Source organism: Taurulus bubalis, assembly GCF_910589615.1.
Source record: "Taurulus bubalis genome assembly, chromosome: 9".
Lineage (NCBI taxonomy): Eukaryota > Metazoa > Chordata > Actinopteri > Perciformes > Cottidae > Taurulus > Taurulus bubalis.
Window position 1 is genome coordinate 26,720,658 of NC_136597.1, and position 65,571 is coordinate 26,786,228.

At 43.6% G+C, this 65,571-nt stretch overlaps 1 protein-coding gene across 1 annotated transcript; it reads left to right on the plus strand.

Annotated features, from left to right (window-relative positions):
- Positions 1–30,032: 30,032 nt before the first annotated feature.
- Positions 30,033–55,521, plus strand: eif4g2b (eukaryotic translation initiation factor 4, gamma 2b; the record flags this gene model as incomplete). Its single annotated transcript, XM_079223428.1, has 21 exons — positions 30,033–30,188; positions 39,248–39,360; positions 41,850–41,915; positions 42,593–42,718; positions 44,049–44,151; positions 44,250–44,381; positions 44,497–44,563; positions 45,400–45,551; positions 45,743–45,853; positions 46,857–47,039; positions 47,155–47,296; positions 48,162–48,319; positions 48,405–48,512; positions 48,856–48,984; positions 49,373–49,477; positions 50,046–50,261; positions 51,008–51,266; positions 52,463–52,667; positions 53,300–53,508; positions 54,128–54,249; positions 54,329–55,521. 21 exons carry the CDS (start codon positions 30,033–30,035, stop codon positions 54,392–54,394), a joined length of 2,928 nt encoding a protein of 975 aa, XP_079079554.1. The 3' UTR covers positions 54,395–55,521.
- Between the last annotated feature and the right edge of the window lie 10,050 nt (positions 55,522–65,571).

A 65,571-nucleotide genomic window follows, 5' to 3' on the forward strand; every position in this document is an offset into this window, starting at 1 on the left:
GTGCTGCATTCGACACGGTTGATCATGACATACTACTAGACAGACTGAAGTCTGGGTAGGACTCTCTGGCGCAGCACTTAACTGGTTTGAATCCTACTTGAAGGACCGACAATACTTTGTGTCGGTAGCTAATTACACATCAGAGCTGACTAGGATGACATGTGGTGTTCCCCAAGGTTCAATACTGGGGCCTCTTCTGTTCAACATCTACATGCTTCCACTGGCTCAGATTATGAAAAACAACAAAGTGTGTTATCATAATTATGCAGATGACACACAACTCTACATAACTATATCACCAGGGGACTATAGTCCCATACAAGGGATGGCTAAATGCATTGAAGAAATCAAAAACTGGATGTGCCAGAATTTTCTTCAATTAAATCAAGATAAAACAGAAGTAATTGTTTTTGGTCCCAAGGACGAACGATTGAAAGTCAGCGCTCAGCTTCAATCACTAATGTTAAAAACCTCAAACCAAGCTAGAAATCTAGGTGTAGTTATGGATTCAGACCTCAACCTGAACAGCCATATCAAGACAATCACACAATCAGCCTACGACCACCTGAAGAATATATCAAGGGTTAGAGGACTTATGTCTCAACAGGATCTGGAGAAACTTGTCCATGACTTTATCTTCAGTAGACTTGACTACTGTAACGGTGTGTTCACAGGTCATTTATCTTCAGTAGACTTGACTACTGTAACGGTGTGTTCACAGGTCATTTATCTTCAGTAGACTTGACTACTGTAACGGTGTGTTCACAGGCCATTTATCTTCAGTAGACTTGACTACTGTAACGGTGTGTTCACAGGTCATTTATCTTCAGTAGACTTGACTACTGTAACGGTGTGTTCACAGGCCATTTATCTTCAGTAGACTTGACTACTGTAACGGTGTGTTCACAGGCCTCTGTATTCAGAGCGCTGCAGCTGGAGTCCTCACTAAGACCAGGAAGGTGGATCACATCACTCCAGTTCTGAGGTCTTTGCACTGGCTCCCTGTCAAACAAAGAATTGACTTTAAAATCCTGCTGCTGGTTTATAAAGCACTGAATGGTTTAGGGCCTAAGTATGTTTGTGATCTGCTGCTACCTTATGAACCATCCGGCCCCTCAGGTCGTCTGGGACGGGTCTACTTTCTGTTCCAAGAGTCAGAACTAAACATGGAGAAGCAGCGTTCAGCTTTTCTGCTCCACACATCTGGAACAAGGTCCTGAAAGCTGCAGGTCTGCTGAGACCCTCAGCTCCTTTAAGTCCACATTGAAGACTTTTCTGTTTGCTGCTGCCTTTAATTGAACCAGATTCAATTACTGCATCTCACTACTGCATTTTATTTCTTAAACTGCACTGCAACTTTTATTTTGCTTTTTCAACTTTTATTTTTTATTTTGCTTTTTGACTGTTTTAATGTTTTCTTAACTGTTTTTAAATCTGCATTCTGTTTTGATGCTTTTAATTGTTTTATGTGAAGCACTTTGAATCGCCTTGTTGTTGAAATGTGCTATACAAATAAACTTGCCTTGCCTTCCATTGAATCCCTCATTTACTAAACAGCATCATTACATTAACGCCCTTTGCTTTAGTCGCCCCTCTTGGCTTTACTTTGCATCAGCTCTTACTGAGAAAAAGTAAATAACACTTCAGGGATGACCTCGAGTGTCTTGTAAATTTGCTCTTTTGTGGATTTTTTTCTACTCAATATCAATATTATCTAATCAACACTCGACCGTGTTTGCAAATGTTGAAGGGCAGATTTAATGAGACGAAGCACCGTACTGTGTCCATTAAAAAGACATCATTGTTATTAAAATTCGGACATTTATGGCCTTCATCAGATATGAGACACAGCAAATTACATTAGATTATAACACAGAAAGGACCCGAGTGACAAGACTGATCTTTTTAGACAGATCAGTCTTTTGTTTGCGTTTACCGTTTGATGGAACCGACTTTCCTTATCCGAGTCAAGACTCTATGACACAGGTTGTCATATGCACAGATTATATGTATTGAAACCTCAAAAAAAACATTTTGGCCGTTGCCATCTTGTTTTTTTTGCAACCGGAAGTGACACGACAACCGAACGCTGAATAAGACATGTTTAGGAAACCAAAAAGTCCCAATTAATTTAAATGAACTAAAAACACTGTGAAAGTTAGAAGATTAATCCTAGAAAACACAGAGACCGGACAACGCCGTGGCAGCTACCTGTCAATCACCTTGTAGCCCCGCCCCTAAAGCGTCCCCTGCTTTATGGTCTGTTTGACTCTAAATGACCATAATTTACTAAATGAACATCATGCTGTATTGAAGAAGACTTGAAACTAGAGATTGAGACATAAACTCATGTTTACAATGTTTACTGAGGGAATACATCAAGAGAAGTAGAGTCATTTATATAGACTTCTATACAACCAGAGGAGTCACCCCCTGGTGGTCAGGAGAGAGAATGCAGCTTTAACACTTGAAGCATATACTTCTATACAACCAGAGGAGTCGCCCCCTGGTGGTCAGGAGAGAGAATGCAGCTATAACACATGAAGCATATACTTCTATACAACCAGAGGAGTCGCCCCCTGGTGGTCAGGAGAGAATGCAGCTTTAACACATGAAGCATAGACTTCTATACAACCAGAGGAGTCACCCCCTGGTGGTCAGGAGAGAGAATGCAGCTTTAACACATGAAGCATAGACTTCTATACAACCAGAGGAGTTGTCCCCTGGTGGTCAGGAGAGAGAATGCAGCTGGAGATTGTAAACTCCATTGAGGCTAACTTGTGATTGTGTTTGTATTGGACTATGTAAATGCATTGGCATAATGTTGAAAAGATTGTACTTTTTTTTGTAGGCTGTAACAATTTCTCAGACAATGAGGCCAGTAAGAAACGGCGTGTGTCAGAATGTTATTACCCACCAGCTGGTGACAAAGACGATCTGAGAAGCAATCTGGAAAGTAAAAGTCACGAGAAGCGACGTTCGGTTTCATCGGTTTCAAGTCAGTGGATGAGAGTCGATATCAGAACGCTAGACGCACAGAAGACTCTCTCATGGATGAAACCCTCAGACAAACTAATTCATGAATGTCTTCACATGGACGAACACAAACTGGGAAGTCAATTTATGAGAGATTCTTCTGTGTAACAAAAAGAAAAAAACTTTTAACTTTTAGCTTTTTATAGAAAATCTTATGTAAAAATCAGCCATTTTTTAAAAGGCGAACAGAACCCATCTCTACCATGGTTGTCTTTGTTGTTGTTGTAAAATAGTCAATAGCAATCTACAACAACATGACATGCTGCTATTTATAAAGTATAAATAAATAAAAAATAGAATAATGTCATATTCTTTTGACATATTGAGTTATGCCACGATGATCGTTGGGTCAAAGTCTCTCTTTGATGTGACGAGGCCATATGATGTGTGTGTGTGTGTGTGTGTGTGTGTGTGTGTGTGTGTGTGTGCGTGTGTGTGTATGTGCGTGTGTGTGTGCGTCAAGACATTTCAATGGCCTCCTGGATCACAGTAATTGTCATTATCATAACCAATATTAATAATGTCCCAAACTGCCAAAATAAAACGAGGAGTAATAAACCGGCTGCGGAGCTCTTAATGGTTTGGGACTTTTTTTTCTGGAGGTGGAATCAACGATGGGGAAGTCATCTTCCTACACGGCAACATCCATTAAGAAACGGGCAACAAGGTGTGCAGCGGGCTGAAGTGAGTCGACTCGTGTAAATAAAGGCTAATAAAGACTTGAATGAAGACGATGTCCTCCAATGAGAGGTGGCGAACATGAACTCGACGTCAGGACGGACGACCGAAGGGAAACGAAGCGGCGATGAGGTCCGATGACGAGGACAAAGGACGACGCACCCGGCCCATTATCTTTGATGGGATTCACCCGTTCACCTCCAGAGTCCCGCCCACCGCCCTTTACTGCCATATGAACTCAGTGCACAACGATCAACATCCAGTCAAGTGCGTGGACATTTAAAATAAAAAACAATGTAAGGGCCGGTCATCGGGGTTCAAACCCAGGCCTCAAACTTTCAAAGGCAGACAAACTCGTTTCTGCGTACCGAGCTGCTTTCGCTGGTGTCGTTTTTCCTAATGGCGGTTTAAGGGGAGGCCGGGTTGAGCGAGGCAAACAGGCGGCGCCGCCGAGAATATAATTAGGTTGAGGGGAGAGGGAAAAGGGGTCCGGCGTAATGAAAAGCCCTCAGCAGGTAACTGAATATTCATCGCAATCACACTCAACAGCTCGGTGATTAATTGCTCGGTTGGGGTGATTTAAAATGCGTCTTGAGTTGGTGGGAAATTCAGAACCGGAGTCAAAAGGTGGCGAAATTGAGTTTCTCCTGATTAACAGACGACGGGTCCTTTTGTTGGAGCGGAGAGAAGACGGCTGGAGTTCTGGAGCCGAGGTCGGTTTCGTGAGAGGAAACATTTTGCACCGTTGTCAAAAAGAAAAGGAATAAATGCCCTCCCTGTTTATCACCACAAGGCCTGATCTCGGTCACCCACAATCTATAATTGACCCCGGGACGTGTGCTCAGAGCGGCAGAACACGGCGCCGCCGTGCAGCCGACCGACCCGCGGTTCTGACCCACTTTCTGGCCTCATCAGTCACACCGAGACTCCCGGAGACTCTGATTCATTTCCCCTCCCGCGAATCCCATTTATTCCTCCCCGGGCCGTTGTGTCATCATTACAGACTTACCTGCTCCATCGTGCCGGAAGCGGGCGGCATTTGAATATTTCATTACGGCACAATAAGACTCTAAACACGGCACTGGATGAGATTCATACGGGTCATGCGAGGCGCTCAAATATGTATTTTTTCTAACCTGATGCCTCTGCCAGGAATCTGATTAAGACCCACCGAAGAAAAGGTGTCCTATATTTCACACAGCGATGATAACATGGATCTATGACCTCTCCTTCATACTGGCATCGTTTCCACTCGGGCAGCGGGAGGAATACATTCCCTCCTTGACTCCGAGTGGAGGACCTGTGTTAATTTTCTTCCTCTCCAAATTGATTAGAGGATCACAGGGCTAATTCAGCCCTTGAGGAGTCTCCCCCGCGAGCCCCAGAAGAAGTCATCCGTAACCCACACATGTCACCTCCCGTTCGCTCCCCTGACTCCCCCCGTCACCCGCAGGGCGAGCCCGCCATGGCGGTCACGCCGCCGGTTGCCGAGGGGTGCCGTGTGCGTTCTCTCCTCGGTAATTAAAAGTAATTGGTTGGTGGAGCCTGCTTGAGAACAGGAGGAGAGGCGCTGCGGTCGGGGGGTCGATCCTCCGACTTGGACGCCCATCCAAGGAAGAGGCATGCTTTCACCTGGAGGCCGCGGTCAAAGAGCCAGCACTGGTGAGCTTTGAGGAAATACTCTGCTTCACATCTTCATTAGATTGTTTCTTGCACACACCGGTCCCCGTTGCAATCTAAACTAGTGTGTGAAGTCAGACATTATAAATGCTTCAAGTCTACTTTTTCTTTTTGCATTTGGTGCCTTGTTATTATTTCCTCATAGTACAAAAATGTGGAGTAAAAATAACAATAAAACCAATGCATGTCTTGCATTCTTAATTTCAACTGTTTAAATCAGTACATGCAGTCGTTAATAAAGGAGTATTTAATAATTGTTTGGGATGTTGTGGATAGCAGAACAAGAACAAAAAACAACAGCATTGGTAGCAGGTTGGAGGGCAATGTCACCAGATGAGGTCGTGTGGTGGCAATAATAAGTCGACGAGTCTGTAAGTATAGTTCAGCACAACACACTCGAGTACATGAAGTGGCAGTTTTTATACACACTGACAAACAATGAGATCAGAATGGAGGTGAGTTAAATATAATCTAGAACAGGTACAAAGCAACATCCTCAGTGGATGAGGAAGCGATCCATCTTGTCCCGTCCTTGAACGCTGAGTCAGACACTAACAGCTGACTGTGCAGAGGAATGCAATGCATTTACTGACAAGGAACAGTTAAGCTGTCTTTGCCTTTTCTACTTGGCCTCCGTGATAAAATACTAAAGTAGAAGGGGAGATGAGTGGATAGAAGAAGTGGCCGTAGTCGTCGTGATGTCGGCCGCTTGTTTGGTGACTGTATTTTGGTCATCGCCATCTTGGATTTTGGCCATTCATTAGATCATAAAGCATTCCCTGCTTTGTCTTTATAAAAACAAAACAAAATATGCTTAAACATGTGAAGGCAAAAAAAAAGATACTTTCTTATATTTTGTTATTAAACATCATGGCTTGGCTTGAAATTACTAAGAAATTGAAGTAAAAAAAGGTTTTAGGCAACGGAAATACTTTGTTCACACATTACACAAACTCAGCTTTTTGATGTGAAACTTAACTGTGATTCATTGTGAAACATTTTGATAATTGTGATACGTTGTGATAAGTGTCATACATTGTGATAATTATGATACGTTGTGATAATTATGATACATTGTGATAATTATGGTACATTGTGATAATTGTGATACATTGTGATAATTGTGATACATTGTGATAATTATAAAACATTTTGATAATTGTGATACATTGTGATAATTGTGATACGTTGTGATAAGTGTCATACATTGTGATAATTGTGATACATTGTGATAATTGTGATACATTGTGATAGTTGTGATACATTGTGATAGTTGTGATACATTGTGATAATTATGGTACATTGTGATAATTGTCATACATTGTGATAATAGTGATACATTATGATAATTGTGATACGTTATGATAAGTGTCATACATTGTGATAATTATGGTACATTGTGATAATTGTCATACATTGTGAAAATAGTGATAATAGTGATAATTGTGATACATTGTGATAATTGTGATACATTGTGATAATTATGATACATTGTAATAATTGTCATACATTGTGAAAATAGTGATAATTGTGATAATTGTGATACATTGTGATAATAGTGATAATTGTGATAATTATGATACATTGTGATAATTGTCATACATTGTGAAAATAGTGATAGTTGTGATACATTGTGATAATCGTGATCCGTCAAAAAGAAAACGTGATTTGCATCAAAATCGTTTCCCTGGGAAAACCCAATTCGCAATGCGGTTTCGTAGTTCAGGCAGCTGTCATTTTTAGGAGCCGCCATACGTTACTTCGTTTATCATTACCAACGAAGGGAGGCGAACTGCTCCGTGCCTCGTGAAATCACATCTGTCGCGCTCGCCGGCCTCCTGTGAGGAGAGCGGCGGCTCCAGCGCCCGGGCTTCCGTACGTTTCATTATCTCCTGATTTACACGCGTCTCTCTGCATTAGCAGCAGGACACCGCCGCGTAACCAGCAGAGCTACCGACTCCCGAACAGCACTCGGCCCTGGAGGATGCTGTGTGTGTGTGTGTGTGTGTGTGTGTGTGTGTGTGTGTGTGTGTGTGTGTGTGTGTGTGTGTGTGTGTGTGTGTGTGTGTGTGTGTGTGCGCGGTTGTTATTAAAGAGCAATGTCACAGCTCCTGGCTATTGTGGATAGCAGGAGTGGAAAGGTAGATGTTGCAGCAGGCGATTTGAGGTGCTTAATGACCCCGGAGTTGCATGATTAATGGGAGGGGTTTACACCATATTTCTCCGGCTTCGGGGGAGGGGGTGCGCGAGTGGAAACTACTGGGCATGTCATCTTTTAAAAGCCCCCCACCCTCCTCTCAAGGTCGGCCGAGCCTAGAAGAGAGCCCACCGAGACGACACGGCTATTAGTGGAGTTTCTTTTCCATTCTGGACCGATCGCACACACAGTGGAGGTGCAGACACATACATATAAAAACACACACACACACTGCGTGTACACACACGCATGGTATAAATGCACACGCATCCATCCTACACACATTTACACCAGGGACCACCCCAGCAGTACAGGGACCTCCTGGGATTCCTGCAACCTGCTTTGAGGAAGCAGAGCTCGTCTCCCTCCTGGAGGATGATGGAGTGCAGGTGCGATGCGGGTGAGCAGCGTCCGGGCCCTCGTCCCGCTCGCTCACTTCTTCATCCGGATAACGTGAACGCTACCGCACATGCAGTCCCTCCAACGGCGATCAAAGCCTTGAGTTTTTTGCATGCTTCAGGTTTGCAAGATTGTGCAAGATGTCTTGAAGGTAGACGACATCTTTGCAAGTTGAGTGAGATTGATCCGAGCAAGTTTTTGGGGTTCTTTTTTTTCTTCGTTTTCAGCACGGAGGGTGATCATGAATGCAGATTCACAGTAAATGCCTGCTAGGTTTGTCGAGAGGTTTCTCCACAGGAATAATAATATAGCCTAGTAGTGTATCATGATTTTTTTTTACAGCAGCCAGGAATGAAAGATGTATAAGTTATTCAGGCAAACAAAAATAACCTCAGAATGTGAGCCCACAGGGTGTTGAGTCCAGGAGGAAATGCAGATATGAGACGGGGGAGAATTTCAAGTTAGTACTCTTGCTGCATTTTTCCGGCACTATTATACTGCATGTAGGTAAATACGAACGAGTGACTTCATAAATGAAGTGAATTTGATGGTCTGCTTGTGTGGTTTCCTGTGGTCCTTTTAAGGTCTTTACACACTAGGGGCATTCATTTATTTTTAATTTATTTCATGCAACTAATATGCATGCCAATATAATTAGTTTTTTCTGTCAGGAAAACTTTCACTCTGATCGCTAGCGGCAAACTTTATGATGAAGGCAGCGCGGATCAGATCCACACTTACCTTTCACAATAAAAGCCCTTGACATACATTATTCTACCATTATTCTATATCATTTCTATATACTTCCCTGTCGTTTATTCGTCACGTTTATCATCACAGAACTTCCTCACAAGAATACTTTGATAGACAGATGAAAAGGATTGATCTGACTTGTGAAATTGAAAAAAATGAAAATGTATAAGTGTGTATGGAAAGAAGTTTGACCTTTTAGCATAATGGTAGAAGATAATGATCCTCAGCAGGGAGCCCCGGGTGTTCATCAAGACTTCCTCTCACTTTGCCATGGAGGGCAATCACACCTCTGCCCGGGTGGAAATTAGCTGGAACGAGGCAGTGGACTGCGACCGGCCTCCGTAATTGATTAACTGAACGCAGCAGTGAGCAGAAGTGTCACTAACAACATCAGCTGCTGTAAAAGAAAATTAAAATTAAAAAAACAGGGCGTCTCCCCTAATGAGAGCCTCCTTGATGTGCAAAAATGCAAAGCCGGTTACTCTGCGTTACTTATGCGACGATAAGTTGTTTACCGCCACGAGTTACAGCGAGATATGAGAGCATTCACGTACACACAGTTTAGGAAGAAATATGAGCTGAACACTCTCTCTATTATCTCTGACAGTTTGAACTTCTGTAATGGGCTTTTTAAGGTCTTCTACTCTCGCACAGTTCATTCAATGTCCAGCTACCTTTTTAATAAGTTAGTAAATGGCTTTTTCTTTTGGTCTTCTTGTTTCCATGTCGAAGTGTCCTTGGGCGAGACGAGGAATCCCAAATTCCCTCCTGGGGCGCTTTACAGGATGGGCTTCACGTGTTAAAGCTGCATTCTCTCTCCTGACCACCAGGGGCGACTCCTCTGGTTGTATAGAAGTCTATGCTTCATGTGTTAAAGCTGCATTCTCTCTACAAACCAGCAGGGGCGACTCCTCTGGTTGTATAGAAGTCTATGCTTCATGTGTTAAAGCTGCATTCTCTCTCCTGACCACCATGGGGCGACTCCTCTGGTTGTATAGAAGTCTATGCTTCATGTGTTAAAGCTGCATTCTCTCTCCTGACCACCAGGGGGTGACTCCTCTGGTTGTATAGAAGTATATGCTTCACATGTTAAAGCTGCATTCTCTCTACAAACCACCAGGGGGCGACTCCTCTGGTTGTATAGAAGTCTATGCTTCATGTGTTAAAGCTGCATTCTCTCTACTAACCAGCAGGGGGCAACTCCTCTGGTTGTATAGAAGTATATGCTTCATGTGTTAAAGCTGCATTCTCTCTCCTGACCACCAGGGGGTGACTCCTCTGGTTGTATCGAAGTCTATATAAATGACTCTACTTCTCTTGATGTATTCCCTCAGTAAACATTGTAAACATGAGTTTATGTCTCAATCTCTAGTTTCAAGTCTTCTTCAATACAGCATGATGTTCATTTAGTAAATGATGGTCATTTAGAGTCAAACAGACCATAAAGCAGGGGACGCTTTAGGGCGGGGCTTATTGTGATTGACAGGTAGATGCCGCTACCAGAGCCGTATACGGCATCTCTACGTCACTCCTCCGCATTCCAGATATCTTAACTTCTGTTCACTGTGGTTGCAGAAAACCAACATGGCGACGGGCGTAATCCAAGATGGCGACGGTAAAACTCAAGGCTTCAAATGTCAGTCCACAAACCAACGAGTGACGCTACGGTCCGGACCCAACAAAACAACAACAAAAAACATATTCCAGTTTCTCTCCTGAAGCAATCTTCCTCGCTCCACAAGCGTCCGTGAGGATCACGCAGCGTTACTTAGCCATGCTGGAGGCGCATCCTGTTCATTTGAATGCACGCCGGCCCGCGACCAGCGGCTCAATCTACTCAGGAGAAAATTACAAAGCCCAATCAATACAAATGTGTCCTACAAAGTTAAATACCCGCTGGCCTGATAAACAGCCACTTCTCCCTGTCATACGGCACAGAGGCAATCTGCCACGACAAATTGCTTTAGAGGGACGGCGGAGGGGAGGAAGGCTTCACGGGAGAAACACTGAGAATATTGGTGCCTTTTATGTTCATGAAGCGCTTTAGAGTTCTCCAGTGTGGCTCTGCTCATGCTTCTCATTGGTTATCATGTGACACCTGAGCGTTGTGTTGGCGGCAGAAGGCGTGAAGATGCTTCTTCTGTCACTTCCTGTGACCTCAGCGCTTCAGAAGGAATCTGAAGGGTTTTGCTGGTTCGCAGCGGTCATCCCTCTTGTCTCCTTTTTAGCTTTCAAATCCCAACGCTCACATTTTGATCGAAGAACGTTGGTTTTTGCGTCAAAATGCGAGTCCTTGACGATCTACATGCACATATATCCTTATCCAAAGTATTGCCTGCAGTATTAGTGAATTAGTATTAAATTAGTAACATTTGCAGTTCAGACAGTTTGTCAATATTCAGCTCTTCCTTGTAAATAATGAAGACTTAAAAGAGTTTTCCATTGTTTTCGGAGCTCAGTTCAGAAACTTGTCTGTGGTTTAATCTCTTGTTTGTTTGAAGTGAAGTTTAAGATGTTGATGAGTGGCTTTATGTTTGTTGTTTTTGGGCATTGGCTCATTTCTGAAGCTTCAAATGAACTGCTGTCTGTGAGTTGTGATATATATTATATGTTTTGGCCTTTTATGGATGTGTGGAATAGTGGCAAGTCATGTTCCGTCTTGGTTCTGCTGGAGGGAACGGGAGAACCGGAACCAGGACTTTGCAGAACTGGCAGTGAGATCCCGCTGCAGTAAAAGTGAGTTTCTGAAGGGACTCTGGGGCTCGGAAGCACTACCGTCTTTGTCCACAGGGACCGCCAAAATCCACAAGAAACAAAAGTAGCTTGTCGTAGCTTTTGAAGTCGTTTGGAACGCAATACATGATGAAGCTGAGCACTCTGATGTCAGCGACACCCTCCTTCTGCAAGGGGAGGAATGAGGATATTCTTGTTCTTTTTCTTGTTTTTTTATATTATTTCATCGTTGACTCTTGTGTCTGAACAGATTGGGGCTCCCCCTGTTGGGATGCATTCGTCGTGCCGGTCGCGGTCACCTGTAATTAACCCCACCTGTGTATATTGATCCAGAAAGGGCGTCTCGCCCCAAAACGTCCGTGCGGTAATATTAAAAAGTCAAATCGAAGTGCTTTCCTTGAATACAGTATTTCCAACATTTGCCCCTCTCGTCTCAGTGCATAATGTGTTGGCGTCCGCTCAGCTGCACTAATGAAAAGCTTTATGAATCCACACATTAACCTTTAGTCTGAGTTTGCTTTTTGCAAAATCAGAGGAGAATGTTCACCATATGTCCATAACAGCCTTTTCTCTCACGGTCCAAACTGCAGCTTAACTGCAATACTGTTTGTATGTAACACTCAGTGTGTGTGTGTGTGTGTGTGTGTGTGTGTGTGTGTGTGTGTGTGTGTGTGTGTGTGTGTGTGTGTGTGTGTGGGCTCCTTTGTGCACGTGTGTGGGATTGTGGTTGTACGAGGATGTGTTTTTTTTCTTTTAAAGGTGCATTGATTTTTCTCTTTTCATCCCTTTTTTAATTTATTTTGTATTGATGTTGAAATATATCATGAAAGAAGATCAAAAGTTGAAGAATAAAACCGCGTCTGTTCAGTGCTTCCTTTATGTGAGCGTTCCTCTTGACATTCCTCACTACTCCCACAGCCTCACGAATAGCCCTTAAATCTCTCTCTCTCCATAAATATATATATATATAAATATATATATATATATATATATATATATATATATATATATATATGTATATATATATATATATATATATATTTATATAAAAGGGGAGAATAGATGAGGGCCACGCCTGGGAAGGCGTCAATAAGTGGCAGCGCACTAAAGCCCTCCTGACTGAGAGATCGTCTCTATTGATTCAAGTGAGGAAGATAACATCCTCACTTGTGGGCCTGCCTCTTTTAAAAAAATGCGGAGATTTAGATTGCAAAAAAAACTCAGAGATGCATGGAGGGGAAAACACCACAAAGTTCAATATTTGCCCGGCGTGGTGGACCAGATGTCCGCTGCAGAAGCCTTCCCACTTAGCCTCCGACCCTAATGGAAATGCCTTTGAGTGTCATCATCGGGATGTGATCCCATGTCCCAGAGTGCAGACGTGCAATTCATCAAACGCTGCTTTGCACGTGTTGCTATTATCAGATGTTAATAAAGCTCTGGAGAAATACCCTTTTTCGGCTGCAGAACGCAAAGGTTCCCACGTTCAAAACCTTCTGCAGGAATCAATGAGCTATTGTATTGTTTCATAAATGTATCACGAAACTTAATGAACATTTAGTTTGCGTCGCTGTTATTGATTGCAATAAAGCTAAAACCCCTTATTGATCACAGACGGCTAATATACATTGTCTCACCACATCAATCAGGCGTTTCTTTTCTGCTGAGTCAACAAACTTTTGCTGCATTTTTAGGCGAGTTCCCCCTGTTTTAATTTGAATGTTATGAAGCAACACATTCATCAGAACTCATGAACCATCAGGGAGTCTGAAGTGTTGCCGGGACCTTTACAGGATTCAGAGTCTAAATTATGATTATCTCCTCAACCAGAACGTCTATTTGAATATTTAAAAAAGTATAATATACAGAAAACCATTGGGAACATAGATAATACATTAATATATGTGTTATTGGTATATTGGTTTATGATAGTGCACAGAAAAGAAGAAAAATATATAGATATATATTTTGCAAAAAGATTATAATTAAAAGTTGTATTTTCTTATCTTAACTATATTTGCTATGTTTTAATTTAATATATAACATATCTCTATATGTTAAGAGTATCTTTGCAATGTTTTGGCTTTGATTGAGTGAAGTTAAGTATTTTTAAATAATTATCTAACGCAAAGTTACGTAACAAACATATCTAATGTTCACCTATACCACAATATTTTACTAATCCTTACCAAGTACTTTTACACTTATTTATATGTGCAAGTAAAGCTAAAAAGTACGTAAACCTACATTGGAAGTTTATTTTGAAAAGACTCAGTTTGAATCGCACTCTGACTGCACGGCCAAAGTTTCCAGTTCTCAGCAATTACTTTAGTGAGAACAATGTTATCAAAGCCAATAGAAATAGTTGCAGATAAAACACACTATAATTAACCAAATTCATCCTTGAACAGATATCCTCTCTGTTGCTGTGATGGTCAGCGTTAACATTCCATCTCATTCACATCCAAGTGCTGATCCTCCTTTAATTTGCTTCCCGGCTTTATCTGAAGCAGCAGAGATAACGCAAACATTCTCGCTTCGCTAATTGAAATCCTGATTAATTAAACAGACCTTCTTATTCCGTGTGATTTTGTATTATTATCAGGCAATACAAATCCTACATAAAAGCAGATTGTGTTGCCTTTTTCATCTTTCACAAACCTGACAGGCTTCACTGAAATATGGATTGCCTCGCTTTAAAAAAACACACATTCTGTGTACTTTGAAGCGGCTTTAAACCAATAACAATACGTCTCATGACTAACACGGAGTCCACAGGGTACCGGGTTCTCCGACTCCGACTACCAACCATGTTAGTTGCTGCCGGACACTTTTTCATGTGTCGTTATTTCCTTTGGACCAGCGAAACTAAACGTGAACCTCTTTTCTCCCAGATGAGAACCTCCTGGATGTCCACTTCACTTACTCCTTCCATTTGTTAAAGCTTTCACCAAAGCCACCTGCATGCAGAGAACACGGGGAACTTCTCTCAGGATGCGACTGCTGCTGCGGAACGCTCGCAGAACCACCGACGCCTAAGCCGTTAAATTAGGAGATGTATAGTTTTGTTTTTTAACCTTGGTGGCGCGGAAGTTAACTTGTGTTCCCGGTGGAATTAGGATGCATGCAGTGTACACGACTCAGCCGGCAGTTTATTTCAACAGCGTGCGAGAGTGCAGTTAAAATCTCTGGTCCGAGGCTCAGCAAGACATCAGCTGTCGGCGCTGCAGGCCTCCAGCTGCTCCCTCTGGACTCCATTTGTGCATCGTCTTGTTTCTACACACAGAGACGCACACCTTTGAATTTCAGCAACCTCAGAAGACACACGTGCCTCGTTATCCCAGGTTCTTTCATCTCCTTCAAGGCCCTGGGAGATGAAGAGACGCGCTCCTGGATGAATGACTCGTGGTGTTTGTCGGAGACAGGAAGTGGTGTCAAACAAGAAAAAGCGATGGAGGGGTTCGATACGTGTCGTTGACTGAGCGCCAGTTAGCGCTTCAAAGGCTCGCGGCTCAGTTTGAGGCGACGTGGTTCTCAGGTATGTCCACCTCCGTGTGTGAGAGTCGCATGAAGGTGTGAATTGTTGTGGCGCCGCCGGGGTCCTGGCGTCCCTCGCCGTTTCCGAGCAATTCACACTCCGAGTCTCACGACGTCCCGAACATGAGCTCCGTGTGTCATGTGACTTCCAGGTGTGAAGGAACGCAGAGGCGAGGAGAGACACTGCTTCTGTCTCTGTCTCTGTCTCTGGTCTCTGGTCTTTGTCTCTGGTCTTTGTCTCTGGTCTCTGTCTCTGGTCTTTGTCTCTGGTCTCTGTCTCTGGTCTTTGTCTCTGGTCTCTGTCTCTGGTCTCTGGTCTCTGGTCTCTGGTCTCTGTCTCTGGTCTTTGTCTCTGGTCTTTGTCTCTGGTCTTTGTCTCTGGTCTCTGTCTCTGTCTCTGGTCTCTGGTCTCTGTCTCTGTCTCTGGTCTCTGGTCTCTGTCTCTGTCTCTGGTCTCTGTCTCTGTCTCTGGTCTCTGGTCTCTGTCTCTGGTCTTTGTCTCTGGTCTTTGTCTCTGGTCTCTGTCTCTGTCTCTGGTCTCTGGTCTTTGTCTCTGGTCTTTGTCTCTGGTCTTTGTCTCTGGTCTCTGTCTCTGTCTCTGGTCTCTGGTCTCTGTCTCTGGTCTCTGGTCTTTGTTTTTGGTCTCTGGTCTCTGTCTCTGTCTCTGGTCTCTGTCTCTGTCTCTGTCTCTGGTCTCTGTCTCTGGTCTCTGGTCTCTGTCTCTGGTCTCTGGTCTTTGTTTTTGGTCTCTGGTCTTTGGTCTCTGTCTCTGTCTCTGGTCTCTGTCTCTGGTCTCTGTCTCTGTCTCTGGTCTCTGGTCTCTGTCTCTGGTCTCTGGTCTTTGTCTCTGGTCTCTGGTCTTTGTCTCTGGTCTTTGTCTCTGGTCTCTGGTCTTTGTCTCTGGTCTTTGTCTCTGGTCTTTGTCTCTGGTCTCTGTCTCTGTCTCTGGTCTCTGGTCTCTGTCTCTGGTCTCTGGTCTTTGTTTTTGGTCTCTGGTCTCTGTCTCTGTCTCTGGTCTTTGTCTCTGTCTCTGGTCTCTGGTCTCTGTCTCTGGTCTTTGTCTCTGGTCTCTGGTCTTTGTCTCTGGTCTCTGGTCTTTGTCTCTGGTCTTTGTCTCTGGTCTCTGGTCTTTGTCTCTGGTCTCTGGTCTTTGTTTTTGGTCTCTGGTCTCTGGTCTTTGTCTCTGGTCTTTGTCTCTGGTCTCTGGTCTTTGTCTCTGTCTCTGGTCTTTGTCTCTGGTCTCTGGTCTTTGTCTCTGGTCTTGGTCTCTGGTCTCTGTCTCTGGTCTCTGGTCTCTGTCTCTGGTCTCTGGTCTTTGTTTTTGGTCTCTGGTCTTTGGTCTCTGTCTCTGTCTCTGGTCTCTGTCTCTGGTCTTTGTCTCTGTCTCTGGTCTCTGGTCTCTGGTCTTTGTCTCTGGTCTTTGTCTCTGGTCTCTGGTCTTTGTCTCTGGTCTCTGGTCTTTGTTTTTGGTCTCTGGTCTCTGTCTCTGGTCTTTGTCTCTGGTCTCTGGTCTCTGTCTCTGGTCTCTGTCTCTGGTCTTTGTCTCTGGTCTCTGGTCTCGGTCTCTGGTCTTTGTCTCTGGTCTCTGGTCTTTGTCTCTGGTCTTTGTCTCTGGTCTTTGTCTCTGGTCTTTGTCTCTGGTCTCTGGTCTCTGGTCTTTGTCTCTGGTCTTTGTCTCTGGTCTCTGGTCTCGGTCTCTGGTCTCGGTCTCTGGTCTCTGTCTCTGGTCTCTGGTCTTTGTCTTTGGTCTCTGGTCTCGGTCTCTGGTCTCGGTCTCTGGTCTCTGGTCTTGGTCTCTGGTCTCTGGTCTCGGTCTCTGGTCTCGGTCTCTGGTCTCGGTCTCTGGTCTTTGTCTCTGGTCTCTGTCTCTGGTCTCTGTCTCTGGTCTCGGTCTCTGGTCTCTGGTCTCTGTCTCTGGTCTCTGTCTCTGGTCTCTGTCTCTGGTCTCTGTCTTTGGTCTCTGTCTCTGGTCTCTGTCTCTGGTCTCTGTCTCTGGTCTCTGTCTTTGGTCTCTGTCTTTGGTCTCTGTCTCTGGTCTCTGTCTATGGTCTCTGGTCTTGGTCTCTGTCTCTGGTCTTGGTCTCTGGTCTCTGGTCTTGGTCTCTGGTCTCTGGTCTTGGTCTCTGGTCTCTGGTCTCTGTCTCTGGTCTCTGTCTCTGGTCTCTGTCTCTGGTCTCTGTCTCTGGTCTTGGTCTCCTTGTCTGGTCGTTAGCAGGATGGATGTAAACTTGGTGGATTCCAAGAAAATTCGGTGCAAACAACGTTAAAAAATGTCATCCAATCTTTTTCCAGCTTTGCTGATTAAAATATTTGGATGAACCCGAATAAAAATAAGTTGTTATTCTTTGAGATTTCATTTTCCTGGTCAATAGTTACCAACATCAAATATGAACTCATGCATTTGAAACATCCAGTTTTTCCTGCTCCACCCTTCATGTGATTCATGTTTTCGGCTCTTTTCTGCGACCTCCTGACCTTTGGCTCGGGGTAGATCTGGGGGTCTCCCTCTCTTCCTCTCTTCCTCTCTTCGTCGCTCTGCTGCAGGGCCGCGAGGCTCCGCTACAGCGAGGAGCGAAGAGTGGCGTGAAAATCAGGTGCTGACGAAAAGATGTCGCTGTTGTTGGGGAGCAGAAACCAACCGATGCGGAGGCTACAACGTCACATCGTGAGTCGCAGCCCGCTGGTTTGTGTTCCGGAGGCGAGTCGGGATACAGTGAGTCCAGTAAATGTTTTGACGGGGCCTTTTTGGGTTTGGAGAGGCGTGCTGTGTGACGAGAGGCGCTGGCGCTCCAGCAAGAGAGCAGCAGATGACTCCGGCTTTCCCCGAACTGAATATCAAATGAACAATCGCAGCGGCGGACGCCAGCACAACGGCGCATCGCGTCCCATTAACCGAGGAACGCCCCGTCGTAACGAGCAATTTGACAACGCACGGCAGCAAACATTTAGATGCAATGACTTGAATGAAAGAAGAAAATGTCACCGCGCTGCCCTGATGTGTGCATTAGCAGATTGAGTTTACTCGAGTGTCGATGGGATGGGAACACGCCGTGATTCAATGGCGAAGGACGGCAACAACGACGCCATACCAGCGTGAGACGTTTTGCTGTTGTGGAAAAACAGTGAAGCTGCAGTTTTGTTGTCTTTTATCCTGTTTGAATGGATGGTGGAGGCGGTCACATGTGGTGGTTCCTTCTGCAAGCCCCGAAGGTTTGCTTTTAAACCCACGTGTGCATTGTTTTACGCTCATGCATATCGCTTGTTACGGGGTGGGGTACGAAAAAGGACCCAAACGCCAAAGCAACAGTTAAAAAGGAATATTTATTTACAAAGGACGAGCCTCCAACAGGCCGAGAGGAAAAAAGGTGGAAGAAACAAAAACAAGAATCAAAAAACCGACAGGAACAAGACTCACAAAAACCCAAACATGGTCTACTCACTCAAACACACAGTACGATCCCACACTGGGGCAGGAGACAAGCAGGGTTTAAATCCATGGAGGAGGGCAGGTTATTGGACACACCAGGGAACAATCAGGGACAATCAACAGGTAATCACAGGGAAGGAAGTGCAGGAAACACAGAAGACACACAAGACAAGGACTACAAAATAAAACAGGAACACAAAACACATCATTACATCGCTTCTCTTTTGCTTTATCCTATGCACAAATAAATGATTAAATCAATGGTGCTATTTTAGGTTTACACATGATTTTCTACTATTATAATCACTGTTTTATTACGTCCAGCTTAGTCAGCGATCTGAGCAGAAGGCGTTTGATTGACAGGATGATTTGTGAGTGCGATGACAACACAATGCAGACGTTACTGACAGCAGCGTGAACAAATATGCCGGACACACGAAGGTGGGCGGGTCAAACAAACACAGGACTTTCAACCAGGAGACCCGTGTTTGTGTCCGAAAAAAGGTTCTTTCGTTTTTCCAAAGTTACATTTGTGACGTGTTTTATGTGACTTTTCTAAAGTTTTGTTTAGTTTACCAACTTATTTTAAGCCCAACCACGATGTTTTTCTGAAACTTGACTCTGTGGTTTCCCATCACACAGTCATGTGATCATCGCTAAAGACGCCCTGTGGAGTTTTCTTGTTAACAAACAAACGCTGGCTTCATGTCAGAGTTACTCGCCAGAGGGCATTGTGGGTAGCCGTGAGCAAAATCCCTCACATCAAAAGCCACTGACTGGTGAGATGTTATGAGACTTAGTTATACTTTACCTTTAAATTAAGATGCCAAATGTTACGTGTTAAAACATATCTTATATAAGGTGAGGCAGACCTGAAACTTCTATTTTTGCTGTGTTTCAATCTTTATCTACTCTTAACCAGTAACACATATACTAATATTTACACATCTGAACAAAAGCTCACATGGGTTGCCTTTATTATAACACCAACATTATTCAAATAGCTCGTGTGGTTGCAGAGATGCACCCTTTTTAGTTTGTGGATGTCATTTCGAGCAGAATCCTAAAAAATACCTAGTTTTTAAAAGCTGCATTCTGAATTACATTTCGAGCGAAACATATTTTTGGAGGACTTTCCTGTTGTTGTTTGAACCTAAAAAAATGGATATTATGTTACATATTTATTTTTTGTTTACATTTTTTACTAATTTTTGGTCCCAACATTATGTTTCTAAACCAAAAAAAGTGTTTGAGAGCTTTAATTTTTAACAGGGTTGCAGGAGCTGCATATGTAGTGCACTGCCATGAGATATAGACCTGAGTTACTTGTATTTGTTTTTTGAGTGACAGAAAAATGATGACTGAAGCACAACAACTGCAACTTTATTTACACGGCTCCGACATCACAGGCTCCTCGGTGGCCTCGCCAGGGAAGATCTGAACATCCAACGCTTCAGTCCTCGCCATCCCTCTGGAACCCGTTGTGTTGGCTTCCATTGTTCCGCCAGGTTGGTGGATGCAGAATAAAAAATAAAAATAAAATAGACAGGCTTCTTGCCCGGGCTAGCAATAACAAACAGAGGAAAAAAGTTTGTTAATTTGCTGTTCTGTCTGTCGGGTGGAAGACAAATTCAAAGATATCGATCCGCTGTTATATCAGGAAAACCACAAAAAAATCATGGTATAAATCCCCCCCCCCCCCCCCCCCCCCCCCCCCAAAAAGAAAATATGTTAGGTATCAAATAAAACATACAAATCAGGGCTACAAAAATATATAATCCCCATGTACAACCTCTAAACACAACTCAAACAATAAATAGGATTATGGGTTAGGGTTAGGGCTTAAAGGGTTAATCGGGGAGATGTTTTCCAATGGCCACCAGACACACATAACTCAGGTTTAAAATGAAATGTCCCAGATTGTTTTGATAAATAACACAGCTTAAGTTTGTGCAATGTTCCAATCAACAACCGCAATAACAAATCAGCCCTTTCTTATCAGACATCACCGCATCGGCTAATCGCCAACTGGATTCAACAACAGCGGTTTCCCCCCGCGGCACGCGGTGTGTCATTGTACCAGCTCAGCTAATCTTCCCCCCGACTATCACACCTTTTCATGCTGAATAGAGCCGTTTAATTTCCCTTGTTGTCGCGGAGGTTTAATTGCACATTAGTCTGGTTTTATTTAAACACTTCTTTCTGAGTCTCCACAGCGGACGAGTTGTGTTTTTGGAGCGAGGGCCCGGCCGCTGTGGGCGGCATCGCTGTTGGAACAGAGCAACGGCTCGTCGCGGTAAACAAACAAGGCGACAGAAAGCAAACAGAGAAAAGGCAACAAACAAAGAAGAGGGCACATTTGTTCAGACGTCGGGATAATCCGAGCGTCTGGTCCTGTGTGATATGTGCCGATCCGAGAGACGAGCACCGCTTGTTTGTGTTTGTCTTCTCGTTTGCATGGAAATATGTGTGTTTTTCTCCCTAAAGAACATCTGAGGACATCATTAAATGTTGAAAGGCATGTACATAAATTAAACATCGGCGTTTCATGTCGCCTCGGTTTGTAAACTTTCTGAGAGATTTCGTATCAGAGCCCCGCATCTTAATTACAAGCCACTCGGGTAAGTCTTCTCTCCGCCAGGACCGAACACAGAGGATGGAAGGGTTGCCAACACTTGATTTGCATTGTGGGCGCGCCGAAGATGGAAAACAGCGTTTGCAACTGAACGGATTGGAATTACCACGCGGCCTGATGACTTAATTATGGAAGCCCGTTTCCGCTACAAAAAAGAAGTCATAATTATGAGATAATAAAGTCGAAATCATGAGATCAAAATAATTATGAGGTTTATATATTATATAGTCGTGACATTACGACCATACAGAAATTCGGACGGCTCATTTAAAGGCACAGTGTCTGGTACTTCTTCACGGATTTAGTGTTTAGATACTTTCACAGTATTTACATGTCACTTACACCTGCTTCATGATAATAAAAAAATACTTTTCTACAATATGACACCTTTAAGAGTCATTAAAAGAAATGCAGTGAGACAGTAAAATAGAAAAAAAAGCACTTTTCTACAAAATATGTCCCAGAATGGAGCGACCGTCATGATTTCAAAGAAGTATGGAAGCCCGTTTCCTTTTTATCTCATAATTATGACTTTTTGTGGCGGAAACGGGCTTCCATACATATTTTTGGCTGATGGAGAAATAAAAAAACCCAAAACATTCTTTATTGCTGCGTCACTATTCGAAATCATGACGGTCGCTCCATCCTGGGACATATTTTGTGGAAAAGTGCAGTTTTTTTCTATCTTACTGTCTCACTACATTTCTTTTAATGACCTTTAAAGGTATCACATTTTGTAAAAAAGTCATTTTTTAATCATGAAGCAGGTGTAGTTGTCATGTAAATACTGTGAAAGTATCTAAACATTAATCCATGGAGAAGTAGACACTGTGCCTTTAAATGAGAATTTCTGTTTGGTCGTGATGTCACGACTATATAATATATAAACCGTTTCAGTTTAAAATGTAAACCTTCTCAATATGCCACAGTTCATGTTTTGGTTTTAGTGTAAATGGCATCATCTGACGGGAAGTACGTTTTTTTTAAAATAATTTATTAAAGGTATACTGTGACATACTCATGTTTTATCATAATCATTTTCATCCTCCCGAGGTTCTTACTCAAGAAGCGTTATTTCACATCACAACTACAACAAAGGGTATTTTTCTTTCGTCCATTTTAACACAGTACTCTTTAATTAATACAGTTTTAACATCGCTCTCCTTTTACTGTCAGATTGGCTTCACGTAGTGAACCAGGAACTAGAAATAATAAAACCTCATTCAACCGAATTCACTCACGACTCACTATAAAGTCCATTAAATAGTCAGTATCCAATTTAGGCTTTTATTATTACAATTATTCTATCAGACCTCAAAAGCTACGCCGGCCCCGGTGCCTCAACTCGCCGGTGGACATGCACTTCTGTCGGGCGGGTGACATTTAATCCATATTATATTGGTTCATGGAAATTGTTTTTGATAAACAGCAATAAACAGTGGAATAAATGAGAACACACTGGATGCTGAAAAGGGAAAAACTGACCATTGTTTTCTGGAAATAGAGTCAACATGTTGGATAAGGTTCTGGATAGATTTTGTCATTAGCATTATTGTCAATAAATGTCAATGACTGTGTCCTCATTCATTACTCCCCACTGGCTATCCAGGGACGTCTATGTGGAGGACTTTATCATGAGCTCATCTGCAAAATGAAGAAGAAAATAAACTTTAAAAAACGTGCCAGATCGCTGTGGATCATCCAGAACAAAAATAGCTTCCAGTATGTATTCATCATAGAAATATATGTCGATATTTATTAAGTTAGTAGTGAAATGCAAAAGCATTGTGGGATGCAGTTTTACATTTAACCCGTCATGCGCATCGTTAATCAACGGCGTCGTTTCAGGGCCATGGACAGCGCTGTTTGTCATGAGGTCGCTGTCCGTGGTTCTGAAACAGCGATCGCCTCGCTTCCAGTGGTTGCTGCATATCCTCAGAAATGTTATTTTTCAGTCACTTCCTCTTGACACCTTTCCTTAGCGTCTAGTACTCAGTACTCACACATCAGAGAAGTACTTTCTGTTTCACCCCCACTTAAGTTATGTAAGCTAGTCTTTGAAATAGAAGAAAGGCATACCCTTTTTTTCATAATGCTTCACATTATTAAGATTCCTCTCAGACTAACAATATGAATTTCACCTTGAAGGTAAGCGGGGTAAAAGCAATGAAAGGAGGTCTTCTTTTTTTCTTCTTCAGCATTTCAATATAATGGAACTTGATACACACCTGGCACAGCTAGCGTGATGGCGTTCCAGCTTGTGAAGGTAATTGCAGACAACACAGTCCCTGCGTGGCCTGGAGGACCTGCAGGGTTCCTCCAGGCCACGCAGGAAGCTCCAAGAATAGTTCAACTTCACATATTCGTAAAAGAAAAAGAAGAAGAAAGAAATACATTACGGGAGGAAAGTATGAAATGACTTCAGATCCGCAGCTGGAGTTCCTGAGGACAAATATTATTCATATTATTCAAAGAGGTTCTGCTGTTGCCATTTTTAATTAATAACTGTGGAAACCAAGAAGGTGTCCGTCAAACTCGGAGGATACCTTTGATCACTTTTACCACATTCACTCTGTTAAAGGCCATATGGATGACTCCACATCATCATCATTCATCCATTCATTCAATCAAATAGTCCTTATAGTGATCCATTAGACCCGGACCTGGACCCGGACCACTATATTAGGTTTCTGTTGAAGTGCCTTGGCCATCTTAAGTAGTCCAAGTTCACATTGCAGGGAAAGACTCGCTCATTGAAGCGTCTCCTCATCCACTTCTTCCCTTTTGTTTATTCAGCTTTGAATTTGAATGCTGAACATACTTTCATCAGGAGGAGGGAGGAGGGAGGAGGGATCTCTTTCAAGTGTAAATTTGAAAAAGGCCAGGTGGTAATTTGTTAGTTTAGAAAATCACAAACAAAAAGGGAAGGCGGGCTTCCTCACGGACGCCGGAGTCGATGCTAATTTGTGCTTGTGCTCCGTTGTTGACGCGTCGCTCTCAGGCGGAGGAATCACCTCTAATCCACGAGCCGGAATGTGATCGTTCCTTTGGGAGATGACACGAAATCCAGTTCCAGTTTGTGGACGGCTCATTTGAATATAAATTAGAAAAAGGAGCGCTGATGACTCCTTCTTCAACTCGGTCTCCGACTACAGTCTTTTCAGGATCGACGTTGGAAATTTAAACAAAACAACAACAAGAAATGCTACACAGCTCTTTCGTTGGTTAGGTTTTAGTAAAAAAAACATAGTTTGGCTTAAAATTACTATGACATTTGAACAAAACTAAACTAAAAATGCAACTAAAGTACTTGGTTTGGCGTTTAGGCCGTCGCCATCTTGTTTTTTTGCAACCAGTGAACAGAAGTGATCATATTTGGAATGTGGAGTGACGTAGAGACGCTGTATACGCCTCTGGTAGAGACCTGTCAATCACCTGGTAGCCCCGCCCCTAAAGCGTCCCCTGCTTTATGGTCTGTTTGACTCTAAATGACCATAATTTACTAAATGAACATCATGCTGTATTGAAGAAGACTTGAAACTAGAGATTGAGACATAAACTCATGTTTACAATGTTTACTGAGGGAATACATCAAGAGAGAAGTAGAGTCATTTATATAGACTTCTATACAACCAGAGGAGTCGCCCCCTGGTGGTCAGGAGAGAGAATGCAGCTTTAACACATGAAGCATATACTTCTATACAACCAGAGGAGTTGCCCCCTGGTGGTCAGGAGAGAGAATGCAGCTTTAACACATGAAGCATAGACTTCTATACAACCAGAGGAGTCACCCCCTGGTGGTCAGGAGAAAGAATGCAGCTTTAACACATGAAGCATAGACTTCTATACAACCAGAGGAGTCGCCTCCTGGTGGTCAGGAGAGAGAATGCAGCTTTAACACATGAAGCATAGACTTCTATACAACCAGAGGAGTTGCCCCTGGTGGTCAGGAGAGAGAATGCAGCTTTAACACATGAAGCATATACTTCTATACAACCAGAGGAGTTGCCCCTGGTGGTCAGGAGAGAGAATGCAGCTTTAACACATGAAGCATAGACTTCTATACACCAGAGGAGTCGCCCCCTGGTGGCCATTATAAATACAGCAGGTTTAACACACTTCAACATTGGCTTCAGAACTAAAGGTCGCCGCCTGGACACAAACAGCCCAGGAGGCTGCTGTGTTTCATGACCTCAACTTCCGTTGACTTATTTGAAACTTATTCGTGATAAATCAAAAGTAAATTCACAATGCCGTAATGTTCCGGTGACAAGGCCAGAAAGATAAGAGTGTGACAGTAACTTTGTGTACTTCCCTCGCCGTGCCGCCTATTAGTCTCACGTCTGCCGGTGTCCTGGCGCGGTGAGGACTTGACAGGTCCGCCGCAGAACCTCAAATTAACTTAATTTGGGCCTGGATGTCATCCTCCGCAAAGCCGCCTTGCTCTTTCTTCAGTCCAAACCTCAGATTTGTCGCCGCCGGCTCGGACCGGGGACACAGCGATTCTCCGAAAGCCCGGGAGGACCGCCGGCTTTTAATGAGGCGGAGGATCGGCCAGAGAGGCGGCTGTTTTTTTTTTAATCAGCAGTATAAGGCCACTTTCCTGCTCAGTCCTCCATTTCCATTGCAAGAAATTATTTATTTATGGATGCCTCTGCTCTCTGGTGTTCGGCCGCCCATTACAGTCTGGATGGCACAAATGACGGGGCGTGGTAATTGGCATGGTGCAAAATTACCACCGAGGTCCAGACTAATGGTGTGTTTGATTGCCATTTTGGGCCACTATACGGCACTTTCCTTTTTTTCCTTCTTTCGTTTTTTAAACACAATTTGAGACATAAAAGAAGATATATATATTTATATATATATATATATATATATATATATATATATATATATATTGCACTGTAAGTGTATTCATGTTCAGGCGTTTCAATGTCAGCAGGGAGTAACTATTTTAAAAAGAACACAAATCTTCATTTTGTTCGCTGAAGGAAAAAGCTTCCCGTGAATATATTGTTTTTATCTGGTTCACCACTGGGATTCTCCTGGTGATATGAGACTTTTGTTCATTTATTTTGTACATGTTATCACGTGTAGGAAGCACACAGAAGAATGTTGTTTCTTAAATGGTTCTTTAACATCACCTACTGAAGATCCATGACATGTTTATCTTTTGTAAAAATGCATTACAATAAAGTAAAGTGCAGTACAACTGTGTTTGTATTATTCTATGATTAATTTGCCAGAATTTCTAGATCATCACGAAAAAGATCCTGGAAAATGATCTCGAGAAAATAGAAGGTTTAAGAGTTTAAAAACTCAAAAGAACCAATATTTTCTTTATTGAACCTTTTTTCTTTGGGTTCTTCAAAGAACCAGAAATGGTGCTATGAAGACCCTTTTTTAAGGTTCTTTGAAGCACCTTTATAGGTTCTTTGAAGAACTATTTAAGAAAATGGCTCTTTAAAGAACCCTGGTTTGAAAGGTTCTTTGTGGAACCAGAAATGGTTCATCTATGGCATCAGAAGAACCATTTTCGGTTCCTTGGAACCTTCATTTTTCAATATGTAGCGACCGATTGCACCCAGGAGGCTTTGACATTCAACAAAAAATAGATTATCCCACATTTATATATATATATATATATACATATATATATATATATATATATATATATATATATATATATATATGTATATATATATATATATATTCCATACAGAGAACATTCTCGATAAACAAAACAAAAAAGGCTTTGCTTGGAGTGAACTTTTAAAATGTGTCTTGCCTCAGAGGTTATATACTGTACCCACCACAGAGACCCCACCCTTGGGACCCGGTTTCTTTGAACATTATTTTACATAATGGAGCTCGTATTGATTTTTGTTTTGAACTAGAGGGAAGAGTTTGAATAGGCAGCGCTAATATTTTAATCCTGCATTCCCAAGACGAGGAGAGATACTCTGTGAAGAGGAAAAACACAAGCAAACAGCATTTTTGTTCCTTTCATAAAAAATAAAAAAAAGGAAATCTTGCAGAGAAGTTTTCCATAAAAAAGAGCAGGTGTTATGTATTTCCACAGATTCATACGGATCCCTCAGCTCCTCATCCTCATCCTCCGTTCTTGACAAGTGATCAATTCTTCCACTTAGAGAAAGTTTATGAACAAATCACCGTCTAGTGATGAAGCCGAGGTTGACTGGAAGTTTGCAAACATGGACTCAATATTGATTTCCACATGACGGGTGAATTATTTCTCTCTCGGCAAAGTCTGAAATGTGATATGAAGTCGTCTCATTACAAGCAGAACAAAACAACCTTTTCTTCCACGGGGAGCGATACCCTTTTGCCACGAGTCACTCCAACAGTAATGCGTCCTTTAGATTAGCCTGTCAGGTGCAATGTAATTTGACTGGGGCGATTAGAGAAGAAGATATCTCAGCGCGTTATTGATTCGCATGTGAAGAGGGCCACATGTAGACAGCCTGGTAACAAGGGAGGGGGGAAGGATTAAAGGGTTGCACACAGTCAATTGTTTCACCTGATCCTATATTTAAAAGAAAGATAGAGTAGAGCACAGAGGAGAAGATGCAGGTGGCGGCCTGTGCACTCAAAATGCTGACATCAGCATAACAACGCTAACGCTGATGCTTGGAAGCCGTTAGCATGTGGACGTCTGCTAATTCGTGCTTCTTGACCAATGTGAATGATGACGCGAGGTCTTTGCTCCATTTAGACGTTTTCATTTGTTGTCTTTTCGTCTTTATTGCCGGAGCGCGTGCGACATCAAAGGGAATAAAACACTCAGAAACATTTAGGAAAGGAAGCGTGAGGAATGAAGCGCAGGTCAGGTGACGCCCCGTCTCCCACAGCGCTATGCTCACCTGAAGCCCTTTAAGCCCTCACCCTAACCTATTTATTGTGTTGAGTTGTGAACACATTTCTTGAGGAAACTGATATGAAACAAATCAGATAAAAATCGTATGAGACGTCGCGTCGGGAATTTAACCTAAAAATGTGTGACATATGCGAAAAAAATTAATATGATCTGTTCAGTTAATTTGGCTGATTCAAGGTTATTTAGCTAACACATTTTATATTGATCAATCCAAAGCGTATTAAAACAAATGTAAACCAAAAAATCATGTATTAATTATTCAATTATTAATATATTTTCTTTTACCAAATGTAACATTTCAAATATTTGACACAAAGTCATAAATGTGTTCTATGTGGTTTATCCAGTCTGCATTATGTCTGCCATCAGTTTCCTCTCCGGGTTCTTATGAGCTGGACTCCGGGGGGAATATTCTTTTTTAATAAACTACAATGGAGTCCAATCGCCAAAGACTTCCCTCTCCATCCCATCATGTGAGATGAATGATTGTTTCCCTCTAAACAAAGATTGAAATGACTCTTGTCATCGTTCAACAAGCGCCGTTCACATCACCAGCGACAAAAGCACCAAAGCAGCCGAGCGTTGGGCAACAATGTTGCTCAAGCGCTCGTTGGCGTAGTTACGATGTCGTCAAAGAGCATTTGGAAAGTTTTTTTTTTGGGATGGAACACAAACATACGACTGGATGACGCTTCATGGGAGCGATGGAAATAAGACCAGCTGGTGGCGGGGCATCAGTTTGTATCATCGTGTTTCCACTTGGAAATGAATCGGATTTCCGGGCATTCATTTGAATTAAAACCTTCCGAGATCACCACTTTGAGCGTACTTCTGTTCCGTTTAGCCATTTCCCAGAATGCCCTTTGAACAAAAAAGATAATGCGCTGTGAAGTCGTGTTTCGGCAGAGCCAGAATGAGCTTTTCCTGGTAAACAACTCAAAAGTGATGCTGCTGACGGATAAATGGCGGCGCTCTCTCCTCCTACATGATGGTTCTGAGAAACCTGATGTCCACCTGACCACATCCTGTTATTACCCTGCACTTACCAGCTGGAAATAACCTTTATTATTTGTAATCACAGACCAGAGAACGACGCCACAAAATAACTACATTAAATATATGATCTATTTTGGTACCCTGGAATATTTAAGTGTGGTTTTTCCTCCATTTTTTTGCTGCTCCTGCTGGTCCTGGTGGTCCTGCTGGTCCTGGTGGTCCTGCTGGTCCTGGTGGTCCTGGTGCTCCTGCTGGTCCTGGTGGTCCTGCTGGTCCTGCTGGTCCTTGCTGGTCCTGGTGGTCCTGGTGCTCCTGCTGGTTCTACTGGTCCTGCTGGTCCTGCTGGTCCTACTGGTCCTGGTGGTCCTGGTGCTCCTGCTGGTCCTGGTGGTCCTGGTGGTCCTGCTGGTCCTGGTGGTCCTGGTGGTCCTGCTGGTCCTACTGGTCCTGCTGGTCCTGCTGGTCCTGGTGGTCCTGGTGCTCCTGGTGCTCCTGCTGGTCCTGCTGGTCCTGGTGGTCCTGGTGGTCCTGGTGGTCGTGGTGCTCCTGCTGGTCCTGGTGCTCCTGCTGGTCCTGGTGGTGCTGGTGCTCCTGCTGGTCCTGGTGGTCCTGCTGGTCCTGGTGGTCCTGGTGGTCCTGGTGCTCCTGCTGGTCCTTGTGGTCCTGGTGGTCCTGGTGCTCCTGATGGTCCTAGTGGTCCTGCTGGTCCTGGTGGTCCTTGCTGGTCCTGGTGCTCCTGGTGCTCCTGCTGGTCCTGGTGGTCCTGCTGGTCCTGGTGGTCCTGGTGGTACTGGTGCTCCTGCTGGTCCTGGTGGTGCTGGTGCTCCTGCTGGTCCTGGTGCTCCTGCTGGTCCTGGTGCTCCTGGTGGTCCTGCTGGTCCTGGTGCTCCTGCTGGTCCTGGTGGTCCTGCTGGTCTTGGTGGTCCTGGTGCTCCTGCTGGTCCTGGTGGTTCTGGTGGTCCTGGTGCTTCTTCTGGTCCTGGTGGTCCTGGTGGTCCTGGTGGTCCTGGTGCTTCTGCTGGTCCTGGTGCTCCTGCTGGTCCTGGTGGTCCTGGTGCTCATGCTGATCCTGGTGCTCCTGCTGGTCCTGCTGGTCCTGGTGCTCATGCTGGTCCTGGTGCTCATGCTGGTCCTGGTGCTCATGCTGGTCCTGCTGCCCATTGGCCGACAGCAGAAGGCTTTTGGCCGCGTTGTGCATCTCTCAGGTGTGAAGTTTGTATAAACGCGGAGCTTCTGGAGCCAAAAAAATACCCAGCATGCTGAGAAAAGCCTCCCCTGGATAAATAGAGGCTGTGAAATGTGTGAGAAAGGTCACACACACACACACCTCAGGGGAGAGCGGAGGAGTGTTTCATTCATATTTCCCGTGTTCTCCGAAGGTCACGGATGGATGCGCACGGCTCCGGGTCAAAGGTGAACCTGGCATAAATAAAGACGGTGTGGGAAAGGTGAAACTCGTGACCTTGTTGTCAACATGTTTCTGCTGCCGCGGATAATTAAAACGCTGTGACCCGGCTTCGGCTATCTCATCAGATTGTTCCCACAGTTCGCCGAAATTCAGAAGACGATTTGTTCACACGGCGATACGAGGAAACAACGAAGGAACCGCGACTCCATTTTGGGAACAGGAAAATAACTCTGATCGATCAGCTTCGGCCGGCTGGTTCCCAACTAACACTGTGAGGGAAACTGTCAACTGTCACTGAGCAATAAGTGCGTCTTTGGGAAAGGTCACACCTGACAGTACCCGCTTCTTTCAAAACCTTTTAAACCCTGTAGAGAAGGAAAAGCTAAGTTTGAATGAATGAAAGAATGAATGTATACTTTATTAATCCCCAAGGGGAAATTTTTTTGTCGTCATCAGTAGCGCCTTACAATTGAAGATACAAACACACAAGATAAAAGATCAAATATATAAAGAAGCAACAGGGATGAAAGATATATACAAATCAAAATAAAGTCATATATATATATATATATATATATATATATATATATATATATATTTAAATATACACAATAAAATACAATAGAATACAACTAACTGGAGAATATATTTATATATATATTATATATATATTTTGACACCGGCTGTACTTTCGTGCCGTCTTCACTCGGCGCTGAGACCGGAGCATCACCCCATTCGTCTGCTTTTACTGTACGCGCATATTTCACTCTCCTGTAAATCATTTGCCTCTTTTTTATGTTTTTTATGGCGGCAGAAACATTTAGAGAACGGCGGCAAACGTTTCTGAAGTCGAACAAAGTGGGAGAGAAGGATCGCTGCAGCATCGTCCTGCAGCGACCAGACAGGAGGCTGTACTGCACGGGTTTTTATTGTATGCATGTGTGTGCATTAGTGTGTGTGTGTGTGTGTGTGTGTGTGTGTGTGTGTGTGTGTGTGTGTGTGTGTGTGTGTGTGTGTGTGTGTGTGTGTGTGCATGTTGTTGTGTGTGTGTGTGTGTGTGCATGTTGTTGTGTGTGTGTGTGTGTGTGCATGTTGTTGTTGTGTGTGTGTGTGTGTGTGTGTGTGTGTGTGTGTGTGTGTGTGTGTGTGTGTGTGTGTGTGTGTGTGCATGTTGTTGTGTGTGTGTGTGTGTGTGCATGTTGTTGTGTGTGTGTGTGTGTGTGCATGTGTGTGTGTGCACATGTGTGTGTGTGCGCATGTGTGTGTACGCGTGTGCGCATGTGTGTGCATTAGTGTGTGTGCGTGCATGTGTGTGTGCGTGTATGCATGTGTGTGCATGTTGTTGTGTGTGTGTGTGGATGTGTGTGTGCATGTGTGTGTGTGCGCATGTGTGTGTGTGCGCATGTGTGTGTACGTATATGTGTGCGCATGTGTGTGCGCATGTGTGTGCATTAGTGTGTGTGTGTGTGTGTGTGTGTGTGCGCATGTGTGTGTACGTATGTGTGTGCGCATGTGTGTGCGCATGTGTGTGCGCATGTGTGTGCATTAGTGTGTGTACGTATGTGTGTGCGCATGTGTGTGCGCATGTGTGTGCGCATGTGTGTGCATTAGTGTGTGTGTGTACGTGTGTGTGTGTGCGTATGTGTGTGCACATGTGTGTGCATTAGTGTGTGTGTGTGTGTGTGTGTGTGTGTGTGTGTGTGTGTGTGCGTGTATTTATATATGTATGACTCAGTATCCCATATGGAGAACCTCCAAGCAGCGCTCATGTTTAGCATCTTTAGCATTACTCTTTATGTCTTTGATGTCTGCAATGGACCTGAGCATCTCTGTGTCTGTATATCCAACACCCAAAAGCTGGGCCTTTATTATTTTTTCAAAATGGCCAGAGAGGAGCGGTCGGGATTACGGCTTTTCTGTTACGACTGCAACTTTTCCATAATTATTTTTCACGTCAATACATCTGCACACACACTCAGCGCAGGTGTAGTCGTGTTTCCATTACTCCGTCAAAAAAGTTTGACTAAAATGACTGAAATGTTCAATTTAATCTCATTTGACACAGGACTAAGTCTAAATTAATAGTTAATACAATTAAGAGAGGAAACAGTTTGACTTTAAAGTAGTGACCAAAATGTGATTAAAATGAAATCAACTAAAGCTATGAAGGATAAAACAGACTAAATGGGATTGAATCCCAAGACTGAGCAGCCAGAATGAACTCTGCAGCATCGGTGTGACATTTAAATGTCATGTATGACCCCTGATCGTGTATTTACTGTTTGTAAAATGGAAAGCTATGTAAAAGAGAGGAGATAAGTGTATTATGACCCTATTGATGGGCGGCGTGGGCTCAACCCTTGGTTTCTATCGGCACTCAGCCGGGGCTTCTGTCTCCAGACGCATGAACACCAGTGTGGACACGGAGGCCGGGAACTCAGCTAATTAAATCTGTAATCACTTTGCACTAAAAACACAGAGGGGGGTTTGGCTGCTGGTCTGAACGAGGTCCAGCCGACTGGTATTTTAATAAAGACGGCTAATTGGGTCAGAGATCGTTATCCTCGTGAAGCAATAAGAAGGGCTAGACCTGCAGCATCAAAGGTGTGAAGAGATAAAAGAAGAAGAGGAGAACATGAGGGTGCACGGCACACGTGTGTTTTATGTTGTCTGCTTGGGTGATGAGAGGGGAAGGTGATGGGCTGCAGGACGGAGAGCGCATCCTAACGGAGGACGGAGCAGACGGACATTTATGTCTCTCATCCGGACCGGAAGGCTCATCCTGCCCTCTAGTGGAACATGCAGGGAACTGCGTTTATGTGCAACGTTCATGTCTGTCTCACACAACATCCCTGTCTCTGTCTGCAGTAGTGCCGGAAGTAGAGTCCCATTTCACCAACTCCCAAGGGTGCTCCATCGGACTGAGATGTGGAGGATGCAGAGGCCTGTAGAGGGGACTTGAGCTCTGGAACATGTGGCGTTAACCGTACATGAGGTCATAGAGGAGGTGGACGAGGTCAGCAGCAAGACTCAGGTTTAGGCTTTTAAATAATGCTCAGCTGGTTCAAGGTTTTCACGTTTTTTTTATTTGCCATTTGCGCATAGACCACCAGTCCAGACACATTGGAATGATTGTGCAGGGAAAGAAAAACACATTTTTATAATAAGAAAGAAAAAAATATGGTGGTACTGAGGCCTGTTAGTATATGTAATAACTGCACACACACATGTGTATTAAACTGTACATTGGAAGGAGCTGCTTGGGCTGAAGACATGTCATCAGGATTAGCCGCCATATGGCGTCTCATCACATGACCAGATAGAGGCTTTTCATTGGACATCAAAACCTACTACCCAGCAATCCTCATCACATATCTGCATGGGACAAAAATACTAAAGTAAATAAGAAATTATTTCTTTTAATGGAATTTATTTATTTTTTACTTCATTTACAGTTTTTAGAGTAAACATATTATTTTGTTTACTTTGTCGTTCACTTCACCAAATAAAAAGAAAAACGTTTGAGCTATCAGAAGCGTTTCCTTGAGGCAGAGTTCGGACTATAAGGTCTGAGAAAAGGGGTTTGATCCCATCACCAGATCACCAGATCTCCAGAAGGTTTCATGTTTACATCCATCCTTTGTGCTGCAACAACCCAGCTTCCCCTCTGGGGTCAAGAATCGTTATATTATCTGATCTCTTCTTATTATCTGATCTCTTCTTATTATCTGATCTCTTCTTATTATCTGATCTCTTCTTATTATGTGATCTCTTCTTATTATCTGATCTCTTCTTATTATGTGATCTCTTCTTATTATCTGATCTCTTCTTATTATCTGATCTCTTCTTATTATGTGATCTCTTCTTATTATCTGATCTCTTCTTATTATCTGATCTCTTCTTATTATGTGATCTCTTCTTATTATCTGATCTCTTCTTATTATCTGATCTCTTCTTATTATCTGATCTCTTCTTATTATGTGATCTCTTCTTATTATCTGATCTCTTCTTATTATCTGATCTCTTCTTATCGAACTTCCTCAATTAAATTACTGAATGAAAGGAAAGAAGGAGCACTTCTGCTAACCGCTGACTTAAGCTATCAATTATGTATGATCAACGGTCCCTTAGATCTAACGTGTGTGTGTGTGTGTGTGTGTGTGTGTGTGTGTGTGTGTGTGTGTGTACGTGTGTCCGTATGTGTGTGTGCACATGTGTGTGTGTGTGCGCGCATGTGTGTGTGTACGTGTGTCCGTACGTGTGTGTGTGTGCATGTGTGTGTGTGTACGTGTGTCCGTATGTGTGTGTGTGCACATGTGTGTGTGTGTGTGTGTGCGCATGTGTGTGTGTCCGTACGTGTGTGTGTGTGCGTGTGTGTGCATTAGTGTGTGTGCGTGTGTGTGTGTGTATGTGTGCCCGTACATGTGTGTGTGTGTGCAAGTGTGTGCATGTGTGTGTGTGTATGTGTGTGTGTACGTGTGTGTGTGCCTGTATGTGTATGTGCGTGTGTGTGTGTGTGTCAGTACGTGTGTATGTGTGTGTGTGTGTGTGTGTGCATGTATGTATGTGTGTGTGCCTGTACGTGTATGTGCGTGTGTGTGTGTGCGTGTGTGTGTGTCAGTACGTGTGTATGCGTGCGTGTGTGTGTGTGTGCGTGTGTGTGTGTCAGTACGTGTGTGCATGTGTGTGTGGGTGTGCATGTGTGTATGTGTGTGTACGTGTGTGTGTGTGCCTGTACGTGTATGTGTGTGTGTGTGCATGTGTGTATGTGTGTGTGTGCATGTACGTGTGTGTGCATGTGTGTGTGTGCATGTACGTGTGTGTGCATGTGTGTGTGTGCCTGTACGTGTATGTGCGTATGTGTGTGTGCGTGTGCGTGTGTGTGTGTCAGTACGCGTGTATCTGTGTGTGTGTATGTGCGTGTGTGTGCGTGTGTCAGTACGTGTGTATCTGTGTGTGTGTGTGTGTGTGCGTGTGTGTGTGTGTGTGTGTGTGTGTGTGTGCGTTGCTTTACTGTAGGTCCTTGTTGTCTGAGTTTCTTGGCAGCAGGTTGTGCGTTCCTGCATTCATGATTTGTCGCTCTCACTTCCACTCGAGTGCCACAACTGTTGTGATGTTTTCTCTCCGCAGTTCTGCCAGTTTTCTTGTATTGTATGTGGTCAATGTCCCTTCCTCCAGTAAATATTGTAAATATCTCGCTCTGCGTCACCGTCCTACCTGGCGTCTTGTCATCTCCTGCATCTCATGGTTGTGTTCCCTCCTCCCTCTCCCCTCCCACTGGGATGTACATTTCAGCACAACAGCCCTCTAGTTCACTGAGTTGTTGATGTTTTGGTTTCTATGAAAATCAGCTATTCTACGCTTCTTAGAATTGGAATTAACCTTTTAAAAACCCACCTATTTTTAGGCCCTCGCATAGCCAAACTAAAAAGAGTGTATCTCTGCAACCACTAGGGCTATTTGAATAATGTTGGTGTTATAATGAAAGGTACACATGTGAGATGTTGTTCAGATGTGTAAATATCAGTCTATATGTTACTGGTTAAGAGTAAATGAAGATGACACACAGAAACAAATGAAAAGGCTTCAGGTCCGCCTATAAAAAAAATCACTTTCAGGATGATCATTTCTTTGAAATGATGCAGCTGTAAGGACCAACTCTAATCCAAATCATAGCTCAATATGTGAACATTCTCTAACCCAGATCATAGCTCAATATGTGAACATTCTCTAACCCAAATCATACACAATATGTGAACATTCACTAACCTAAATCATAACTCAATATGTGAACATTCACTAACCCAAATCATAACTCAATTTGTGAACATTCTCTAACCTAAATCATAACTCAATATGTGAACATTCTCTCTGCAAAGGTTGACTTTGATAAAGTGAAGCAGAACTAAGTTAGAGGGTTTAGAACAGAGAACATTCAGGCGAGGACTCACACAGGAATATATTTCACTTGTATATTACTTATGGTGTTCAATACATCAAAATAAGGCAGTTTGGGACTTTTTTTCTTTATAAAACAAGCTATGATTTACAGTTTTAAATAACAATCTCCAGAGGCCTCACTACAGTGCACACGTTGCCTTTGAGACTCGTGATACGGCTAACTTAAAAAATTTACACAAATATGACAAATACTTCAATTTGAAGGGATAAATATTAAGTGCTGCGTATTGCGATGATTCAACAAAAGCATTTTGTATTTCTTGCTTCTCGTCCGTTGGTGTTTTCTTGGCAGTAAAGCTTTGGGGTGTCCAGGGTGATGGAGGTGGCCAATTATTTTCTTGGCTGCATGGAGAAGAGGAGCCGTGACCCACGGCCTCCTCAACGGAACAAGTGATGTGCTGCAGTCCGCCCGGGGCTTGGAAAGATGCGGAGGAAGTAAAGAACAAAGTCAGTTTTAACTGGACTGTGACTGCGGACAGGAGACGTTCAGCACGGAGGTAGCAGAGAGGGACGAGCTCCCCAACAGAAGGTCATGTGCTCCAGCCTCCTGATTGCTGCCTCCATCAAAAGCCATAAGCACAAGGGAGTTGACTGTGTGCACTTTGTGTCAAAAAACAAGCCCCATAAAAATAATAAGCATCACTTGCAGCCTTTGGCGATCTCAACCCTGAAGCTGGCCCATCATTTATTATTGATGATTTGTGTATTGTGCTCTATGTTTATGGATTTTACGGCATGAAGAACTTCTGAATAGAGTTGATATGGCGTGTAGTTTTGCCAATGTATTTTTTTTTTCATAATCAAGAACAGTTTTATTGTAAAGTACGTTACACACACAAGAATTTTGGCTTAGTGATGTGTGTGCGACAGTAAATACAGTGTTCTATTAAAAGAAAATTAAATTGAAAATATGAAAATGTACAATAATATATGATATGAACAAACAAATTAGGAGTACATTTAAAACAATGTATATATGCTTTTCTTTATATTAGTGAAAATGCATCAGTCAGGCCAATGAGGTGAGTTGAAATGTGTGTTATATGCCCAAATTAAAGTAAACAAATAGGACTCTGTAGCCTATTAATGAGTATGTACTCTTTCTGTTGAGTCATAAAATAAAGATACACACTTTTTATATGATTATATGATACAAACAAGTGCCAAAGGCAAGGTTATTAATTGATTTGACTTATTTGCAACTCGTACAATGCACTATTTCCTAAAACAACATTTAGATCATGTGAACAAAATATAAGCAAGTTTTCATCATAAATTCATATATATTAATCACACTTCTTTTTTTTAAGAATTTAAAAGAAAATAATAATTGGTATTGTACAAAGGAATCATTTAATTAATACCTTTATCTCCCTCAATGTTTAAATAAACAATCAATCTTTCCTGCACTGCAGATGTTAAATTGTGTGTCAATCACGTAAAGAGGGCGGAGTCGTATGTTCAAAGATGCCTCTCATTGGATGATATGTGTGACAGGAAACGCCTCAAAAAACGTATCTTTCTTGTGATTGGCCAGGATTGACAGGGCAACAAACTACGTGCCGGGTGCAAATCGGTGGCTCCTCGGTCCCCATAAGGCAGCAGCAGCAAGCTCTCGAGCGTCTCCAGCAACTAGCGGATTGATGTGTCTGTCTGTGCGCTCATCTTTCTGCGCGCCTCATTTCCGGGTTTCCACTTCCTTTTACAACCATTTCCCCCCCTCTTTGGTAGCCACACAACGACATCAAAACTGAAGTTGCTTTGTTGAAGGTAAGGCGCATTCTTCTTCGCAACAACACTGCACCGGCTCATCCAAAATGGCGTCCGCTAGCCGAGACGCACCAACGTCTGACATAAGCCTCGCGCCAGCTAACCGTAGTGAACGCTGGCCCGGGAGCCGGTGTTACGGTTTATAAGGCGACCTTGTCAACTGGCGACTTTCAGCCGAACCCGTCTGTTGTTGTTGTTGTGGTTGTGGTTACGACAGCTGTTGACAAAAGAGAGCACGTAGCTGTCTCCGGGAATGCCGCATTGTTTATTTGTTACGTGATTTATATACAAGAAGGTTTGACACTGCGATGAAAAAGACGCAGTTAACGGGGTCGCCCGTTAAACCGTAACACCGCCTAGCTTACCGACGGCTCAGCTGGTTTACAGTAGAGTAGAAAATGGCGTCGTCGCCTAGCTACTCTAAATAGTATTACAGGGAGGAGAAAAATAGAATAACGGTAACCCATATTATAAAATGTCACGCAATGTGACAGCTGTCCCGGCGATTTATGGCCTTTTTTAAAATATATATTTATAGTCTCAGCCGTGATTCAGACGGACATATTAGCCGCTAGCCACGCTGCCCTGCCCCGATTTACTGCATAATGGTGCAACGGTGCCGTTAGGTTTGCAGGCTCTGGGATTAAAAAATTAATAATAAAAAAATAAGCACTAACTATACAAGTGCATCTCGGATTAGACTGCACACGTTTAGTTATCACCACATACGGTGACACAACCGATTAAACCCGTTTAAAAACAACCAAATGTAAGCTAACTTCTGGATGTAGTTAAGTTAGCAAACCCGGACTAGCTGACGCACCTTCTGCTTCGTTGCTGCAGAGCAAAAGGAGAGCACAGATGCTACGTTTTTTGTTGTTGTCATTGTGCCTCAACTAGTACTACTAATTAGAGTCGTGTTTATGATGCCCTTCAGTACGAGAGGGTGATGATTAGACGTGTCATTGGTGGTGAGGCCTGTAACACAGATCAGCTCTGTCAAGCTAAGCTGCTGACTGACATCTTTAGATAACTCTTCTTGCCCTCTGTGGTGTTGTAGCTGATGATGAGTGTGCATTGTTTTCTTCCTCTTCCTCCATGCAGTTACTAATTGCTCTCCCTTTTCTCTTCCTCAGCACCGCTCCCCCTCCCCATCCCTTCCTATTATTCCTATTCTTTTGAGTATCCTTCATTGTCAAGCCGCCAAAGTGGAGAGTGTGATTTCAGAAGGGGGTGCTTCTCGTTTCAGGTAAATAACACAAAATATAAACCTATTTTTAGTGTTAGTGTCTTTTTTTTTTCTTCTTCTTCTTGGGCACGAACTTCCGGCCTTTGAAGCAAAGCAGGATGTGGGAAGGCTCAAAATGGCTGTCAGAAACCTTTTGCGAACGGGAGACGAGGTAGACGTAATGAGCCACGGGAGGATTTCTGAACGTGTGCAGCACTCGCTGTGTTCACAGTTTAGAGTCACTGTCAACGGGATGTCTCGCACCCTGGATTCAGTTTTAAAATGGCTAGACCTGAGGCCTCAAATGATCTGGGACACATTGTAACGAACTCTCAGACGCCCTGAATGTACAAGTAATTAGTCACCGGCCGATGTGCTTCACTGACTTGGAAATGTGTGTGTGTCAATGGACCGTGATGTCTGTGATCGCAGAGCATCCTGTTTTGCTTTTCCACCTGAAGCCTTGCATGTCGCCCTTAGCTTTATTCATTGAACCGGCACCAGAGGCAGGGTCAGTAAACAGTGAGCATCACTGCTGATCGGAGCTGGACCCAATAAATACCTGCGACGACTGCAGTCATTTGTCCCGGGAATTAATGCAAATTCTAACTTTCCCCCTAAAGACAAAAGCCGGGTGTTCGTCGCTCTCTTGTCCACAGACAGAAGGGCTTCAGTTATCTTGTGATGTCGATGTATAGCGTAGGCGTTTAGGGGAACGTTCATCAACAGAGAGCTGATCCTAATTGACTAATTTGTATGCATTATAAGCAACTCTCAAATTTGGGTTCATCAATAATATATTCTTTCAAATGATCAACAAAGGCCAATTACAAAAGCATTCACTACTGCTGGGCTGCGCAAAAAAAGGAAAAATGTAGCAAAAAGGAGTTTTGTAATAACAAACATTTTAGTGAAATGTCCAACCTGTCAAAATAAGTAAGTACACCGCCAGCTGATTGAGCTGGAGGTGTACTTACTCACTGAAACCGTGCAAGTTTAGTTCCAGAGAACCACATGAACGTGAATGGTGACGCCTCAGTTCTCTCTGTGGGAGACGCCACGTTGGCTTCCCGTGGAGTCAACCCCCCTGAGCTTTGTTCCACTCTGACTCGTGCTTTAATGCAGACGCCTCAGACGCGCGGCTTCCGGCGTCGCTCTTTAAGTCGTCCGTCTTGAAGCTGCACATTCTGCAACGTTTCTTCGTGACGCCGTTATTCCTGTATAGTTTTGACTTTCAGTTGGTCAGCGGATTGTTTTGAATGCATCCAGTTAGTGTTGCATTTATAACACATAACAAAAGGGCTTTTTGTAGCTGATTGTATTTTTACAGATTGGTTTTCTTATCTTTGTGGTTATTTCAAACGTTAATTCATCCCACTTGTAAGCCAGGGCTCCTGTTCCCTCGTGTCTTTGGTGTAAATAAAGGTTGAATGTATGTATAAGCAGTCGCGTTAATCTAGTTTCTCATGAGGCACATTAGGGCTGCAACAACGAATCGATAAAAAACGATTATCAAAGGTGTTGGCAACAAATTTCATTATCGATTCGTTGTGTCGCGCGATTATTACGCCGGGCAATAAGTCGCGGTGAAGAAAAAAAAGAGCGGAGCAGAGCAACTGGCCGGCCAGCGTTTCTGAGATTGGAGTGAGACACGAGAAAAGCTGAGGTCGTGATCTTCTCAAAAATAGAAGATCTTTGACGAGTCGAGTCTTGGCCAATCAGCGTCTTCATGTTCCTCAAACTTGTTATTAATGGAAGCTAGTCAGCTTGCTATCGCGTTAGCTAACGTGTTTGGGTTGTGTATTGTCGTTAAAGTTCCGTTATGTTCCGTTACAGTTCAGTCTTGTTTGTAAAAAAACGTAACGTGATGAAACATGCCGTCACCCCCCGGTCTGGTTCAGTTCACGCTGTCACTCGTTGACGTTAAACCGGCACACCGGAGGATCTGGTTGCAGGTTTGTTTTGTTTTTTTTTACTCAAAGTAGAATGAAGCAAATCACGTATTTGGGTTTAGCCAACAACGTGACGTCGTGGTCATAAGAGACCCAGAATGAACGAGTTTAAGGAAGAGGACGCTCTATATGGAGCAGTACAGCTTCCCTCTGTCCAGTATTTCATACATATTGATAACGCAGGGTATGTAAATGCAGCCTCTGGAGGGATCAATTACAGTAACAATGCTCACATTTGGCAGATGTAAAGTTATACATGTGTATGTTTTTAGTGTTAGTCCATTTTGTTGTTTTAATTAACAGCTCAGGGATGTTCAAGGAGCAACCTGTTTGTGCAAAACATCTTCAGAAAGTGCACAGTCACTTCTGTTTTTGAATAAAGGGTTGGAAATGAACGCTTTTTTGATTAAAAAAAAAAAATGTTTTATCCGATTAATCGAAAAAATAATCAATCGATTATTAAAATAATCGTTAGTTGCAGCCCTAAGGCACATTCCATGTTGTGCTGTTTTTGCATGAACCTAATGTGTTTCCTTCCTTTCTTGTTTGCTTCTACAGTGCTTCTTCGGGGGGAGGTGGTGGTAGGGGCGCACCTCAGCACTATCCCAAGACTGTCGGCAACAGGTTAGTCGTTTTGGAGTGCATTTAATGTTTAGTGGTTTAATTATTTCCACTGGTAGGTTTCTCCACTGCAGGAAAAATAAAAGTGGATGAGACGGCTTTGTTGATTAAAGGTTGCCGAATTCCAGGAAACTCTGATTTGAATTCCCAGAAGTCCTGTTGCACGACGTCAGTCGACTGCAGGCGGCAACTGCATGTTTACCAACCGGCAATCTGAGATTATTTTTACAATAACGGGTACAAAAGTAGTACTCTCACTTGTGTGACTCGTTACTATTATCTACACCCAGCACCTGAAGTCTTTTATTTTTAAATTACTATGAGGAACTTTTTTAACTGGCGATGAAACTCTGAATTATTCATACTGATGTCGTCGGCACCACCTTGTTGGATTCCTGAAACATCTGCTGCTGGGCCCGCTAGGAGTTTAGGGAGAACCAGGAGAATGAAACCAACACTACTGCTTTCATCCACAGGGGCCGCCAAAATCAACTCTGACTAAAAGCTCCTCTTTCATGTGGTTCTTTTCTTATTGCTGCCTTGTTCTCTTTAGACCCGGTAGTGCAGCATTTGTAGTACGAGTGTGCACTCGTAAGAGTTATTTAAGGGATTGTTTTGTTAGAACAAAGCCAGTGTATTTGTGGTACTCACTGTGTGTCTCTCTCTCTGTGCTTTCACAGCGAGTTCCTGGGGAAAACCCCAGGGCAAAGCGGTCAGAAATGGGTTCCTTCACGAAGCACTAGACGAGATGTCGACTCCAGCACCGAAAAAGAGCGACACGATGCAATCTTCAGGAAAGTGAGAGGGTAAGATTCAAGCCGATAGCAAGTTAACGATCCATCCCGGGGGACAAAAAGCTTTTCTCTCTCTCTTTCATGGCTCTCGCCTCAACTTTTTTTTTTATTTTACCCGGAAATAGTGTGCAAGTATTTTGCTGGCTTGTGCCTGAAGGATTGTTGGTCCTAACATAACTTTAGTTGTACAGAGTCCAGTTCTTGCAGATTTCAGTTTAGTTCTCCAACTCTCATTCAGGGTTTCCAGAGCAGCTTTCCTGAAGGAAACATGCCAGTAAATGAAGAATAATCTTTAAATCTGGAACGGTGTTTGTGACTACGGTCACCGGTCTTGAGGTCAGGTTGACTTAAAGGGGACGCATCATGACAAACTCATCCTTAAATGCTTGTGCACACACACTGTTTGAAGCTTTTAAAGAAAATATGGCATGATTTCTCTCGCCTGGAAGATGCTTTTCCAAATCCCAAACCAGGAAGCCAAGGTGTCGAACATGAACTCCACTCTAGTGTGGATGAAGAGATTCAGTAAACAAAGCCGGCGGATTAATGAAGCGTTATTATTGGACTCCGTCGCACGGCAAAATGAAGCTGCAGAATGAGCGCTGAGGCAGTGAAGGATTTTTAAATGGTGGTTACTGATTTTTGAAAGACGTAATGCAGTATATTACAATACATTTGTGAGTCTGACTTTAACTTTAAAGCTGCTGGTTTGAAGCTCGGTGTTTTTTTTGAGTGTCAAAAGGTTTTATTTTATGAAAGGAGAAAATCTTCAAAGTCATAGTGTCAGCTTCAGGTCTAGAGAGGTGGATCGTTGGGATCATTTTATATTCACTAGAAGAGCAAATTCAGAGCAGGATTACATTGTATTCCTGGTTGTTTCTAGAGCAGCAGCAGCGAAGTCACAATACAAACTCCTGAAACAACAGATCTCAAATGTCAATTACACGAACCCGAGTGGAGTTCAGACGAGCCTGAAGAACACAAGGCGTCGCTTCTTCTTCCTCCTCCTCCTCCTCCTCCTCTGCTGATGTGACTCGCTGCCTGCAGGCGCGCCGCCGGCTACGCACACAAGAATGCTTTTCACACAGAATGTAAAAATACTGATTTAAAGAGTCTGCCGACACACAGACGGCCTTTTGTTTCCGCTGCTAGCTGAGCGGCGCTTGTGCTGAACATGTTGGCGGCGGATGAGAGAAGATTTAAATGCAACAGGTGCATTGATAACGTTTTGGCTTTCCCTTTGGGAAGCGCTGAGGTTGTGTTGATCGCCACATGCAGCTAAACGTACGACACAACCCTTTATTATTACGTCATGTCCAAAGCCTGCTTTCTTTTCTTCCAGCATACTCAACAAACTCACGCCTGACAAGTTTGACAAGCTATGCCTTGAGCTCCTGAACGCGGGCGTAGACTCAAAACTCGTCCTCAAAGGAATCATCTTGCTGGTAAGGGAGCGCTTCTGTCCTCGAATCCCAGATCTCATCGAGCGTTCGTCCTTATTCTTTTGTAACGGCCCGAGTGGTTCCCTCTGTCCTGGTCCTAGATCGTAGACAAAGCCCTAGAAGAGCCCAAGTATAGCTCGCTCTATGCTCAGCTATGTCTGCGCTTGGCAGAGGACGCTCCAAACTTTGATGGCCCATCAGCTGAGATCCACACATCCCAAAAGCAGAGCACAGTAAGTGTGGCGGAGGACGTTTGTTCTTCTTTAAGCGTCATGATGATTTCACTTGTCTTCGTCTCTGCTTCTGTGAGATTTGTCATAACCAGTGGATGCTTTTTGTTTATTAAAGACCTTCAGAAGACTGCTGATTTCCAAACTTCAAGATGAATTTGAAAACCGCACCAGAAATGTTGAAAGTGAGTTCATCTCTTTGAGACGTTCACTATCTTTTTATTTTAAGCTCATGTCCACTAAACGTCTCCTCTCACCTCTCCTGTCTCCTCTCTCGTCTCCTCTCCTCTCACCTCTCGTGTCACCTCACCTCTCCTGTCTCCTGTCTCCTCTCTCGTGTCCTCTCCTCTCTCCTCTCCTCTCCTCTCCTCTCCTCTCGTCTCGTCTCGTCTCGTCTCGTCTCGTCTCCTCTCCTCTCCTCTCCTCTCCTCTCCTCTCCTCTCCTCTCACCTCTCGTCTCCTCTCCTCTCACCTCTCGTCTCCTCTCCTCTCACCTCTCGTCTCCTCTCCTCTCACCTCTCGTCTCCTCTCCTCTCACCTCTCGTCTCCTCTCCTCTCACCTCTCGTCTCCTCTCCTCTCACCTCTCGTCTCCTCTCCTCTCACCTCTCGTGTCTCCTCTCCTCTCACCTCTCGTGTCTCCTCTCCTCTCTCCTCTCACCTCTCGTGTCTCCTCTCCTCTCACCTCTCGTCTCCTCTCCTCTCACCTCTCGTCTCCTCTCCTCTCACCTCTCGTCTCCTCTCCTCTCCTCTCTCCTGTTTCCTCTCACCTCTCCTGTTTCCTCTCACCTCTCCTGTCTCACCTCTCGTGTCTCCTTTCCTCTCACCTCTCGTGTCTCCTCTCACCTCTCACCTCTCCTGTCTCACCTCTCCTGTCTCCTCTCACCTCTTCTGTCTCACCTCTCACCTCTCCTGTCTCACCTCTCACCTCTCCTGTCTCACCTCTCCTGTCTCCTCTCACCTCTCATGTCTCCTCTCACCTCTCCTGTCTCCTCTCACCTCTCCTGTCTCCTCTCTCCTCAGTCTATGACAAACATGACAACCCTCTTACTTCTGAGGAGGAGGAGCAGCGTTCCATTGCCAAGAGCAAGATGCTTGGCAACATTAAATTCATCGGGGAACTCGGCAAACTCGACCTCATCCACGAATCTATCCTTCATAAGTGCATCAAAACAGTACGTGTACTCTTACCTCGTTTGAGAGTCGCTTCCTTTGAACATTTTGACGACACTTATGTGTCATCTTTTTGTATGTTATCGAGGGTTTGCATGAATAGAAATACTGCATGCCTACATGAAAGCAGACTGGAGCACCTTGTATGACCTTGTATGACCTTGTATGACCTCGCTGCATTCCTTCCCTCAAGCTTCTGGAAAAGAAGAAGAGAGTCCAGCTCAAGGATATGGGGGAGGATCTGGAGTGCCTCTGTCAGATAATGAGAACTGTGGGGCCGAGACTCGACCATGAGAAAGCAAGGGTAAGGGCTCCATCTGGGACACGCGTGTGGAATTCAACACGCAAGCAACAGTTCTTGCGAAACGCTCATTCATGAAGTTTTCATTTATAAGCGGCGCAGTTTGTACGGTCATGAAAAACCTGAAATGTGCCTCATAAATAACTAAAGTAAAAATGATATAGATTGTTCTACGTTGATCACAACTGAACCACGTTTACTTTAACGGTTAAACGATACTTTAATGTTTGGGCTGTTTGTTTAATGTTTATCAGTTTTAGTTTAAAAACCCACCATTGGTGCAAGAAGAAGCTCCTGCGTTCTGTTTTTCTGCGTCTTTACCATTGGTGTGTGTTTTCATCCAAAAGGAGCTTCACACACAGAACCTAAACGCTGTGATTTTATATTGCATGTCGTATTAAAGGATTTAAAACCTAGTTCTTTAACTAGAATGTGGCACTCCAGTGAACTTGATTTCACACCGACAAACCTGGCCAGTGAGCATAAAAAAAAAACCTGTTGCATTTCATTTAGCTGACGCTTTTATCCAAAGACTTACAAGAAGTGCATTCAACCACGAGCTAGCAGGTCACTGCCCATTCATTTTAGATATACTGTGGCAAATTTTGACCTGGATTTTTGTTCTTATTTCTTTGATGTATACAGATATTTCAGAGAATGTATGGTCTATGAAAATGTACTTTGTTGGTAAATGTGTGTATGAACCCAGAAGGGAGCCAGTTACTTACAGAAGTAGAACCTTAAAGCTTTAGTGGGGAACTAAAAATGATCAGGGCGGTTAAATCATACGTTCTGGTGTCTCAAAAGTCATGTAAATGTGTTATATTCATGTGTTATATTCATGTGTTCATGTCGTTCATTTACGCCGAGTTTGAAATAATTAATATGCTTTTAAAAGAAAGACGCTCAAAATGTAAGCAGGCATACATACAGGCATCTATATAAATGTTTATTCTTTTAATCAAACTATTGTCTCATTCATTTGTGTCATTTTCCCCTCCTCCAGTCTTTAATGGGTCAGTATTTTGGCCGTATGCGATCCTTAATGAACAACAAGGAGTTGCCCGCCAGGATCCGCTTCCTGCTGCAAGACACAGTGGAACTGCGAGAAAACAACTGGGTCCCCCGCAAGGCTTTCATCGACAACGGACCAAAGACGATTAACCAGATCCGTCACGACGCAGTGAAGGTGAGTCCTGGAGGTTTAGGAATGAACACGAGTCAGGATGTACCCGAGGGTCTAGCTTGATAACGTTAGGATCTAGAGTTCAGTTTAACTTTAAACTGTCCGTGTGTTCCTGCAGGATTTGGGTGTTTTCATCCCAGCACCCATGTCTCAGGGGATGAGGATGGACTTCTTCCTGGAAAGCCCCTTCATGCCCAACAGAATGAAACTGGACAGGGAGACTCTCGGGGGATTGGCCGACATGTTTGGGCAGATGCCAGGTACGGCGTCCCGATCTGTGCCGTCGCTTCTCGTTAAAAACTGGACTCTCTTTTTATTCACACAGTCGTTGTGAGGCTCGTTAACGCTCTGAGCTCCCGTCACATTTTACTCGCTGTGGTCTTGTTTTTCTTTTTCCATTGCACTTTATATAAAAGTCCTGCTTCTCGAATAGAAAGGGAACGATCATGGTTAGAAGTAGAGAGACCTCCACTTTGTCTTTGGTGCAGTATAAAAGTAATATTGCAATAAATCACAAATTAGTTTATTCTATTTTACAAAAATAATTGGAAAACGATGGAATCTTGTGTCCAGTAGTGGACTAAAATATTAATAAATGGCATGGATAGAAACATTTTCTCACGTGACGTTTGGTCTTAGCTGGCTCATTCATGATTTTATATATATATATATATATATATATATATATATATATATATATATATATATATATATATATATATATATATATATATATATATATATATATCCCAATTTTATTTTAAGTGAATGTTTTAAATGAAACTTGTAGCGACGTGATTTTGTTAAAATGTCACAAATTTAAGCTTCGAATTTATACTTTTTCTTGACAAACGTTTGTCAAGAAAAAGTATAAATTCGAAGCTTAAATTTGTGATAATTCAACAAAATCACTTCTCTACATGTGATGCGGTCCTTGAACTCATCACGTATGACACACGTTTGTTACACTTGATGTGTTCAAGGACCGTCGGCCTTTTTTAAACCTGCTGTTTCCAGAGTTAAAGTGTTTAGTTTACCTCAAGAATAATACATTTTCAAGTTGCTTGGACTCGCTCCTCTGTGTTAAACCTCTACTGACCCCGCCTCTGTGCCGCGTTGCCTCAGGCAGTGGGATTGGAACCGGCCCGGGGGTTATTCAGGACCGGTACTCGCCCACGATGGGCCGCCATCGCGCCAACCCGCTCTTCAACGGCCACGGCCACAACGCCCCCCCACCTCAGCCGTTCGACGCGGGGCCAAAGTCTTTCGTTAAGTCCAACCAGGTAATCCCCGCTCGCACAATATCGGCACTTCTCTGCAAAATCCTGAAGCGCCCGAGTTTAAGAACGTGACCCCGTCTGTCGACAGGTTCAGAACCAGCACTTCCTCAACCAGAACCACATGGCCCAGCAGCAGGTCCAGTCCAAGGACACGCCTCCACGATTCAGCAAGAAAGGACAGCTCAATGCAGATGAGGTACCTAGAACCAGTTTTAGCTGGACTCAACATGTGTTTAATCACACAATAACATCAAAGTCCTGCCTGATGAGTTTACGTCTTCGTGCCCAGTGATTATAAAAAGACGCGTTATTCTGAGGAACACAACCTGCTACCTTTCCTTCCACCTTCTTCTCTCTTTGATCTCATCTATCTCCTCCTTCCTCTTCTTTTCTTCAAACTGGTGGCTGGTCCACTGACTGCGATTATGAGATATGAGGGCATGGGTGTCGTGAATCGGATTCTTTTTTTTATGTTTTTGTAAAAAGCATGGCCGATCCTAATTTATTCTTTGGGTTGGTTGCACTTCCTGGTCCCACAGATCAGCCTCCGGCCTGCTCAGTCATTCCTCCTCCTCAAGAACCAGGTGCCCAAGCTGCAGCCCCAGATCCCGGCCATGATGCCTCCCAGCAGCCAGCCTCCTCGCACGCAGACCCCGCCGCTGGGACAGGTGGGCTCAATCCTTAAAAAAGTCTAAAAAATGCTAAAACATGGGAATTAGATTGGATAGCGGAACCAATAGCACTCGTATTTTGTTTCCAGAGGGGAAGCTCAGAGCAGAAGATCTACCGTCTGCTAGCTAACAACTACATAGTTTACTTATTTGCTGTGTGTGAGTGAGTGTGTGTGTGTGTGAGAGAAACGACTGCAAGACAACGCACACGCATGTGTGTATTTTATGCAAAAAGCTTTACAAACTCGCCACGTTTGTTGTAAGAAGTCGTGCGTGTCTTAAGAGCTCTTGGACCTGGCGTGCCTGTAGCTGCAGGAGCCCTGATGAAATGTGACGGTTTCTCAGTGGGCCGACATCTGTAATAATCCATGACCTTTGACCTCAGCCTCCACAGCTCGGCCTGAAGACCAACCCGCCGCCCATCCAAGAGAAACCTCAGAAGACCAACAAGAAACCACCTCCTTCCAAGGAGGAACTGCTCAAAATGACGGTAGACAAAATGAAAACATCGTACATCTTTCTGTATATGTGTGTATAAGTAAATGTGTCTATATATAAATAATATGTATATATTAAATATTATTTTTGTAGTACAATTATAATTGCATATATATATATTTAAAAACACAGTTTTTAATTGTTCTCTAAATTGTACTATAAAATATATATATGAAAATTGAGAGTACAATATTTTATTTTTTTAAAAAGGAGAAATTATGAATGCCATAAAACAGCATTTATTGGTCAGAGGCTAGATCTCTGAAGAACGTTGTGCTCCAGGAAACTATTTGTTCATAAACACATTAGTTGCATAAATATAAATGGGGATAACTTGGCAAAAGAAGAAATTCATAACTCAAGACAAAACGTGAAAATCATTATGAAGCGGAAGGCAGAACAATAGTTCTATCCTGTTTTCGTCATCGTTGATTTTAGTGTGCAAAAAATACTAAAGTAAAACAATACAATATTTCCCTTTTCTCCGTACGTTATCAGTTAGTCTGATCATTGGTCTCATTTGTTTCGCTCACTGTTTCCCGGGCGCTCGACTCTTCCAGGAGGCGATGGTGACGGCGTACTGGACCGGTAAGAACCTGAGCGAGGCCGTGAGCGGCGCCAGGGAGATGAAGGCGCCCAAGCACTTCCTGCCGGAGATGCTGAGCAAGATCATCGTGTGCTCCCTGGACCGGCCCGACGAGGACAAGGAGCACGCCAGCACCCTGATCCACGCACTGCGCGCCGAGGGCCTCATCACCGGGGAGAGCTTCATGCAGGTAGGCGGGCCCCGCCTTCTTTAAAAAAACACCTATTATTTAGGCCCTTTCCTTGAAAAATGTCATACCCAAAATAAAAAGGGTGTATCTCTGCAATCACTAGGGATATTTGAATAATGTTGGTGTTATAATAAAAGGTACACATGTGAGATTTAGTTCAGAATTGTAAATATCAGTCTATATGTTACTGGTTAAGAGTAAATGAAGATGACAAACGGAAAACAATGAAACGGTTTCAGGTCCGCCTATAAAGAAATCACTTTCAGGATGATTATTTCTTTGAAATTATGCAGCTGTAAGGTCCAACTCTAACCCAAATCATAGCTCAATATGTGAACATTCTCTAACCCAAATCATAGCTCAATATGTGAACATTCTCTAACCCAAATCATAACTCAATATGTGAACATTCTCTAACCCAAATCATAACTCAATATGTGAACATTCACTAACCCAAATCATAACTCAATATGTGAACATTCACTAACCCAAATCATAGCTCAATATGTGAACATTCTCTAACCCAAATCATAACTCAATATGTGAACATTCACTCTGCAAAGGTTGACTTTGATAAAGTGAAGCAGAACAAAGTTAGAGAGGGTTTAGAACATTCAGGCGAGGACTACAAATTTGCATCATAAAACAAGCTATGATTTACAGTTTTATATAACAATCGCTCAGTCTGCCGGTTTTTAAAACGTTAAGATCGGACACAAACTAGACAAACATTTCCTCTCCCGCAGGCGTTCCTCAACGTCCTGGACCAGTGCCCCAAGATCGAGCTGGACGTCCCGCTGGTGAAGTCCTACCTGGCCCAGTTCGCGGCCCGCGCCGTCATCGCCGAGCTGGTGAGCGTGGCGGAGCTGGCCCACCCGCTGGAGAACGGCACGCACTTCCCCCTCTTCCTGCTCTGCCTGCAGCAGGCGGCCAAGCTGAAGGACCGAGAGTGGCTCACCGAGCTCTTCCAGCAGAGCAAGGTGGCCATGCAGAAGATGCTCCCAGGTACGTTCATGCAGAAGATGCTCCCAGGTACGTTCATGCAGAAGATGCTCCCAGGTACGTTCATGCAGAAGATGCTCCCAGACAGACAATAATAAAGTGCTTAAAAATACAACTCACCATTACGCCGAATTAGTGGGAGAACGGAGCTTGTTTCTCTGCTACGACCCGGTCCCCCGTAACCTAAACCTTTAGTCCAGTCTACTCTGTAACCTAAACCTTTAGTCCAGTCTACTCTGTAACCTAAACCTTTAGTCCAGTCTACTCTGTAACCTAAACCTTTAGTCCAGTCTACTCTGTAACCTAAACCTTTAGTCCAGTCTACTCTGTAACCTAAACCTTTAGTCCAGTCTACTCTGTAACCTAAACCTTTAGTCCAGTCTACTCTGTAACCTAAACCTTTAGTCCAGTCTACTCTGTAACCTAAACCTTTAGTCCAGTCTACTCTGTAACCTAAACCTTTAGTCCAGTCTACTCTGTAACCTAAACCTTTAGTCCAGTCTACTCTGTAACTTAAACCTTTAGTCCAGTCTACTCTGTAACTTAAACCTTTAGTCCAGTCTACTCTGTAACTTAAACCTTTAGCCCAGTCTACTCTGTAACTTAAACCTTTAGCCCAGTCTACTCTGTAACTTAAACCTTTAGTCCAGTCTACTCTGTAACTTAAACCTTTAGCCCAGTCTACTCTGTAACTTAAACCTTTAGCCCAGTCTACTCTGTAACTTAAACCTTTAGTCCAGTCTACTCTGTAACCTAAACCTTTAGTCCAGTCTACTCTGTAACCTAAACCTTTAGTCCAGTCTACTCTGTAACCTAAACCTTTAGTCCAGTCTACTCTGTAACTTAAACCTTTAGTCCAGTCTACTCTGTAACCTAAACCTTTAGTCCAGTCTACTCTGTAACTTAAACCTTTAGTCCAGTCTACTCTGTAACCTAAACCTTTAGTCCAGTCTACTCTGTAACTTAAAACCTGCTTCACAATGACCGGATGTTGAAATGAAAGCAGGTTTTCATGCTTTTTTGGCGATCTCTTGATATTCTTGAGGTTTAGACGGATGCATCCGGTGATTTTTCAAAATAAAACCTCTTTCCGACCTTGACACTTTTTTTTTCCCGTTCATTCTTTGTAACCACTGAGCTCCGCCTCCCTAATTAAGATCCCGCCTCCTCTCTGAATCGCGGCCTTGTTCCTCCGGCAGAGATCGATCAGAACAAGGACCGCATGCTGGAGATCCTGGAGGGGAAGAGCCTGAGCTTCCTGTTCCCGCTGCTGAAGCTGGAGAAGGAGCTGCTGCAGCAGATCAAGGCCGACCCGTCTCCTCAGTCCATCTACAAGTGGATCAAGGACAACATCTCGCCCAAGCTGCACACCGACAAAGGCTTCGTCAACATCCTCATGACCAGGTAGGTGGGCAAGGAGAACTTTGTTTTTAGAGGTGAAGGTGGTCTGTGCTTCACAATGTTCACGTCCAAAGTACTTAGAGTTTACAATATTCTCCCCATAATCAACAAAATATACTTAAAGCTCTTAAGAAATATCATCACAGAACAATCTTCAACGAGGTAATCAGGTCCTCCTGCAGAAATTATGTGTAAAAAAACAAATTTAAACCAGCAGTATTGTGTAGATCCGGCTCCATTTTCTTCCTTCAGATGGTGAGGTATTATTACACTCTTATATTATTATATTCAACTTTTTTTCAATTTCTTTTTATTGCAATAAAATCCATCATCCCTATTTTAATGTAATCGTTTGTTCTATGAAATGTCAGAAGAGTGAACAAGGTGATATCTAAATATGGCTGACTTTTAAACAAAGATTTAAAATGTAAAAAGGATTTTTTATAAACCTCTAATTGGAGAAGGTATGACAATCAAATGGCTTTTTTTTTTTTCTTAAAAAAATTACACAAATGGATTATCAAATACTTTTCTGTCCAAAAACAGAAGCCACGGTGGCCTTTTTTTATTTTCCACGTTTAAATGAATGTTATGTGTGGCGCTCCGGGCCGAGTGAACCCGCCTGCTCTCTCCAGCTTCCTGCAGTACATCTCCCAGGAGCTGTGCGTGCCGGAGGCCGACGAGCAGCAGCCGGCGCCGCCCAGAGACCAGCTGGAGCAGGAGAAGCAGCTGCTGCTGGCCTTCAAGCCCGTCATGCAGAAGTTCCTGCACGACCACACCGAGCTGCAGGTCAGCGCGCTCTACGCCCTGCAGGTGCACTGCAACGCCAGCGCCTTCCCCAAAGGTACGCACCCGCAGCCCTCAGGGGAAACCATGTCGGGGAAACCATGTCGACGACCCGTGTCGGTGTCGGGGTTTCCACCGCACAGGCAGGCCACCAGAGGGCGCTGACGACCATCGACTGGACAGTTGTGTCTTTAAGAACTATAATTAAGAGTCTTTGCCTGGCGTCAAACTATAATATGTGTAAATATGACCGGCAAATAACAAATATGAGATTGGGCCATCAACTGAAAACGGCCAGCAAAAAATGAAGTGTTTATTAATTCATGTAAAAGAACTGAGTGTGTTGTTATTTAAATACACTATTAAGTACTTGTACACACTTTAATTTTATTTTGAAGGAATTTTTGTTTTCTAAAGCAAAAAATATTGTGTTATCATATTCAAGATGTTTTTTATGTCATATGCACAGATCATTATTATTATAGTTATTCTATACAATGAAATGCTTATTTTGCTGGGTCCTAACACACAGAATTAGAATAAACTTACGGTAAAAAATAAATAAAAATAAGGAACAAAATATAAAAGATATAACAGTATTGCACAACAAATATAAATAATATATAATAATATGTCGAACATGTTTGTTTATGTGTTTATTAATTCTTCCCTCCTAGGCATGCTGCTGCGCTTCTTTGTCAACTTCTACGACATGGAGATCATCGAAGAAGAAGCCTTCCTCGCATGGAAAGAAGACATCAGCCAAGAGTTCCCGGGGAAAGGAAAATCTCTATTCCAGGTACAGTAATGTCCTCACAGACAAACACAGTGGCCATTTTGTTTGTGCGACTGAACGCCGCCGTGTCGCTCCTCTGCAGGTCAACCAGTGGCTCACCTGGCTGGAGACGGCGGAGGAGGAGGAGTCTGAGGAAGAGGCCGACTGAAGAAGATCAAGCGCGTCTTATTAGTGCACTGGCCTCTCCTGCTTTTATTTCATTTAACCACATCTTAAGTTAACCACTACCGCGTGGCGCGTAGCCGCTTCTGTCGTGCGACGGCCAGCTGAAGCGCGTCCCTGTAGGGCCTCGTGTGACCGGCCTCTAAAGTCTGGAGTGGCTCAACCATGCGTTTGTTTTATTTCCTTCTTCTTTTAAACTCTGAACTGAAGTTTGTAACTTTCCTTTTCTTTCACTGTATTGCATCTTTTTCATTTCCACTCCAATTTTCCTTTCTTTTTCCACCGATTCGAGACTTTCGTAGGTTTCCCCTCTGAATATATCAGATTATTGGTCCTCTTCGCTCTTTTAAAAACAACGAAAGGTCCCGTCGGTGACCCGCTGTGTGACCTTCAACAATGAGAGCGGAGCGTGAGCAAGACGTTAAGATGAAGATGAATTAAGGTGCGTGTTTAGTCGTGTGCTTACTAAAAGAAACAGTTTTTTCGTAGTCGCTGATGAGCATCTTCCCTCCTTTGTTTTTGTGACTCCTCCCCTTTTTGTCGACGGGTCGCAATGCTCCCGATCTTCCTAATGTTACATTATGTTTTTTTATTTTGAAAGAAGTTGTAATCATGGGTGTGTCACTGTAACGTTTGGAGCCTGTGTTTCTACCTCTTAGTTTTATTTTGTGTGTCTGATAATGAAATCTAAGAAGAACCTGTAAGCCCACGCGGATGCTGAAGGATTTGATTTACTCCCGGCTGAACTGCGCAATAAATTCACTGAAGCAGACGTTTCCTATGACGCTTAACATGGTTTACAAGAATTAATATTTACGCACGAGGAGTTTTATTCATCCAGACATCTCGGCGTCCTCTTTGACTTTGGATTTGGAGTAACCGGTTTTATTTTGACTGTTTAATACGGGAAGGTAAACGAGTGCATTTCTTAGATCGTCGTAATTGATTCCCCCTCACTCAGATAAATATATATCTAATATAAAGTTAAATAATAAGAAACGGAAGAGATTTGAGCTGTTTTATGTATAAAGGCGATTGGATTTGGATTATATTGTATTCAAAATGATTGTGCACCTCCTTTTGCTTTAATGTCAATAAAGTCCAGTACGTGAGCACTAACACTAGTTTCCCTTTTCTTTGTACGGCTTCAAGCGTGAACTTGAGGATAACGGTCTGACTCCTGCTGGTCGGAGACATTCAGAGTTGGTCATCTACGAGTTTATGGAATTTCAGGAAATCTTAGTTTTTGAAAATGCTTTAATTTACCTTCTCTGCCATAAAGACCACGGCAAGCGTCTACATGTAACCAGTGTTACACATGAGGGTTATTGAGGCGGATACTGAGTTGTTGGGACGGACTCCGGCCCGGTAGCAGGTCCTCTAGTCCTCTAGTCCTCTAGTCCTGGTCTGTGGGGATCCAGAAGTAATCCACCACCTTCCTGCTCCTGCGCGGCGTCCCAGAGTCCGGACACGCTCCTCTTCCTCCGCCGAAGGCCGGCAGCTCGTCGAAGTGACTCGGGCCCGGATCGCTGAGCGGGGCGGCGGCCCGGAACAAGGTCCTGAGAGAGGATGAGGAAGATGAGGAAGATGAGGAAGATGAGGGAGCGTTTGGACATCTAGAATGCAACAGATCCCTCTAAGGGGCCGGTCTTTTAAATGTGTTTTTTAAGGGTAAAATATAAAACCTGAAAAAGTCATGGAGTTTTTAAATGGTTATTTCCAGGCCTGGAAAAAAGTCTTTAAACAATAAATTCCCAAAAGTGTAGTAAAAGTCATGTAAATGTGTTATATTCATGTGTTCATGTCGTTCATTTACGCTGAGTTTGAAATAATGAATATGCTTTTAAAAGAAAGACTCAAAATATAAGCAGGCATACATACAGGCATCTATATAAATGTTTATTCTTTTAATCAAACTATTGTCTCATTCATTTGTGTCATTTAAGGTTTACTGTATGCTTTGTATTCTCATTGTTAGTTTAAATACTACATTTACTCACTTTTTACTGTTTACACCCAGATTTCACTAAATGTTTTTAATAGAAATTTGGTAAAAAGGCATGAAAAAGTTATGAAATCCATTGGTCAACATGTGTGTGAACCCTGGATATTACTCCTATTGTTTTTTTTAAGTTTTCTAAAGATTGCGTTCTTGTGAAACGTCATAAGTTGCAGCCCAAGAACTGTTCCAATATAAAAGTCTGCATCCAGTCAAGCACGCTCCAAAAAACACAAATTATATCTTTTATTTTAAATGAAAGGCAGGATTGTCTTATTTGGTCTGATTGAACAAATACTTGATAATAAATGAGGAATAAACTCATTAGCAAGTGAGCTGCTGTTCCAATTGCAGAATGACTGCATCCTTCAGTCATAAGTACAGAGAAAGGCTTTAACCTCTTTAACCTTTAAGAAAGTTTCCTTCGTTGACGTGTAGGCTCTCGTGAATTGAGCTGTTTTTGGGGCCTCACCTGGACGAACTCCTCTCCGGCTCTTCGGGGCCGGGGATGTAGACGGGGTCTCCCTCCTGAACACAAGGACACGTCACCTGAACCGCTCGCTTTTTACCTGTCTCACGTTGCTGGCCGTCAGCGCCGTGGTCTCACCGTGAAGTTCCTCGTGCTGCCGTCTCGGTTCCTGAGGATTCTGACCCGCTGGTCGCTTTCCGTCATGCAGAGGAAGAAACTCTTGATGTTGGCTTGACACTGTTGGGGCGGGAAAACGCATCAACGTGTACGTTACATCAGTATTACAGGGTTAAATCTGTATTACAGGGTTAAATCTGTATTACAGGGTTAAATCTGTATTACAAGGTTCTTAAATCTGTATTACAGGGTTAAATCTCTATTACAGGGTTCTTAAATCTGTATTACAGGGTTACATCTGTATTACAGGGTTACATCAGTATTACAGGGTTCTTAAATCTGTATTACAGGGTTACATCTGTATTACAGGGTTCTTAAATCTGTATTACAAGGTTCTTAAATCTGTATTACAGGGTTACATCTGTATTACAGGGTTCTTAAATCTGTATTACAGGGTTCTTAAATCTGTATTACAGGGTTCTTAAATCTGTATTACAGGGTTACATCAGTATTACAGGGTTCTTAAATCTGTATTACAGGGTTCTTAAATCTGTATTACAGGGTTAAATCTGTATTACAGGGTTCTTAAATCTGTATTACAGGGTTAAATCTGTATTACAGGGTTAAATCTGTATTACAGGGTTCTTAAATCTGTATTACAGGGTTCTTAAATCTGTATTACAGGGTTAAATCTGTATTACAGGGTTACATCAGTATTACAGGGTTCTTAAATCTTTATGACAAGGTGCTCACGGTCATGGAAAACCTGGAAAAGTCATAGAGTTTTAAAACGGTTATTTCCAGGCCTGGGAAAAAAGTCCCCAAAGTTTAGTAAAAGTCATGTAAATGTGTTATGTTCATGTGTTCATGTCGTTCATTTACACTGAGTTTGAAATAAGTACCGTAAAAGTCGGGTTACAAGCCGCTTCTACCTCCGGTGGGTGTCCCCGCTGTAGCAAGCTAGCAGCAGCACTAGCTAGCTCCCCGCTGCAGCTGCTACTGCCCGCTGCTGCTAGCTCCCCGCTGCTACTAGCTCCCCACTGCAGCTGCTACTTGCTGCTAGCTCCCCGCTGCTACTAGCTCCCCGCTGCAGCTGCTACTTGCTGCTAGCTCCCCGCTGCTACTAGCTCCCCGCTGCAGCTGCTACTTGCTGCTAGCTCCCCGCTGCTACTAGCTCCCCGCTGCTGCTAGCTCCCCGCTGCTGCTAGCTCCCCGCTGCTGCTAGCTCCCCGCTGCTGCTGCCCGCGTCCCCTCTACCCGAGTCGGGTGTGGAGCCGGGGCTGGTCCCGCTACCTTCGGTGGTTGTCGGGGAGCTAACGGAGCGCTATCAGGAGCGCTAGCAGGAGCGCTAGCTGGCTACAGCGGGGAGCTAACGGGGACACTGACTGAAGGTAGTAGCGGCTCGTAACCCGACTTTTACGGTAATATGCTTTTAAAAGAAAGACTCAAAATATAAGCAGGCATACATACAGGCATCTATATAAATGTTTATTCTTTTAATCAAACTATTGTCTCATTCATTTGTGTCATTTAAGGTTTACTGTATGCTTTGTATTCTCATTGTTAGTTTAAATACTACATTTACTCACTTTTTACTGTTTACACGCAGATTTCACTAAATGTTTGTCATGGACATTTGGTTTAAAGTCATGGAAATCAAGTCAAGTCAAGATGTGTGGACACATATTTGTTTTATCTGTAGTTAATAGCAGGGTTCATACTCATTTTGACCAATGGATTTCCATGACTTTTCCCTGACTTTAAACCAAATTTAAGTCATGGACATTTGGTTTAAAATCATGTAAATGCATTGTTCAGAATGAGTGTGACTCCTGTTATTAACACAGATAAAAAACAGCAGACGCCCTCTTACTGCTTTGTCCTGCCTCAGGGCCTTCAGGTCCTCTTGACCTCTGACCCTGTCGGCCAGCTCTCGGTGCTTCTCCCTCCAGCCGAGGCCCTCGTCCGTCCTCTCCCGCCTCTCGTCCTCGGCCAGGCGGCGCCGGGCGTCGGCCTCCCGCTGAGCGCGGCCGGCCCGCTCGGCCTCCTCCTCCGCCGCCGCCACCCTGCGCCGCGAGGCCGCCTCGCTGAGAACGACGCGGGACCCAAAGTTACATCTTCAAAGCTCCGGCGGCTACGAAAACATTTGGTTAAATCAAAGCGACGAGACATTGAAGCCCTCATTGAAGTCTCTCTCTCCCTCTCTCTCTCTCACCCTCTCTTTCTCTCTCACCCTCTCTCTCTCTCACCCTCTCTCACACCCTCACACCCTCTCACCTTCTCTCTCTCTCGCTCACCCTCTCTCTCACCCTCTCTTTCTCTCTCACCCTCTCTCTCTCTCTCTCTCACCCTCACCCTCTCTCACCCTCTCTTTCTCTCTCACCCTCTCTCTCTCTCACCCTCTCTCACACCCTCACACCCTCACACCCTCTCACCTTCTCTCTCTCTCGCTCACCCTCTCTCTCACCCTCTCTTTCTCTCTCACCCTCTCTCTCTCTCTCTCACCCTCTCTCTCACCCTCTCTTTCTCTCTCACCCTCTCTCTCTCACCTTCTCTCTCTCTCTCACCCTCTCTCTCACCCTCTCTCTCTCTCACCCTCTCTCTCACCCTCTTTCTCTCACACCCTCTCACCCTCTCTCTCTCACACCCTCTCTCTCTCACCCTCTTTCTCTCTCTCTCTCACCCTCTCTCTCTCTCTCACTCTCGACATTCAGCTCTTCCGTCCTCCAGTCGAACTCTCATTGTTCTTCTCACAATATTATTATTAAATAAAATGATTATTATTATTATTATTATTAAATAGTGAAAAAACAAACCGTGAACCTCTCATGTCTTTTTGCGCCGCATCACACTCCGCCTGACATTTTTAGTGTTGTATATATATTATTTGAATGTACTGAAAATATCATTTTTTTGTATTTTAAATGGAAATAATGAACTGGGACACAAAGAAATGGATGTCATATGTGATGAATCAGCCTCTTCTGACTGAATCCTTGTCCGGTCCTTCTCACGGTGACTTCCCTGCAGATACTCAGTGTGCTGTGTGGGTTCAGAGCTTCCTGTAAAGGAAGGACTCTGGATGAAGGGCCACAGTCAGGTCTGACTTTCAACCTCTGTTCCTGTTTTTATACCAGGTGTGGAGGCATTGGGAACCTGAGACGTCCCTATCAGCTCTCAGCCGTTCACATGGACTCACGGCCTCCTGTGAGGCTTTTAAAAGGCTTTTCTAAATCCAGCGGATGTCCCGGGTCACGAGGACCTCACGGAGGCATTTTACTGCCGTTCTCCATCCCAAACGCTCACAATCACATGTTTACGTCGAGGAGAAGGTCGTGGTTTGAGTTCATGAGATAAGACTCGTACGCCGGTCTCCTGGGGGAAAGTCACGCCTGCTGAGGGAAATGACTGACGCCGGGCCCAAGAATTGGAGAGACAACAACAACAAAAAAGAAAAGGCTGGAAGAAGAAGAACTTCCGAATGTCGTGAGAAAACAAAAAAACAGTTTCTAGAGCGTCAAATAGCATCAAAGAGCAGAATATGCTAATCATTCAGAAAATGAACGCATGCAAGAATCCAAGTTTATTTAAATAGTTTTAACTGGGAATAATAGACCAATAGTATTTGATTAGCTCAAACATATAATTATCCAATCAATGTAATTACTCTAAAATATATACGGAATTTTGATTGTATGATATTCATGCAGTTTTATGTTCCTCAGATGTAAAACTGTGACTGTGAAAACCAAATGTTTCTCGAGCTAAAAACATCCCAAAGAAACATCTCTAGATCCCATAGATCAATGGGTGTTGACCAAATAATAACAAGTTGTGGATACGGAACAAAATATAAGAATAATTCTGCTCTCTATCACTTCCTGCTGCTGGAGAATTCCTGCAATATTTTTATACGGTGCAACTTTAATGTCCCAAAACGTGACTCTTTGGGGTTCACACCCACCTCTGTTTCGCCTGGACGTTCTCCTCGGTGACCCGGCCCAGCTTGAGTCGGAGGTCGTCTCCGTCTGACCCCAGGCGCCGGTTCTCCTGCAGCAGGGTCCGGTTCTCCCCCGACACCCGGTCCAGCTGCAGCTTGCTCTCAAAGTAGACCCTCTCTGCCTGAGCCAGGGAAAGCTGCAGGTCGGTGCGCTGAGGAGGAAGAGGAGGAGGAGGAGAAGAAGAAGGGGAAGAAGACCAAGAAGAAGAAGGAGAAGAAGAAGAAAACCAAGAAGAAGAAGAATAAGAAGGAGGAGAAGAAGAAGAAGACCAAGAAGAAGAAGAAGAAGACCAAGAAGAAGAAGGAGGAGAAGAAGAAAACCAAGAAGAAGAAGAAGGAGAAGAAGAACACCAAGAAGAAGAAGAAGAAGAAGAAGAAGAAGAAGGAGGAGAAGAAGAAGAAGACCAAGAAGAAGAAGAAGAAGAAGGAGGAGAAGAAGAAGAAGACCAAGAAGAAGAAGAAGAAGACCAAGAAGGAGGAGAAGAAGAAGACCAAGAAGAAGAAGGAGGAGAAGGAGGAGAAGAAGAAGAAGACCAAGAAGGAGGAGAAGAAGAAGACCAAGAAGAAGAAGGAGGAGAAGAAGAAGACCAAGAAGAAGGAGAAGAAGAAGACCAAGAAAAAGAAAGCCAAGAAGTTCAAGACCAAGACCAAGAAGAAGACCAAGAAGATGAAGACCAAGAAGAAGAAGACCAAGAAGAGGAAGATCAAGAAGACCAAGCAGACCAAGAAGAAGGCCAAGAAGAGGAAGACCAAGAAGAAGAAGACCAAGAAGAAGACCAAGAAGAAGAGGACCAAGAAGAAGAAGACCAAGAAGAGGAAGACCAAGAAGAAGAAGACCAAGAAGAAGACCAAGAAGAAGAAGACCAAGAAGAGGAAGACCAAGAAGAAGACCAAGAAGGGAAGAAGAAGAAGAAGACCAAGAAGACCAAGAAGAGGAAGACCAAGAAGAAGAAGACCAAGAAGAAGAAGACCAAGAAGAAGAAGAAGAAGAAGAAGAAGAAGAAGAAGAAGAAGAAGAAGAAGAAGAAGAAGAAGAAGGATATATATTGATTAAAATATTAAAATATTCCACATCCAAATCTGGTTAAAGAGAACATCTGGTGTGGTATTGCACATAATAATGGAAATGAAGACTACGAATTGGCTTCTTTGTTCATGAAGCGTCTCCTCACCTCTGTCTTCAGCGTCTGCAGCTCCTCGCTCAGTCGCTCCCGGTCGGCCTCGGCCGCCCCCTTGTCCCGCTGCCAGCCGAGGGCCCGGGCCTCCGCGAGGGCCCGGCTCCTCTCCGCCTCGCCTCTGGACTCCTCCGCCTCGTCTGCGGCGCGCGAGCTCAACGCCGCCCTCTGCTGGCTGAGATACAGCTTCTGCTTCAGCTGGAGAGAGAGAGGTGGAGGGAAAAGGTGGCCTTTGTTTCTCGATGTAATGCGACTCCCGACTCGGTGACCGGCTCTGTGGCATGAATGGAAAGAGGTGGACGGTTCTGCATGAAACTTTAAACCTCCATGGACTGTGACCACCGTCCTTTGAGACTGAACACCAACGCGTGCACGTTGGTGTGCACGCTCGTGCGCACGCTCGTGTGCACGTTGGTGTGCACGCTGATGTGACGCAACGCCAGTTTCATTCATAGGAAAGTGTTTTGTTTTCTATCAGAAATTAAAGCTGCAAAAAGCAATGAGGCCGCGAGAAGCTGATCAACTAAAAATAATAATAATATAATTTTATTTGTACAGCACTAAAAGGTACTCAATGCAATAATAGAAACAGAAACAATGAACCCAATATTAATATAAACCACAATACATCATGTCGTGTGCCAAATACCGGATCCTGCCACTAAACAATTGCGGCAGAATAATTATAACTATAAAAATTATAATATTGGGGGGAAAAAAAGGCTTCTTTGTACCAAAACAATAACTAATGTTTTAATGATAATAATAATAATAATAATAATAATAATAATAATATATTATAATAATCCAAGCATGTTTAATAGGACCTTGACTGGTCAGGCGGAGATATTAATATTAATTCCAATTAAAAAAAACAAATGATTAAGACCTTCTTTGTATCTCCTCTTGTCCTTCCCTCTCCAGTGACACCTCGTCTTTAAAACCAGTGTGTGTGTGTGTGTGTGTGTGTGTGTGTGAGTGAGTGTGTGTGTGTGTGTGTGAGTGTGTGTGTGTGTGTACCTCTTTGCCTTGCGCCTGCAGCTCCTGGTTCAGGGTCCTGAGGGTCCTCATGGTCAGCTCGCTCTCTGTGCGCATCACGATCCGCTCCATGTGGACCTCGTTGGTCAGGAGCTTGTTTTCTCTCCTCAGATCCTCACATTCCTGAGGAAAGTGTGTGTGTGTGTGTGTGTGTGTGTGTGTGTGTGTGTGTGTGTGTGTGTGTGTGTGTGTGTGTGTGTGTGTGTACGTCTCACACTCATCAAAGCGAATGATTCGTTTTCATTATTAACGTGGTCTCTGTTTTATCGCCATTTTAGGTCGTATGTTGTAGTTTGATGAACATTTTAACTCAACTAAGCTTTATTTAAACTTAGCTGAAGTAATTAAGGTAGTTGAGGAAATAAATCCCCCCACAAGGTCCATTTAGTAGCTGTTCCGGAGCTTTCGATCACATCGCATGTCCTTCACCTGCAAATGGAGTCGGTCCAGTCGTCAAGTATTATAGTCAAACTATCAACGTTCCCAACACTTTAAAGACGACTCCAATTGAAGGAAAACCGGGCCATGAAGATCATGCGATATGATTGAAAGCTCCGGTACAGATGGACTTTGTGGTGGACATTGTTTTTTCTTCAACTACCTTAATTAGATTACATTTAGCTGACGCTTTTATCCAAAGCGACTTCAACCATGAGTACAAACTCAGAACAACAAGAATCAAGAAAGTACAATTTCTTCAAGAAAGTTAATGATAATTGTCGTTGCAAAGCGTCACAGATTCTCCACTAGAGGGAGCCGTTTGCCGCCAAGCGGCTTTCCGCTCGCGCTCACGGCGGCGAGCGCGTTGATGGATGTGTCTTCAGGGCCGAATGTCAACCAGAATGTTTGTTCTAGCCACGGTGGGCCGGACTGTCAGGAACTCAGTAACATCTGGTTGCAGTTAGGATCAGAGGGCTTTGCTTTATGTTTCTATTTAAACAAATGACTTCTGAGATTCACCTCATGATTACGAAGAGAAAATGGTAATAATTCTGCGATTTACGTCTGAATTGGGAAACTGAAATATAGGTTTTAAAAGGGGGGGGGAATGAATCTGAATTCCGAGGATTCCTCTTTCTTCTTCCTCTCGTGGCTCTCATTTACTCCTCTATAACTCTCCCATCAGAACAAGACGGTTACAGAAGGTCAATTCTTCAGAATGTGGGAACGTTTTCTGCACATTGAAGCCAAAGATCATGTCTCACATGAGGAGCATGATATCAAACTGTTGAGTCTCAAAGCGACGGCAACGACAGGTTGTGCATTCCCAAACCTGAAAATATGAGCGTAATTGATTGAAACGATAATGTTCTCTTTGTGATTATTATACTTCCAGGTGTACTCGGATGTATCTAATTCTCATGGGATCATTCTAAACTATTTGAACTATTGTTTACTAAGAATAAAAGTGTCTAAGATAAGTGACCAGAACCCCCCTCCCTCCTTACCTTCCTCTTTCTAACCAGCTCTCCGTGCAGCTGGTTGATCTGGAAGAAGGAGCCGCTGCAGCTGCCGGCGGCGCTGAGCGGCCTCACGGCCCTCACGGGCCTCCTGGCCGGCCTGTGGAGGCCCTTGACCTCCTCCGCCGTCCCGTTCGGGAGCCGGCCGCCTCGGTTCACGCTGCTGCTGCTCGTGGAGAAGCACTTGTCTGACGGGGACCTCGCGGCCGCCGACAGGTCGCTGTGGGATTTGGCCCTGAGGGACATTTTGTCAAAATGTTCACCGTCCCCTCCCCTCACCAACGGGTTGTGTTCAGAGTGAGACGCGAGGGAAGTTCTCACTGCAAAGGATCCGACGGAGCTGCAGGTATTATTCATGAGGTAACGCGATACGACGAACCTGCAGACGCACCCGGCTCTCCTTCGGGCTTCACAGTGGCTCATGAGATCGTCACACGCTTTCAGTCAGCGCTCTCTTTAGCAGCGTGGGGGATAAAGAAGGGCCACATCCTCAGACTCCATCAGGTCCTCAGGCACAACAGGGTGGTAGGGTAGAACAACACGAAATACAATACGATAAATACAACAAAATACGATGCGATACAATACAATGCGATACAATACAATACAATATGATACGATATGATGCGATACGATACAATGCGATACAATGCGATACAATACGATACATTATGATACGATACGATACAATACGATATAATACAATATGATACGAAACGATATGATACGATACGATACAATGCGATACAATACAACACAATATGATACGATACAATACAATATGATACAATACAATACAATAACATACAAAAACATACAATACAATATGATACAATACAATACCATACAATACCATACAATACAATACAATACCATACAATACAATACAATACAATACAATAAAA